We start from the raw sequence: 72089 nt of genomic DNA, 5'->3' as shown, positions 1-72089 counted from the left end.
TAGTGTGTATAAGGGATGGGATATGCAATGTAACTTTGTATCTTGTTGTTTCTGTAATTCAGAGAATACGTGAGACTTTTGTGTTGAAGTTACTTTGTATTAGAGCTGCTATATGGTGTTGTGAGAAACTTTACATAGTGACTTTGGGACAGAAGTATTTGAAGTTAACCCTTTCCCGCCGATGGCATTTTTGTGATTGTGGTTTTTAGTTTTTGACTCCCCTCCTTCTAAACCCCATAACTTTTTTATTTCTCCGCTCTCAGAGCCATATGAAGTCTTAATTTTTCTGGGACAAATTTTTCTTCATGATGCCACTATTATTTATTCTATATAATGTATTGGGAAGCAGGGAAAAAATTCAGAATGGGGTGGATTTGAAGAAAAAATGCATTTCTGCGACTTTCTTACGGGCTTTGGTTTTACGGCGTTCACTGTGCAGCCAAAATGACATGTCCCCTGTATTCTGTGTTTCGTTATGATTTCGGGGATACCAAATTTATATGGTTTTATTTACATTTTGACCCCTTAAAAAAATCCAAAACTATGTTAAAAAATTTTTTTTTGAAAAGTCACCATATTCCGACACCCGTAACTTTTTTATACGTCCGTGTACGGGGATGCATAGGGCGTCTTTTTTTGCGGGGTCGGGTGTACTTTGTAGTTCTAACATTTTTGGGAAATGTTATTGCTTTGATCACTTTTTATTCAAATTTTTATCAGAATCAAAACAGTGAAAAAACGGCAGTTTGGCACTTTTGACCATTTTTCCCGCTACGGCGTTTACCGAACAGGAAAAATATTTTTATAGCTTTGTAGAGCGGGCGATTTCGGACGCGGGGATACCTAACATGTATGTGTTTCACAGTTTTTAACTACTTTTATATGTGTTCTAGGGAGAGGGGGGTGATTTGAATTTTTAATCCTTTTTATTTGTTTTTATATTTGTTTTACTTTTTTTTAAACTTTTTTTTTTGCATTTATTAGACCGCCTAGGGGTATTGACATGGGTGGGCGGTGTCGCAGATTGTCAGAGCGGTGGGGGTCGGCAAACATGGCTGCTCTGGAGCATTATATAGCGCCTCCTGGAGTATCGTTAAGGTGAGGGGCAGAGTGGTAAAGTATATGTATATGTGATTGTGTAGGGTTAGGGGCGAGGCTGGAGAGGGCAATATGAATTTTGTGGCTTGCTATGGTCCAAAGTGTGTGAGATTGCAGAGATGGTGGTGTGAGTTTGGGTTTTGTGGGGCTCCTGGCACAAACGTATGTGCGCTATTGTGATGAAAAGTAGCCTATTGCGCAATCGGGTGTATTAACTATGTTTGTGGAAAATTTCAGCCAAATCGGTCGAGCGGGTTTTGCGTGATTGAGGAACAAACATCCGAACATCCAAACTCACAAACCCACAAACTTTCACATTTATAATATTAATAGGACAATGCCAAGTATAGATGCAGCACAGCAATTACTGATACAAGAGTTCAGCTTCACCTTTAGACCTGAGTCACATGAAAAAGTCCATAGAAAGTGTCATGTACAGACTGTCCTAGCATGTGACGTGGGTGTGGATGTCAGGGGTTAATTCACTCCACTGACTCAATCTTGCATTTACTCTTCGCTTAGACTGCATAAATTGCACCCAACACAATCCACACACTCCACATACACACTGCCACCACTACTAGCTTTAATGGGGTAGTAAACCCACAAATGCATAAGTCTCTGTAACAGTCAGACACAAACACTCTTATAGAAGGTGAAAGGTTCATAGAGCATACATGAATAAGCATTAAGTTGAATGATTTAATATCCAAAAGTTCATTGCTTATATATAAAAATACATATAAAGGTGACAAAACAAGCGAAACAGTTTGTAAAATAAAAGGGAGAAAAGACAGAAAAAGCTTGTATCCTATCCTTGCTCCTATTTCAAACCTCCCTGGCCAGAGAGCTCCCCTTCTGCTCCTTCATGACGTGAGAAATTAACTGCCTTATCCGCACCTGGAACTTCCCCATCTCCACCTGGCAAAACTAAATACCTTTATACCCCTGAGGTTAATCTCTAGTTATAACCCCCTCCTCTCTTATGCCTGACTGCTGATAGTGACAGACACACATAAAGCAATAAACCTGACATGTCCGGCATTACTTCATAGAACATGTTGTGGCCACACCTGGTAAGAAAACAGCGGGGGACCTGATCCTGTGATCAAAGGCACATCATTTCTGTCTGGCCTCAAACACTACATATGTACATACACATAAACAATATAATACACTGATGATACATACAGAAACACCATCATTCAGTAAGATATATACAAGTGGAGTTATTTCATCACACAAAGGATGGAGGGTTTTGAAGATAATAGTGTATACTGTGGTTTCAGGAGGAGGGTTACAAGATCGTCACTAGGTGGTACCATGTTCCATCTAAGCTGCATAGGTTCTTCCCGTCCTCCTCTCCTGTATGTTGGTGCTGCGGTACAGAGGAGGGGACACTTTTTCACACCTTTTGGAGCTGTTCTGCGTTGAGGGGATTCTGGGACGGTGTACACCAGTTGATCGTCCAGATCTTTCAAATCCCCCTTCCCTGCACGCCAGTCCTCTACCTGCTCCACCTCTCGGACCTCCCCCTGTGGTCTTTCCGCAGATCTGCTGTGCGCCATATGATCAACGGGCTTGCATCCCGGCGCTCTGGAAATCGTCTCGTCCGCCCTCTGTTTGCCACTGGATTCGCAAGGTTGATGACATTTACTGTATGGAAGATCTCACTGCGTCCTTGAGAGATGCGCGCGCTGCCTTCATGGAGGCCTGGACGCCTTGGATCCTTTTCCAGGGCACGCAACTCTGTCGTGACCTGTTGCGTTGAGGCTGTCTGGGTAGCCTGGCTTCCATGTCTGGATCTGGAATCACTTATTTCTCTTCTTCTCCCCCCCCCCCCTTTTTTTATTTTTGTTTTCCGTTCCCTCTATTTTCCTTGTTGCCTGACCGAATGTGATGATTAATTTCAATGCACCCTTTGGCTAGATATTGTTGTTTAAATTCGCTTTTGGCTCTGCCTTATTTTGTGTTGCCTTAGACCCCCTTTTGTTTTGTGGGTCTACTTTTGTTGTTTGTATGTACTATTTTGTTATAAATAAAGAATTTATTAAAAAAAAAAAAAATAGTGTATACTGTGATTTTTCCATCCATGTGAGTTGTATGAGTACTGCTGTGGATCCATGTACTGTGAATGAGATCTTAAGTCTACTGGGCTTATTACAGATTCCTAGTGATTTTATGGACCCATAATATAATCCCCTAAATTTGCTATGGGCTCATACTGTACCGCTTTGTGGCTCTGTGTCAAATCATAACTGAAAAAGAAGGACTCCTTGGTCTTCTTTACATTGCAGATAGTTCTTAAATCACATTGGCTGTATGTTTGGGGTTGTTGTCTGCATTAGCAATGTCTCTGCCAAACATCGATCTCAAAGCAGGCTTGGGTGTTAAGTTGTGCTTTTTAAGCTCTTTTGAAGAAGTACCATGAAACAGACAACATTGAGGAACACGGACACAGTGGTTGGCCAAGAAAACTTAGTACAGAGTATGAAAGACACATCTTCAGGAGTAGTCCAGCAGTACCATCAGCTCAGAACAGACAGAAACTAGGGTGACCCAGGTTCACCCATTTACTGTTCGGAGAAATTTAGCCAGAAGCAGTCTTCATGGAAGACTTGTGAACAAAAAGCCATACCTTTATCATGGAAACAAGGCCAAGTAACTCCACTATACATATAAACATAGGAACTGGCTGGAGAAAAATGGCAGTAGGTGCTCTGAACTAATGAGTCAAAATGTGAAATATCTACCGCTAATATCATTTGTTCTCCAAAGTACTGGAGAATGGTACAATTAAAAGTTTGTATAATTATAATTGTAAAATGATTTAAAAAAAAAAAAAAAAGATGCAAATAATAAATTCCCTCCAGTGTCTTTCATTTCTGGTAGTGTGACCATTGGGAACTCTGCTGCACTGTCATTTACAGCTTGACCAAATATTATTGTACCATTTGAATTATACATGCAATATCCTGTTTAAAGATGTCATATAACTCATGATAAATTTCTATAATAATACAGACCATGAAAGAAAAATAATATGTGCGTGCCAGGTCTGAGTTCGCATACCTGTCCTCTTTTATGTAAGCCAAGTTGGCAGAGATTATAAGTGCTAAGGAAAAGTGAAGGGGTTCTGCTAAATCAGGTCACTGATCTAATAGTCTAAGAATAAAGAGAACTGATTGCCATCGGTAAGTCTGGCACAATGGCGGAGGATGCTGAAAATGACATTGCTGTAATTTTGCCAAATGTATCAAATATCCCAATTTACCCCATTTGCTACCTGTCTACTCGAGTCCTTTATAAATCTTCAGCTTGCCAGGGTAACCATACCCACTTTGCAACACACTTTTCAAAACTGGAGAAAGTGTTGTTAAAAAAACAAACAAAAAGTTAAATGTCTTAACATTGAAAAATGAGCTAAAAAAGCCACACAGTTTTAGGCATGAAGCCCTTTCTAAAATCACAATACTACAGTGGTGTCTTAGCAACATAAAATGCCTCAACTTTATATAAACTCATCTGCCATATCAATGTTGTTTACTAGATGGTATTTTACTATGTGGAAAATATACATTTCCAAAATGTCCAAATTAAATTAAGGCCAGGGCCCCACGTGCCAGAAACGCCATGATTTGCGTGCGAATGCCATGCCCACTTTGCATTAAAATCCGCAGCGCGAACACACTGCAATTTCCAAAACCGTTTTTGGAAATCACAGCATGTTAATTATATCTATGGAAACTCCAGCGGCTTTTCCGTAGATATAATGGTAACAGAAAGTCAGCAGAGGAAAACTCTGTGAACTTGCTTTTCAAAGCGCTGTGGGAAGAACTGTGATGCATTCCTGGCTCGGTTGTTCTGCAGTGCTTTAGTACTGCGTTTCCTGCCATGGTGCCTTAGCCTAAAGGGGTTTTTCCATCTCCCTCCCTCAGCTGTTTGCCTGCTCTCGCTTCTTCTCACTTCATGTACTCTTCAGCAAGCTGGTGGGTAGGCTTTGACTGTTTGATGAACAAGATACTGTGAAGTACCTCACTAGATATAGACATTGCCTTTACTATGAGAAATTATTTATTATGATTACTAGAAATCTATAATAATGCAGATCAAAGATGTATATTACATTGTACAGGTTTAGAGAACACTTACATGATTATGACAACAGACTTGTAGTAAACTCAATGTTATCTTTGTGTTTACACAGAGATAACAGACACTGTCCTTGTCCACAAACTGCAATTAGCTGACCTGATTGCTTGGGACCCTGATAGCAGGAGATAACAGTTTTGAGGGCAAGTGTAAACAAGAACTCAGCACCCCTCCCCTCCAGAGAGAAGTGAGTTATGTCACCAGTGCTAGATAGATAAAATAGATGTATTTAGGAAAACTCTTGAATTTTCATAAGCTAGTAATTTAGATAGGATCCTTGAGATGGTAATACCCCTTTAATGTCTCATGAGTGTATTTATATAGAGGCTCTGCCACATATAGCTTCATTCATAATAGCTTCCTAACAAGCCAGTCGATTAGCACTTAAAGAGACTGACCGTGAATGGATAATCCCTCATTGACAGAGTCCTCAAGCTCAAGGCTATAGATTGAATTAATAAACACCCCTTAAGCTCAGACAGCTCACTTGACTCCTCTACACATGCTCAGTCTAACTATGAATGGGTGTTTGCATGGATTTCCTCCCATTCTACAAAGACATACTGATAGGTGTGTGTGGGGGGGGGATGTACATTGTGATCCCTATATGGGGCTCACAATCTACATTTTAAAAAAAAAGAAAATTGGCCATCCATTTTCAAAAGGTGGATAACTCCTTTATGTTAAGATATTTTGGGTCATTTTATTTTTTCATTTATCATGCCACAAACAACAACAACAACAACAATAATAATACTAATAATAATAATAATAATATCCTGAAGCCTTGCAGTTTGCACTCTGACCACTAAGCTTCATAATAGGCAGATTCGTCCTGTTCTTTTCAGTAGTTACCTAATTGCCATCCCAGGCAGGATTACAATGAAGGGTAAGGCTCACTATACACTTTGGATGGCTTTTCCTCCTTAATTCCTCATATATATATATATATATATATACATACACACACACAGCCTAACAGAGTGTGCATGCATCATCAAGGATATAAGGATATAAGGAGGGAAAGCTACTTGCAGACAACTCTGGTGGCCTTAAGAACAAAGGGTTTGAGCATGTTAAAATCTCACAGTTCTGTCATTCCTTTTCCATCACATCTTCAAGTGGGGGAAATTAAGAATACCTGCAATCAAATTAAATTGTCAGTTCTTTCCGCTCCAATTGACAGGTTCAAAGAGCATACCTTAAAAAACTTTACCCATAGAAGTTACTAAACATCTCCAGTCTCTATGTTCATACATTCATTTGGTTGCTGTATAGCTAAATGCTGTTAACAGCAGATAAAGAAAGATGGCTGCCCCCATATACTGAAATTACAATAAAAAATCTAAAAATGTAGCAGTATCTGACTTTAATCAGTCAGTTATTTTCAAGGGAATATACTCTATTACTTGACACATTGTCCCTAGCTAGCAGAAAGGTATATACAAATATCATAGTGCCAAAACCAATTCAGAATTTGGATACATGGTAAATAAAATACATATATAGAAAAAAAACAATATCAGGGAATAATATGAAGAGAATCAAAATCATACAAATAATTAAAAAACTGATAAAACACCTTCTATCTTATCATTATGCTTTAATTGCTACATGCAGATTTTATATATATTTTATATAGCAATAACACAATTGGTAAGTTAGAAGAGGAATAGTAATGGTAAGTTGAAAAGCATAAATAATATCTGCACCTTCCTGATGTTTATTGAGGAGGACCTGAATCAGAAGCCAAATGAAGAGGAACACAACCACACCCTCAATCATTCCTTTGGAGCAGAAGAAGATAACCGAATGACACACAGCCCCTGGAGATGTCTGTTCCTCCGCCACCTCGGCCATCCTGAGCTCAAAGTCCAGCATTCTTCACTTTTTAAACCCTGTATCTGATGTGGTCATGAAGGAATCCCAGTACGTCCTCATGTCATGTACCAATGAAGACGGTCATCTCTAGTAATCGAGGACTCTGACCTTCAGCCACATTGTTTGGCTAGTGACAAGATGAAGTGTTGAGAATTCCAGACAGCAAGTAATATTTGCATTTCTTTTAAGAGAATTCATCCAGGTAAGACAATAAGAGGTGACCTTGTTGACTGTAGTTGATATCAGTGGTCACGGGGCCTTTCTGTAAAGGTCTGAGCTAAGTTCCTCCCTCTTTTTCGGGATACACGATGCTGTCTGTTGTGCCAGCTGCATTGAAGGGAGGGAACACAATGAGTATCCTCCCTTTGCCAGTCTTCTGAGTGATTAAACAACCCTTTTAGAAGATGGATAATGTGCTTAGTAATGGTCATACATGGCATGCAAAGGGCTTACTCTTCTCTAGGTTCCCATTTTAGGTAGAATTAGAAAAGCGTCAACGTTAATCACCGCAGTTATTTCTCTTCTTCTATCCCTCCACAGCTTTGTCAAAATGAATTAGTTTTTGGAAGCAGTCATGCACATCCAGCTGCTTTTAACCCATCTACAACCAGATGGCACTGCACAGTCAATGTTCTGCCACCACCCTAAGTCATGCGTGCATTTCACATTTATCAGTACATTTACTAATGTAAAAAATCATGGACATTGATATTTTCAGTAAAAAAAAATCCCAACTTTATAGCACTTCATAACCTGGAAATAAGATTCATATCATAGTAAAAAAAAAATATTATTTATTTATTAATGCGGTATACAACGTCTGTGCAAAGCACTCACATTTATTCTTCATGTCCCCTCATGATGAAAGGCTAGCACATCATTATGTCCCAGATTGTGCTGCTTAGGAAACCCGCTTCATATATCCTATTATGTAATACAGAGTAAATAGCAGGGAAATTCTCATGACCAGTGTGGAGAACAATTACAAAAAGGGTCTCTCTACCTGAGAGCCAACCCTGACCTGCATTACACAGGCAATCCATCGATGTAAATGGAGTAATGCTAAAGTGGATTGTTCAGTCTCAGCAAATAAATGTTATTGTTTGTACGATAAATGTTGTGCAATTTTACAATATGTTCTCTGTGTTAATTCCTCAGGATTTTCTAGACCTCTGCTTGCTGTCATTCATTCTATTTACTTTCAGTGGGGGAAACAAAAAAAAAAAAAAAAATCAGTCCTTGGTCATGTGATGGATACACAGGTGAACAGCTTGTAACAGTCACAGCACAGCAGTTAGACATCTGTCTTGTAACAAACTGTGCACCTGGGTGTTCATGGACTGGCTGTGCTCCTTGATAATAAGCTGGACTGGACTGATCACCTGGAGGCGCTGCACAGAAAGGGCCACAGCAGGCTCTACCTGCTCAGGAGGCTGAGGGCCTTTGGAGTCCAGGGGCCACTGGTGACAGAAGGATAATGTGCAACTTAATTGTGCAACTTTTCATTATACGAACAATAACATTTCTTTGCTGAAACTGGACAACCCCTTCAATTTCTTCCATGATGGTGCTGCAAAGAAATTAAACACTACCAGGTTTCCTTACCGCTTACGGTTGGTCACTTAGGGATATAATGTAAAATTTCAAAAAATGTATCCAGCATGCCACTAGTTAAAATATAACCTTAATTTATAAGAATAAAAAGACGGTCTTACATTGCACATCCAGGATACAAGAACATAATCGGGAGCTCCTTGTATCCTGGACGAGCAATGCAAGACCGTCTTCTTATAAATTGAGTAAAGGTTATATTTTAACTAGTGGCATGCTGGATACATTTTTTGAAATTTTGCATTATAAGTAACTTCAATGCGGTCTGGAGCAAGTGTCCACGCAGCCTTTCATTACCATTACTAGGTGGAGCAGTTTTTCTTTTCTTGCTGTCTGTACACTTAGAGATATACCTTAAGAATGGCTTATTGTCAACACAACATTTTAACCAGTACGGATCATCCAATGCAGAGAAAACCTTTATATCCTCATATAATCCTTTCCCCAAATTATGGTGGCAAGTCCATACATTAATTTATTCAATTATTTACATACAGCAATGTATTGTGCATCACAGTGTTGTGTACCACTGTATTGCCTACCTATCTACCTCTGTATTGTGCACAAATGTATTGTGTACCACTGTATTGTGCACCACAGTGTTGTGTTACTACTGTATTGTTTACCTCGTATTGTGCAGCAATATATTGTGTACCACTGTATTGTGCACCACAAGTGAAATATGATGAAACCAGAGACTCATGGTGCATGTTTGAGTTATTGGAAGACCAACCAGGCAAATTAAAAAAAGCACATGCTGTAAGAGCACCATTACGTCACACTTTCTTCTGCCTCGGCAAAGCTTGACTAGATAGCAAGTGAATAAAGTCCTCAAACCTATGATAGTATAACCAGTGCCTCCAGAGAGTCTAATACTTTAAACTGGTAATACCCAAGCTTCTTATACTGGTAGTTGAGTCCTGTACTGTTCCCCTTGCTGTAGAACATCTCAAAGGGCCAGAGCTTTCCCCAATACATTGTTTCATCTATTTTTTACTATTTTAGTCTCTTATTGCTTCATGAGATTTTTCAAAAAAGTAAAATATCCTGCATATGTGATGTAACTGGACTGATATCAGACCTCTAGCAGGAAATTGGTTAGACTGCTGCAAAAGTGAAAAAAGTCAAAATAATTTATTTTTATGATTCCATTATATTTCAAGTACAATATTTGGGGACGCTATGCAGCAGGCACAAGAATATTGGTTAATGGAGCAACAACAAGACTAGAAATAAGGCTGGTAGAGCTGAACATTTATAGCTGTGGACTAAAGCTGTTGCGCTCCCTAGCTTGCTACTAGGAGATTGCAGAGTAGCGCTGGAGAAAGTGCGTCCTTAGGGCTTAGTTTGAGTGAGGAAACCCATCCATGTGTTCTTATGAGGATGAGCACCTGCTCGCATTTGAAGCAAGAACTGTGGCTAATAATTATCCTTCTGAGGAGACACTTCAGGGCTTCCAATACAACAGGGGCTTGGTTGAGGTCATCAACATAATCTAATTTAATATTAGTTATTGCGTCAACCTCTCAAGTGCAGGTATCATACAATAGGAGAAATTCGTTCAATTGCCACGACTGTACAGGTCTGGAGCAGGCACTAAGACAAAAAAGACGCGCGTTATATGAACATGCCATTGAACTCAATGGCTAACTACATTTTACACGTGTATTTTTACACATGTAAAATGAACAAAATGAGCCGAGCGTATACAGAATACACGGAGTGTAAACTCCGTGTGAAGGGGCCCTAAGACACAACGCAAGTCCTGCACTATACGTGATTGGCCTCAGTGGTGACTGGAAAGGAATTGGTGATGTCATTCATATACATCACTGAGTCCTTTCCTGCCAACGTTGAGGCCATTAATGGCCACTGAGAAACACTATTAAGTGCTTCCGTTTGGTGACCCCCCAAATGGAATACTGAACCCATTGACAAGCAGTGAGCACTGAAAGCACACGGACCCTATAGAATATAATGGGGTCCGTGTATTTTCCGCAAAAGTCACGCAGACAGGAAAGTAGTTCATGAAGTACTTTTCTCTCTGCATGACTCGTGCGGACAGCATGTGGAAAACACACAGACCTCATTATAGTCTATGGCAGGGGTGCCCAATACGTCGATCGCGATGGACGTATGGGTCGATCACGGAATGCAGCCCCAGCCTGCCAGTGTCCAGAGATAACTCTCAGCCAGCGCTGTGAAGAAGCAGACAGCAGGGATGCCTGGGCGGCCACCTCTCACGATCCGCCCGGCCCCGCCCACATGCCCAGCTCCACCCATAGACATGCCCTGCCCGCCCACAGACCAGCACCGGCCCCGACCACAGGCCCGCCTCGGCATTGCCCACAAGAAGTGGGTAGTAGATCTTAGGGCTTGGTCATGTTAAGAAGTAGCTCACATGCTGACAAAGTGTGAGCACCCCTGGTCTATGGGGTCCATGTGCTTTAATAAGATCACTGCTTGTCGCCAAGCGGTCTCCCTGAACAGAATACCAAACGCAGATGTGAGCCAGGCCTTAGTCATAACATTGTTCCTGTACTGTATTTACTCAAGTGGTCTTCACAACCTTGTGTAAAGCCACTATCTACCACTATACGATCATCATATAGGGATAAGTGTTGGTACAACTGAGTTGGGGGCCCACTTGGACATGTTCACCCACTCTGTGTTGTAACCCTAGCTACACCTCTGGCTACACCCCTTTGCAATTGGCAACACACAGTTCCTGCTCATTTGTGGGTGCTTAGGTACAAAATTTGGGATCAAAAATTTGAATCCCACCTCATTGATGCTATACTTCTTGCATATTTAGGAGTTTTAATCCTTCAGTTAAGGGGGTTAAGTTTAGATGGGAAAATATGATGTCCACAGATGTTGAATGCTGAAGTGATAAAGGGGATTTTCTGCAAAAGTGAAAGAATCTGGGAAAAGTACTTAGAAGGCCAAACTGTGCCGCCTGCAGACACAAGATAATAAAATGATTAAAAGCAATGAGAAAGGGAGGAAGAGAATCATAATGTGAATGCTCAGAGATAAGAAGGAGCAGTGATTAAAGCATCCATAGCAGCTGCATAGTGAAGGAAATAAGAGCTAAAGGGTCATATTGATTTCTAAGTGGATTATTTGGAGAATCCAGGTATCTGTATCTGCAGGTGTATTCCAATAGTGTCTAAAAGCCTGCAATGCTATATTAACACACACTATTAACTATATGGAAATTAATATTTTATATGTTGCACCCAGGGGTGAGCCTGCTCCTTTCGCCGCCCAAGGCTAACTGCAGAAAGCCGCGCCCCCCCCCCCGGCCGGGAGGAGGGGGCGTGGCCGGGTGGATCGGGGGCGTGACAGAGTGAAGGGGCGGGGCTTAGCCCCGTTCGCCGGCAGAGAGTAGGCCCGGAGACTGCCTGCTCTCTGCCTGAGCGTGAGGGGAGGCTGCTGGAGCAGCGCTGCTCCAGCGGCCTCCCCAAACCACCGCTCGGTGATAAGCCAGTCCAGGACAGCTTGTCCTGGACTGGCTTAGGTTAGCAAAAAATGCCGCCCTCCCTGAGGCCCTGGCATAGTGCCGCCTGAAGCGCTCGCTTCAGGTCGCCTCATGGGAGGTGCGGCACTGATTGCACCAGGAGAGTCCAGCAAACTTTTAATCCAATAAAAACGGAGCATTTGACAAAATTAAAACCATATACACATAGGAACACTGACGCGTTTCAGCCAAACACTGCCCTTAGTTATACCATAAGTAATATGAATAGAAAACAGTTTAAGGTGGGGGCCCCATGGGGCAGAAATGCTGCGGGCAAAATTGCAGTGTTTTACAGTATAGGCAAAGTGGATGGGATTCAAGTGAATCCCTTTAATAGTCCCACCGTGGGGAAATTTCAGTATGTTACAGCAGCATGATAATACAGACACAGGATAATAAACAGTAATATATTAGAAAGAAGACTTCAGGATCATTTAGCTCTCTCTCTTCGCTTGGTCTGATGTAGCTTATGTAGCCTGACCACGGTTGGCAGGAAGGACCTCTGATAGTGCTACTTTCTCACACTTGGGGTGAAGCAGTAGGTCACTTACAGTGCTGCCAAGTGCCGTCAAGGTCTCGTACATGGGGTGAGATTTATTCTCCCGCATGAAGCTCACCACAGACAGTATCCTTCTGTCACCCACCACCTGTACTGGGCCCAGGGGGCTCCCCAGGACAGAGCTGGCCTTTCTAATCAGCCTGTCAAGTCTATTTCTGTCCCTGGTTGATATACTGCTGCCCCAGCAGGCCACAACGAAAAAGATGGCTGAAGCAATCACAAAGTTGAAAAATACCCTAAGAAGTGGCCCCTGGACTCCAAAGGCCCTCAGCCTCCTGAGCAGGTAGAGCCTGCTGTGACCCTTTCTGTGCAGCGCATCCAGGTGATCGGCCCAGTCCAGTTTATTATTGAGGAGACATAAAAAAGCCAGGCTGGAGTTTGCCAAAACTTACCTGAGAAAGCCAAAAATGTTTTGGAAGAATGTTCTCTGGTCAGATAAGACAAAAGTAGGAAAAGGCATCAACATAGAGTTTACAGGAAAAAAAAAAAAAAAAAAAAAAAAAAAAAAAGAGGCCTTCAAAGAAAAGAACACGGTCCCTACAGTCAAATATGGCGGAGGTTCCCTGATGTTTTGGGGTTGCTTTGCTGCCTCTGGACTGCTTGACCGTGTGCATGGCATTATGAAGTCTGAAGACTACCAACAAATTTTGCAGCATAATGTAGGGCCCAGTGTGAGAAAGCTGGGTCTCCCTCAGAGGTCATGGGTCTTCCAGCAGGACAATGACCCAAAACACACTTCAAAAAGCACTAGAAAATGGTTTGAGAGAAAGCACTGGAGACTTGTAAAGTGGCCAGCAATGAGTCCAGACCTGAATCCCATAGAACACCTGTGGAGAGATCTCAAAATGGCAGTTTGGAGAAGGCCCCCTTCAAATCTCAGGGACCTGGAGCAGTTTGCCAAAGAAGAATGGTCTAAAATTCCAGCAGAGCATTGTAAGAAACTCATTGATGGTTACCGGAATCGGTTGTTCGCAGTTATTTTGTCTAAAGGTTGTGCTACCAAGTATTAGGCTGAGGGTGCCAATACTTTTGTCCGGCCCATTTTTCGAGTTTTATGTAAAATGATCAATGATTTGATTTTTTTCATTCTTTTTTGTGTTTTTTTCATTACAAGCAAAATAAATGAAGTTATTAATACCAAAGAGTTTGTGCTTGCAATCATTTTCTGGAAGAACATGAGTATTATCTTTTTTTTATATAAATTCTTTATTTATAAACACAATATGAACAGAAAGAAAAAAAAACAAAAACAAAACCAAGCAGACAATTATTGATAACAGAAGGGGCCAGAGAAACACAAAAAGGGCCCAAAAACTCATAAATAAAAACAGAATCAAACGAAAGGACCTCTCTGCAATGAACAGCCTGAGAGAGGCAACGTCAGCCCCAGAGAGGGACAGGGGAAGAAGGAGGGTAAAGGGGGAAGTAAAAGGGGATGCATGGGGAAGTATAGAGGGGAGAATGAGAAAAGACAATCGGGGGAAGGAAAAAAAACAAAACAAAAGAAAAACGGGATGAGAAAGAATGGGGGGGGGGGGGGCGGAACCAAGCCCCTAGCCAGAACCCCAGCTCAACCCACAATGTCCCTGTAGGCCCGGGAACCCTGAAAGAGGATCCAAGGGGTCCAAGCCCGCAAGAAAGCTTCGTATTGGTCATGCAATGACGCCGTGAGGTCCTCCATGGATTGGATGTCCTCCACTTTGCGGAGCCAATGGCAAAGAGACGGGGGGGTTAGAGGACTTCCACATAGCCGGGATACAAGCCCTAGCTGCGTTAATCAGATGTCGAATTGCAGACTTACGATATGCCCGACGGGGAATACCAGAAAGGTGGAGCAGAAAGGAAGCTGGTGTGTTAGGAAGAGTAGTTTGAAAATTTTCAGACGTCAAAAGGTGGACACCATCCCAGAATGCTCTCAGGACTGAGCAGGACCAAAAGACATGGAGGAGGGTCCCCTCCTCAGAACCACAGCGCCAGCAGAGGGAAGAGGCAGAAGGAAAAAACTTGTGCAAAAGGGAGGGGACATGGTACCATCTAGTCAGGATCTTATAGCCCGCCTCCTGGTACTTACAGGCAACAGAGCTTTTATGGGCAAGTTCCAAGATCCTAGAGCGGTCCTGATCCGAAAAGGATAGATCCAGATCAGTCTCCCACCTAGCTAAGAAGGAGGGTCTGTGGTCCGGAGGAGGGGAAACCAACGCCGTGTATAGCTCCGACAGAGGGTGATGCAGAAGGCCAGCACCGGTACAGGCCTTCTCAAAGCTCGTAAGAGGCCTGTCAAAGTCACCTGGATCAGGGAAGGAGGAGAGAAAGTGGGAAAGCTGTAACCCTCTCCAAGGACCATGGGGAGGAAGGTCCAAGTCCAGCTGCAATTCCCCAAAAGAGCGCCACGACCCACCAGAGCGGAAATGGAGAACCCGTTGTAAACCCGCATCTAGCCACGTTCGAAACAGGCCTCTAGAGAGCCCGGCCGGGAAAGCTGGATTGCCTAGAACGGGAAAAAGAGGGGACGGGGAAGGGGAGAGGCAATCCTTTCGGAAAAGCGACATGGACACCTTAAGGGTGGGCCCGATCGTGGGGTGGGAGCTGAGAAGGGGGGGAATGACCGAGTCTACCCAGGGGAGCAGGTGGAGCGGAAGACTGGAAAAGGAGCCCTCCAAGGAGATCCACTGTTTGAAGGGGGAATGACGGCACCAGTCTATCACCCGTTGCAAGAGGGCAGCCTCATAATAGCGGCGCGGGTCAGGCAGACCCAAGCCACCCCACTGTTTCGGGAGAGTTAAGGTGGAGCGCGCCAGTCTGGCACGCTTACCCTGCCAAACAAAATGGACAAGATCGGAGTAGAGCAATCGGAAAAAGCTAGGAGGAATATGGATCGGCAGGGTTTGGAGCAGGTAGAGGAGTCTAGGCATCACATTCATTTTGTAAATAGCACAACGGCCGAACCAGGTGTAGGTACCCTTGGACCACCTTTTCAAGTCCAGACGAACCGTCCTGAGCAGAGGCTGATAATTGATGGTGAAGAGGTCGTCAAGGTCACCAGAGATCCACACCCCCAGATATTTAATGGCGGAATGGGACCAGCGAAAGGGAAAGGCTAGGGCAAGGGAAGACCTAAGCCCCGATGGCAGGGAAACGTCGAGTGCCTCCGATTTCTGATAATTAATTTTAAAGTTGGTAAGGCGGTAAAACACGTCCAGCTCAGACATCAAGACAGGGAGAGAGGTAGTCGGGTCACGCAGGAAAAACAAAAGATCATCCACGTAAGCCGCTATCTTAAGGTGCCTACCCCCTATCTCGAGGCCCAGCAAGGCAGTGTTGGTCCTAAGTTTCCTAAGAAGGGGCTCCAGAGTGAGGACAAAGATTAGGGGAGAGAGGGGACAACCCTGCCGCGTGCCATTACTTATCGGGAAAGGGGAGGACAAAATCCCGTTGACCCTAGTGGACGCCGAGGGGTTAGAGTAGAGGGAGGAGATCCACGACCGCATTACCGGGCCAAGGCCGATATGGGCCAGGACCTCAAAGAGAAAAGGCCAGCCTACTCGGTCAAACGCCTTCTCAGCATCCGTGGAAAGAAGGCAGAGCGGGAGGGCATGAGAGCGAGCAAAATGAACAGCATTAATGACCTTCACAGTATTATCTCTAGCCTCCTGGGAAGGGATGAAGCCAACCTGATTGGAGTCCATGAGTATTATCTGACAGAATTTCAGGGGTGCCAACACTGTACAAATAGGTAAGTCCACCAGGGCCCATGGCTTTTCCATTAGGCAGGTCCTTTAGGACTCCCAAAATTTCCTCATCTGTGATAGGGGCATTGAGGGAAGTTAAAGCCTCGGGGGGAAATGATGGCGGGTCACAGTCTTCCACATAACTCTCTAGGGAATTAGAGTCGGATGTTGAACTAGGGGGAGGTCCAGGGGGAAAATTGTACAGGCTAGTATAGTAAGCCTGAAAAAAAATGCTAAAAAAATCCAAAGCATGGGATCTAATTACTTGGAGGTTTTCTCTATCCACGGTGTCTGCTGGGTAGGAGATAGAGTCAGCAATTGACTACATTTGTGCCTCTGGACTTGCCACAGTGGTGATAGCAGTGGAGGTTGGGAGACTAGTCCCCAGTCAGACAGCTCTGAAGGAGGGAGTGCTACAGTCTTGCAGAAGGGTTGGAAATCAGCAAAGGACCACAACCTGATGGAGCGATCATCCCATCTTGCAGTCAGCCCTCTTCTGAAGGATGACCTATGAGAGGTGCTAGAAGAATTGAAGTTTGGCCCCATCAAAGTCAATGTCCTTAAAGGGGTTGTCCCATCACAAGGATCCTATCTATACTGCTTGTTAATGTGGATGTAAGACTTTTCCTAAATACATTGCTTCAGCGAAACTGCTTTGTTTGTCCACTATCTTACTTTATTCAATTCTTTGTGGCCACAGCCCTGACTTAGCTGCTCATGAGTCAAGTGATGTATCTGCTGCTCTCAGGGGGGAGTGAGGAGGGGCTAAGTGCACGGGAGCGAGCCTGTGTATCTAGCTATTCCTGTGTCTACACCACGTGACCTAGCTTCCCGTTAGCAGATAGGGGAGAGGAGCTGCTTTCATTTCTTCTGTTCTCCCAGTTATCAGGCTAGCTAATTCAGTTGTGTTCATTATGGCAGAGACAGGCAGTGTCTGTATGTAACACAGAATGGAGTTGTTGCTGCTGCCTATACTTCATAGTCCAATATGGGTGGGTGGAGCTACACGTGAATTTGGGGGCGGAGCTGAATGGCAGGTTGCATATGAAACCCCACCCACCAAATGATGCAAGAAACCAGGAAGAAAAAAGATTTTACAGCAGTAAAGACTGATGAGTATGTGAGGTGGGAATACCCCTTTAAGTTGTCTCACTTTAGCCATGATAACCTCTTTAAGAGTGAAATAATAAACACAGCATATCATGTCTTGAGGGTTAGGTGTAGAACCTTTGAAATGTAAAGCCCTGTTAGCCTGATCCAGATTAATTCTGTGTGAGGACAGCTCTTGTAAGATCTGGTTAAAAATGGCTTCCAGCGCCACATGTAGATCTTCTCGGGTACTCGCCTCTGGGAGACCTTTGATCCTGATATTATTATGTCTGCCTCTATTATCAAAGTTTTTCAAATGACATTACATATCTCTTACTGCATTAGACTGGGAGAGGTCTGTGGTTTGAAACTAGGAAATGTAGGCACGTGTGGTATCAGGGTCATCTTCCAGAGTTCCCACTCTAGATGCAATATGGTGCAAATCCTTCCAGACTGCAGAGGTCTCTGCACGACATGTGCCTGTTACAAGTGACTTAAAATACTCTTTAGTAGGGAATTGGGCAATAAAGCAGGACCACTGCAACGGGATCTGGGTATGGTCAGGGACGGTGCTCCCAGGTTCAGAATCCGATAGGAGGTAACTGAGTCCTCCCTCACTGGGATTGCATAGGGGACATATCTGTCTCCTCTGCTCATGAATTAGTGTGAGTGGGCAAGGGGGGGTGGAGGGTTAATTTGTCCTGGTTTGTGCCTTTGAAGAGGCAGCAGGGATGTTCTGCAGGTGGTCAGCACGAGCATTAGTACTGACGTATGGCTGGTGCTCCAAGGACTGGCTGTCAACAGCAAGCTGGGTATCAGGTGGCCAGGTGCGTTACAGTAGTGGTGGCACTGGCACTATGTCCGTGGACCCTCCACGCTAAGACATCGTATCTCCATTATGTGAAACAACTGATAGTCTGGGGTGGTGCTGATTGAGACCTCTGCTGGGTTAGCAAATGTCCTCGCTATCCAGGAGTCCAGTAGGGAGCTGCAATCAACCGTGGAGGAGAAGGATGGAGATGGCATAGTGCTGTACCAAGATGGCCACCACCTCATTTCTCCTGCCAGTAATAAAGGCCTCCATTGTACAGCGAGGAGCCATGTCCGGAGGCAGAGGAGTGCCTGTTGGAACTTTTTTGAAGAGTCGCTTCTCCATGACAAGTCTCGGCATTGCAGAAAGGTCCTGGTGAAGCAGATACAGAGGAGGAGCTTCTTTGTCATGCACTCTACTCCATGCAAGTCTAGGCCACACAACTCCATGCTTGTCTATTGCCAAACCATTCAACCGCATTGGAATGCCAAGGATAGGTGAACACTGTACATAACCTAGCAGTGGGACACCCAGCAATCAGAAACTACTGTATATACTCGAGTATAAGCCAAATTCTTCAGCCCAGTTTTTGTGCTAAAAAAGCCCCCCTCAGCTTATACTGGAGTCAGCAAAAATAATTTTTTTATTTTTTTTGAGGGGGGGGGGGCTGGGGGTTCTATGACCAGCCACAATATCAATGTATAGAATCTCCCATAAAATAGTGCAAAAAAAAAAAAAAAAAAAAAGATTTTAAAAAATAAAAGTTCTAAATCACTCTTTTCCCTAGAATACATACAAAAGTAGAAAATTACTGCGAAACACATACACATTAGGTATCCATGTGTCTGAAAGTGTCCGGTCTACTGGATATAGGGTCTCCGCAGTGCTCCTCTTCCATCAGGAAGGGGTTAATAGGAGCACTGCTGATACTCTATATTCAGCCAGACTGAATTCCAAGTGGGGGAAGAAAAAACAGTCCTCAAGCTCAGGGAAGGGGCAGACAGACAACCAAAACACCCCCTCCCCTTTACCAGGACCCAGCATCTACTGCACCCAAAAACTCCGACCATTTTAAAAATTTCCAGTAGCTTCTGCATTTCCCCCCTAGGCTTATACTCGAGTCAATAAGTTTTCCCAGTTTTTTGTGGTAAAATTAGGGGCCTCAGCTTATACTCGAGTATATACGGTAATTCCCAGTCCTAATGGAAACCACACTGATAAAGCCAACTTTTATATGCCATGTGCCTGTTTTAGTCAAATACAGTAAAGGGAAATTCTATAAGGATTATATTTCTATTTTATTTGAGTTGAGACCTGTTTTTTTTCCTTGAGAGTTCTTATATTAGGTCTGAAATGTGTATTTGAGTAATCCTTCCCTTTTGTTTTTGCTTTACTCTAACATGAAAAAACAGATCCATTACTTTTACCAATAGCAAGGACGGCATGTCTCTTATTAGACAAAATCAATAACAGCAATAGCATGCCTAATTTATATCTTTGAAAGAAAGATTCACCTTTGTATTCTTGAAGAATAGGGTGTGGTGTTGGCACAACAAGCTGAACATGCATAATGCATGGACACCATTCAATGAAGACAAATATTATCTATTCAGCTTTCCATACAAATTGCTGTAGCAGAATTTGATCCTGCAGTATTGATATGGTTAGATGATCTAAGAAGCATTTGGAATATAATGGTTAAAAAGGACCTTTCATGTCCTCAGGCTGTTAGTTTCGGCACTGATCTCTGCTCACTGTCAGAAGGACGTTTCTGAGAGTCTAGCTGCCCTGTAAAGAACACCCCCCTGACAGTACTCTGAAAGTATGGACAAGAGGATGTTCCTTAATACCCAGTGATGACGCTAAGCTGTGAGAAACGCCCCTCCCTGATTGTACTCACCAATAGACTAGTACTGGGGAAAGGGCCTTCCTCACAAACCCAGGCTAGTGCTAAGGCCCCAAGTTCCTAAGGGTTGTAAAAGATAGAAAAACACCGAGCACACTTTATAGTGTAGATAGTCTATTCACCTTTTTAGATAATTGTAATGAATGTATCAGACCTGGTGGCCTCTCACCTGGTTTGGTTGTGACACCGTTCACAACTCTGTACTAAGGTGTATATGATACCAGGTATGGGGAGCAGCACGTCTCAAAGGCACCAGTTGTGTCAACCGGGGAAACAGCAGAGGAATAGGGCAGAACGGCGCTCACAGATCCAATAGATTTTATTAAATAGCTGATCCTTGGTATCTACAGGTCTTTTTCCTGCAAGATACGCACTTGAGAAAGGGCGTCCAACCCGAAACGCTGTGATTGTTTGCGTTGTGCAATTCTTCTTATTAATAAAATCTATTGGACCTGTGAGCGCCGTCCTGCCCTATTCCTCTGCAAGTTCCTAAGGGGGCCACTCAGCTGTCAGGTGCTGACTGCATCTGCCACTGTCTCCTACTGAGTATTATTTTACAACTAGAGGTGTCTGCGCAGGCCTACAGGCCTCTTCCTTCCAAGGTCTTGCACTGTAGGCACTGACAGGCCGATCATTGGGCTGTAGCAGACTTGGCTCCAAATACATCTTCTATATTAGCGGAATCTGGCATTTATTTTACAGTGGATTTGACACCAAAATTAGTGGCCGATTCAGCCTTCATTCTACCTCCCATTGTTTTCAGTGGGAGGCAGAGACTGGAGCAGGATGCTGAAAAGTGTCCTGCTCGATCTTGCCACTGATTCAGCTGTGGAATCCATGACTCAAGACTTCCCCAGTAATTCATTTGGCCATAATAAGTGGCGTAAAAAGAAGAGTTTATTCCTTTTCATTTTCCGACATCTGAATGGGGCCAAACACTTATATACAATTCTATCTACTTGTCATCCTTTGTATTACAGTCCATACTAGCAGGTCTGCCTCAGCAACAACCACCCAATATTGTGTTTTTTTAGTTGCAACACTTTGGGGCAAAAACGCTGCCGCTGCATGAATTGTTCAAACCTGGTGATAGCCCTGCCTGTCTGGAAAAAAAAAGAAAAAAAGAAAAAGTCAGTGCAATTCCCTGGTGCCCCAATACCACAATTGGTTGTGCACTATGCACTGACTGGTATTTATAAAACATAGAGCATAAGAGAACCTATCAGTAGATTCTTGTTGCCCTAACCAATAGTTGTGGTGGAAAGTTAATATACTCTCTGTAGAATTGCCCATTTATGGTGGTGGAATGGCAGAATATCCACACAGGTTTAGGCATCCAAGGGGCAACACGCATCCATTCCATGCCAGATTCCAAGTGGATTCCACCACTCCTCGTTCCTGTTTATGTACCTGCAGATTTTTAGTGTGGATTTAAATAGGGTCTGCACAATCTCCACCAACTCAAAGACTTTACATACTTCACTAGGTGCAGCTCCACTGATAACGGAACAGAGTATTTTCTCAAGGCTGCATTGTTCCTAAACAATTGGTGATGTTAGTTTCAGAGCCCAATATCTTCGGTTCCAGTCTGGAGCAGATAGGCACAGACTTTTTAACTGATAGAGAGCTTAATTAGCATGTTGGGCGCGGAAACTAACAGTACTGATTGTTCAGGAGTGGTGGTGGCTAGAGAAAAAAAATCCCAATTGTGCCAGAATCAGTGGAGCAGAACCTTCAAAGACTCGGTGTTGGTAGAGGTGATAAAAGAGCCTCTTTATAATCCACATCAATCTACATGGTGGGTGATCATGGACATTAGCATCACTGAATACAGATAGGGTCAGGGGATAATCGTACACATCAGGGAGAGTGTGTGCCTACATAGGCAGTACGGAGACTTACAAGTCATTCCTGCTCCACTAGGGATTCTTGGTAAAAAAAAAAAAAAACCTATTCAAATCTATTCTCCAGGATGTAATTAGGAGAACAGTGCACTCTGTACGCAGCCCTCTAGAGGGCAGCATCCTTAACATCCTGCATCCACATCATAATTAAATAGACTTTATAACTGAGTCATGCATGATGTTAAGGATGCTGCCCTCTATAGGGTGGTGTACAGAGTGCACTGTTCTCCTAATTACATCCTGGAGAATAGATTTGCATATTTTTTTACCCAGAATCCCTAGCGGAGCAGGAATGACTTGTAAGTCTCCGTACTGCCTATGTAGGCAAACACTCTACCTGATGTGTACGATTATCCCCTGACCCTGGTCTATAGTCTCTCACTCTGCCAAATCAGTATCCCTACGCTATGCTGAGGATGGCCCAATAGGCCGAAGCAGCGCTGTCCATAGCTGGGAATCTATTCCTTTTGGGATAGAAATACTAATTTGGCAATTAAATCCACATCATGATTAAATAGACTATAACTGAGTCATGCATGATGTGAAGGATGCTGCCCTCTATAGGGTGGTGTACAGAGTGCACTGTTCTCCTAATTACATCCTGGAGCATCCAAAATACAGTAAACTGTAAATCCAGAGCAGAAAGCCAAGAGTGACCTTGAGAATCTACTCAGGACTTTTCATATGGAAAGAACTGCCATATTACCATGGCCTCAGACACAATAGTCACAGTATACTGTACACTGTGCCATGCAGAGGCTTCTTGACTACAAATATATCTATTTAAAAAAAAAAAAAAAGTCCAGTTGACTCAATGAAACATCTCCAAACTATTTTTGTATTTTTTAAAAAGCATTAGATTTTAATATAAAAACACATGCAGTACTGTGGAGAAAAGCACCCAGCCTTAAAGGGATTGTCCCATAACAAGGATCCTATCTACATACTGCTAGTTTATGTGGATATGACTTTTTCTAAATACATTGATTTTATCAAAACTGCTTTGTTTGGCCGCTATCTTAATTTATTCACTTCATTGTTTACATGCGTTTCTATGACCACGGGAAAAAAATGCAGCAAAAATGTTTTGCTTTTTTTTCCATTGCTTTCTGCTGGGTTTTTCAGTTACCTTCCTGTCCTGTTTTGCTTCCTCACATTATGTGGACGAAATTACAAAAAAAATCTCATTCACATTGATGATACTGTAAAACGCCGCTATTTTTTTCTGCTTGCATTTGTGCAAAAGCCAAAAACACTGCATTTCTGAAATGTGTGGCCTTAGCTTTTAAAGGGGTAGTCCCATTATGTTCACTTTTCCCCAATCCACAGGACAGGGGATAAGTTTCCAATTGCAGGGGGCCCAACTGCCAGGACCCCAGTGATCGGGAGGAAAGGGCTGCTTGGACTGTAATTTCTGCCAGTGCCTACAGCCCCCTAAAAATAAATGGAGTGCTGGTCACAAACTTATTGCCACTCCTTTCACAAGGAGGACTTTCGGTCCCCCCACCAACCTAAACAGTGGGTGATCCCTGGTGATCAGGGATAGGGAATAAGTGTCCATAACATGATGACCCCTTTAAGGTGCTATTAGACCTGCAGATTCATGCCTATGTAGTCAATACTATTAGACAAGCCAATTGTCAAGAACAAACACTTGTACAAGCTTTCCTTCCCCCCCAAAAAATGCCCTGTCTAATAGGGCTTTTACTGTGACCAGATTTTTATCAAGTTAGGACATCTGACACAGGGTCCTACTGAGTAAGGGCTCAAGGTACACACTAGTCTCCCATTTCAGATTTAAGTTGCAGAATCTGAATGATGGACTCCTAAATGTTAGAATGAAGACAGACCTATCCAAAGGTAGTAAACAGATGCCATTACTTTTTTCCCACTATTTCGTAAAGACGACATTAGCTAGATAACCTCTAAGTGTCAGATGCAAAAGACTGTCAAATTAAATTTTAATGTTTGCTTTCTAAAAGGGAAACAGTGAAATTTTTTTTCACTTTTCTGAGTCTTCTCATTGGCACAAGTTTGTACATATTGTTTTTTAGTAAGTTTTCACATAAAGCTCTCAATGTACAGTATCCAGCCACACTAACATTTCTGTACACTTAACTAAAACTAGCAGCACAGCAGGTAGGCGAAAGCTAGAAAGAGCCAAATAGAAAGTGACTGACCTTCCCAGGCTTCCAGAGACGGAAACGTTGCTACTCCAAGACCCCTAGAATCCATTGCAGTCTCAATCATGGACACCTCAGGTAAGGCAGTATGAAGAAAGAACTTTGAGGCTCAGCGGCGTCCACAGAGCAGATGATGGAAAGGTATGCACACAGCGGGCATTAGAACTGGTCTGATTAGAAAAGGGAGGGGGCGGGCAGGAGCTCTCACATCAGCCTGTGTCAACATTTAATAGCCTGTTAGCTCTATTGAAACTGCAAGGAAAGGCAATGTAGAGATAGTGGCATAAAAAAGAACATGACCTTATACTTCCCCCATGTGCCAAGAAAAAAAGAAATAAACAGTCCAATCAGAACATGAAGGCAACATGGCACATGGAAAATGCTGTCCAATATGCAGGCAGCATGTTATAGAGGAGGAACATGGAGCTTCAGTATAACCTGCCATTTATTCATTGAAATCTCTTCTCTTTCTATACTGAGAAGGAGGTGGTCCTATCAGTGACTAACAGCCTCCCCTCTGCAACTGTGCATAATACAGAAATAACTGTCAAATACTGATAGGGACACCGGCTTAAATCAAGAAGGCGGTCCTAAGAGCCTAGCTCCAATCTGTGGCATGTGTCAGGGGCATAAAAGGCAAGTGGTGGTGGTGTTGGACGATTGTGTGATGTTTCCTGTTCACCAATGTGCCAGTTACTAAGAAGGACAGAATTCTTGAACGGAGAGACTTTGGTTGATCACTCCAGCAGATCTCTACATGCTTAGGCCGAGATGTCTGCACTGTTCAAATGCTGATAATGACAGCGAGAGATGCACAGACGCAAATGTCTGCCTATAAGGATTAACTGGAAGAATGGTGCATAGACATGCATTGTGTACTGCAAGGGAAAGTGGATGGATTTTCTGGTGAGGGGTGGCCTAATATACAGTAGCTGGACCCCTCTAGTTTTTATTTAAGCTACACTAACAGCTCGGCCTTATATTGATTTGGTCATGGAACCAGTGGTACGGCCATTATCAATAGGATAACACCAGGCCATACGTTTCTTGTGCTACTGCGAGCGGCCTACATGGCCTAAACATTCAACTTTGGCCTGCTGCATCTCCAGACTTGTCTCCCATCAATCACATCTTGGAGGTCATGGTCAGAAACTTCAAAGGGAGAAGCCAGGAGGCAATCTTAATGATTGGCATAACATTCATCAGACAACCATTAATAAATTCTCTGATAGCATGCCAAGGGTGTGTATTTCTGTGCGTGGATACTGAATAAATCAAGCTGTTTTGAGATGTTTTTATTATTTGCATATTGTTAACATGTTTATTGATTTTCTAATTTCCAAGACACTTTCATCTTGCTGTTGCAATTTCATTGTTGAAAAGTGTAAACTTGCTCAGCTCTTCCTGCTCTTTAACATTCTGCCTGTATAGACTACTCAGCGTTTTACATGTGACTGCTACTCCCTAACAAGTGTAAAAAAAATTAAATCTTGAAGTTGGATTTTTAAGCCATGTGAACATACCCCTTCAGTTCCTTTGAGCACGTACATCAGTTATTACTCAATGCACATTGTGAATCTATTATGAAACAACCTAGAGTTGTGAATACTACTATTGTGTGGCTCAAGATTTTTTAAGACTTCACAACAGACTGAAGACCTGTAGTGTTTATTATTCTGTTGGACTGAATCCATGTACTGAATTTATCAGTTCTAAGAGTACACAAGTATAGATGAAGGCAAGATTTTGCAGCGATTTGCATGAGATAAATACTGGAATTCTAGGCAAGTTACTTCCTTCCTTCTTCCAGCACATATGTTATTTAAACTTTACTTGTTGCAGGAACATTTACAACCATTCTTTAGCTTATTGTAGGTTAGGCAACTACTAGAAAAAAATGGGGCAATTCCACACTAAGGGCTCATTCACATCTGGACCCGGGATCTCAGTTTAGCAGGTTTCCGTTTCCTGCCTGAAATGGCCAGAAACCTGCAGCCATTTTTCAAACCCATTCATTTGAAATGGGTTTGAAAAGTGTCCGGCCGTGAGCATCTTGTGCTAGGTACTTACCTACTGTCTACAACAAATGCAATTTGTAGACCATAGATTCCTGAAAAAGGAGTTTTGCGCCACAAGAAACATTCACTTAAAATTACTGGTAAAATACCACACAGTTGGTATTAATCTCTCGAAAATGTGACAAACTACAGTATATCTTAGGATCACAAAGTAGTATTTTACAAAAGGCGGTTTTCTTTTAAACCATCATCTAGCCACTGTATTGGTATTCCATCTCTAGGAACATATTTAACATTTTAGTTTAAAAGGAGTCTTCCAGCTTCAAATACATTTTTCATATGACTTAATATCTATAGGTAGCTAAAGTGTTCAACACAATATATTGCAAAATACTGCTCTACTGCCCAGACTTCAGACCACCTCTGCTATGTAGCTGCTGTGGTCAGGTTGGTGACATGATTCCGTTCTCTACCGCCTCTATTCTTTTCTCCATAACTGACAGCTAATGTAATCTCTGTCACCTCTTCATAGTGTATTTAACTGCTGAGCCTTGAAAAGGAGACGGCGCAAAGCTTCAGTGCATGTTATCTCTGTACACAAGAAGAAAAAAAAAATGATAATACTGTGCAGTTTCTTCTGAGAGCACACTGCTGACCCATTCCATTTATTACACAAGGCAAGTTAATTCATTAACTTCTCATTGAAATCATGACATGAAGGGAATAGGAGAGCAGCTGACTTGACAGAGCAAAGAATTCAATGGCTATATACCAGTTTCCTCCGTTCCAGCTGCTCTACAATATGGCAACTGCAGATTGGATAGCATTTTGCAAGCGATAGGTTCCCTGTATGATGTTCTCCACACATTGATCCTCAGTATTCTCTATGAAGCCCAATTCCACTGGGCTATTTACAATGTAATTTTAGTTCTCCTTTCAGATATTAAACAATACCCCCATAGGAATGAGAGAAAATAGTTATGCCTCAGAGTGTATTAATGTCAATTCCACTGATCTAGCATCCATATGCCCAGATAGAAGGTATGCCATCTTTACATCTTAGCGTCTATAAACCATATTACAACTGGCTACATCCCACAGATATAAATTTACCTCTGTGATATGAGCAGACCCCTGTCCTGGAGACAAAAATGCTTTTGCTCTTAAAGTGAAGGCCCCATGTTGCGGAAACGCAGTTTTGTTATAGATTTTGCTGCAGTTTTTTGAGACAAAGCCGGGAATGGCTACAAAAGGAATGGAAAATATAAAAGGAAGTCCTTATACATCTACCTTCTCCTCAATCCACTCCTAGCTTTGGCTCAAAAAACCACAGCAAGACGTGCAACAAAAAGCTGCGTTACTGCAACGTGGGGGCTTAGCCTAAAAGGGGTTTTCTCATCTCCCTCCATCACTAGGTTTTCCTGCTGTCTCTTTCTCACTCCCTGTACTCATCAACAAAGCTGGGCAGGTTCTGACTGTTTGATGAACTGAACACTAAAGTAACTTAGTAGATATTGTCATAGCCTTTACCATTTAAAGAGGACCTTTCATCAGATTGGGCACAGGGAGTTCTATATACTGCTGGAAAGCCGACAGTGTGCTGAATTCAGCGCACTGTCAGCTTTCCAGCAGTATATAAAACTGCCTGTGCCCAATCTGATGAAAGGTCCTCTTTAATACTATTTATTATGATTACTAGAAATCTATAACAGATTATACAGTAGTTGTACATTGCATGGGTTTGGAGAACCTTTACATGCTGCTAGGACTCACCAAGGAACAGTAAAATCAATGTTGTCTTTGTGTATAAATAGAGAGATACAACACTGTCCAAGCTTTTATTAGCAAACCATAAGGAGCTCACCTGATTGTCCAGACAAAGATGATGATAAACAGCTCTGAACATAATACAGAGAAGTCAGTTCCCCTCTGCTCCAGAGAGTAGAGAGTCACATCATCTGTCCTAGATCAGATAACACGCTGGGGTGCCTTGACAACATCAACAACGGAAAGAATAATTTCATATAGCAGGCAATGGAAGAAGCATTTCTAACGCAATGTATTTAGAAAAACTCTTGAATTTACATAAGCTAGCAGTATAGATAGGACCCTTAAGATGGGAATTCCTCTTTAAATATACCTTCAATATCTTTGTAAAAGTATATGGGGTGTTGAGACATCCAAAGATTTTCATATTGCAGTGATCAACTTGAGCCCTGCACCTGAAGTGAAGCAACAGTCTGTATGTTGGGGGGGGTTTATGAAAGAGTAGACTATTCTAATGCCTTGTTTGGTCCAATGAAGGGGTCACAACTGCTCTCATAACAGAAGGCTACCTCTCTGCTATGGGCCATGCATTTTACCAATTAATAACAGGGAGGGAGGGACTGGGAGAAGAAAAGCATTGCTGTTTAGTGTGATGACAGCAACTTAGACATCTTTGTATCACCAAACAGCTCATGAGCACATCAGAAAAGAAAGCCAATCTCACCAAAGGTGGCACCAATCGGGAAGCAAAAGGGTCTCTCACTCACGTGCCCATCTTTATAGTTAAAGAGGACCTTTCATGGTTTGGGGCACAGGCAGTTCTATATATACTGCTGAATTCAGCGCACTGTTGGCTTTCGCGATCTGTGACCAAGGTAAAGAGCTTTCTGTCCCGGTACCGTAGCTCTTTACAGTCAGAAGGGCTTTCCTGACAGTCAGGAATGTCCTTCTTCAAAAGCAGCGCCTATCGAGCTGTACAGTGTGAGCGGGGAGGAATGACCCCTCCTGATAATACTCGTCTATGGACGAGCACTGTGAGCAGAGGGAGGGGGTGTTCCTCCCCACTCACACTGTACAGTGCGATAAGTGCTGCTTTGAAGAAGGACGTACCTGACTACAGTCAGAAGAGCGTTCCTGACAGTCAAAGAGCTACGGTACCAGGACCAAAAGCTCTTTACCCGAGGCACAGATCGGGAAAGGTGACAGTGCGCTGAATTCAGCGCACTGTCAGCTTTCCAGCAGTATATAGAACTGCCTGGACCCCAAACCATGAAAGGTCCTCTTTAAATAGGGACTATTCTGACAAGTCTGCCTTCAAAATATCTAAACAAGTTATACAATATCTTTTCCTACAAAACTATAAAATCTGCTCAGCTCCTCCTGCTCTATAATAAACTGCCTGCAGTTCCATGGCTGATGTTCATTCCAGATCAGTGTCTACTGGGTTCCTTCTAAGATCATTTGCAGTATAAGAGAACAAATCATTCATCCTCATATACTTGTCAGCAGCACGCCGTCCAGTTTACTTCATGGTAAGAGCATTGAGGCCTTTATTAAGTGTATTAGCGCTTTGTAGAGTAGAGGAAATCTAAACACAGCATATTGAAATCAAGGCAGTACCATTAGTAAAATAAATGTCTAATGTGTAGTAGACAAATGAAGACACAAAGACGTTTTTTTTTTTCTTGTTTAATAGTGACTTTACTGCAAAAAAAAAAAAAAAAAAAAAAATTATTAAAAATTTCCTGAACAAATGTTTTATCTTTGTACCAGCGGCAAATACCCCCCTTTATTCCCACCCCCCTTCTCTTTCTGACACCCAGTGCGTGCCTGGAATTCAGACTTTACTTCTAAGGCTGCAAATAGTGATTAAAACACATACACCCCCCTCCCCGAGGTTCTTTGGTTCAATAATAAAAAATATACACACAGAAAAAAAATAAAATAATACACAAGACCACACAAATATTACAAAAAAAAAAAAAAAAATATAGCAATCCTTTTCCAAACCAGAGTGACATCTCAACCTCTGGCACATAAAAGGTTGAAATATTTAAAACAATTATTTAAAAATAGAATAAAACTTTTACTGAGGTAATGATTTAGGTTTGCAAGTCAGGCCTACAGATAGAAGACTGTGCCCACGGTGCAAGACTTCCAATGGACAACAATCTATTCCCATTTTCCTTTCTTGGGACTCTGTAGGACTCACTGCCACTCTTCTGGATAAATTCAGTGTCTCATCTCCATGACTGAGAGGTTATCTGGTATCTGAGGTATGTTTGGTAAAAAATTAAAATAAAAAAAAGCACCAGTTGCTCAAAATGCATTAGAATGTGTGGGTGCATACACACATACATATATATATTTCACATAAATCAATGCCATGATCAGGCCATCCAATTTCTCACTGTCTTGTATGGAGACAGGATGATGGGTACAGTTTTCTGTAATGAACATCAAGTATAAATCGGACACCAATCCTCAGAGGGGACAAAATGGAAACCCTCTCTATATGGGCTTAGTGAAAATGACATATCAAGCACCTGGTGCTTCAAGTATTCTTATACATAAAAGGAAATAGAACAAAATCTACACTTCAGAGGTAAAATAAAACATTTCCAAAAAGTTAAAATATGCATAAGCCAGAAAGTAGATTTTCGGTAGAACTACACAACGACTGCTGGTGACTGTCACTATTTTACATTCCTAAAATTAGCAGCAGAAAAGTGAAACTTCTGTACCTGTTACAGAGTAACTAAAATCTCTCATCCTAAACTAACTGAAGCAACAGGGAAATATTCTTCGGTTCACCAGAGGACAGCTAGTGTGCTGACACTTGAGGTAGACACACTATGAATAACAGTGACAGTACTGAGTGGATCAAGTGGAGAACGCCTATTGACTGGGATGCCTTCATGTAGTCTTTAGGAATCTGAAATAAAGGTTTATCCTTTTAAGTTACATTTCAGAGAGAAAAACAGAACAGATCTGGAAAGAGAAGACTAAGGGTTGACATGAGGAAACTCGGGAATATTTCTGACACCCAAGCTTCTCAAAACAATCCTTGGAAAAATTATAGGGAGTCTTAGTGGTAAAGTGCCCTTACCATATCCATATATATCTATATCAAAGTGCAACCCTGATGCAGAGAACATCAACTTTTGACTCCATATGTAAATGGGCTGTCTGGTGCACCAGGGGCATGGTCTTGTTTGCTGGAGCACTCTCTTACTTGGGGTTGTCACTCGAGTAGGAGCAGCCACACCTTGACTGAACCAAGCAGATGATTACTTGGATATGGATTCAAAGTTGATTTTCTTGACAGTAAGGTTGCACTTTGACATAAAGGTAAGTTCACTATGCCCCTTTAAAACCCTATAACAGCATATTAGTTGTTTAAGGAGATATGGGGCATAGTGGACTCCCATTAAGAGTTGCTACATGCATGAAGGATCTCCTTCCATGGCTGATAGTAGAATATAATATAGTAGAATATACTTAATATATCCATTTGGTCAACCTTTCCAAATCGTCTGCCAACACCCCTTTGTTATTAATTCTCTTAAAATGTCCATTAGTAGGTTAACAAAATACAATATTAAATGAAGCAAAATGTTCACAAACATGATTGAAGATGCAACGTGCCATGTCAGGCAACAGGATTGTCATAAAAATGGCATCTGTGAGAATGTGCTATCCAAACCCTTCCCACTCCCCCTCCCCCCCACAGTGCTTTCTGGGACCACCTGGGCATTGTATACATGCAGTGTATCGATCCAGCTTACCCAACATAATACTAACTTCAAACTAAAATGCCAGCTGATCATATACACAGGACCCATATTTTGGAAATCTAGCAAATATATCTTTCACATAAAAAAGCTAAAAGTTTTTTTTGTTTTGTTTTTTAAATTTTTTTGTACATTTCTAGCATATTAATTTATCTACATTGCTTGAACTCCTGCATTCAATATTTCGATATCAAATAATAATCCAGAATAAACTTGAACTGTATTACTCTAAGTGTTAAATAAAAATGACACTTATAAATAAATCTGATACAGTAGGATTCCTGAGTGTGAAAACATTAATCTATTATGTAAATCTAAATTCATTCATATCATCTTAGGCATAAAGATCCTGACTTCAATGGTTTGACCCCATGCCCAATGTGCGCCAAGCAGAGAAGATCACTTATCAAATCATGACCTTGCAGATACTGAACCATTTTCTCCTTAACAGGCTGCCCAATTTTGCATGAAGACTGATATTTTTCATTTCAGCTTAGTCAACACATCAACTATCAAAGCGTGTATCTGGGCTACTTTACAATATTAAGATTCAGTGCCATTTGTATTCTAGATTAGCACACAGAAGGGAGGTATAAAATATTACTAATGTAACTCATTGTCGTAAAAGGTTAGCTTTTGCTTAGACTTTCAAGTAGACTGTATATGTGATTTTCTTTGTTTTTGCTGAAATAGTAACATAAGGTACATGATGTAACTGAATCTATATATAGTGTCAAACCAACACCAAATCACATCAGAGGGTACCAGGCATTAAAACATGAGCACTCTTAAAGACAGGATAGTTTAAAACTTGCTTGGAACACAAGATCAAACTACGCTAAAACCCAACACGTCTTAGCCAATTGTCTTACAAAATGTATATGGTCTTAAGCACTTATTTAGATTGTGCACCAAAAACTGAGGGACAAAGGCCCTGATGCTTAAATTATACAGGGAATTAGGGATATAACAACGTCCCCCAAGTCCCCATGTATATTACATGGTGAATGCGCAAGAAATGGATCAAACGATGAAACAGCAGGTATAAGGTTACCTCTCACTTTAACCATACACGGGGAAGGTACAGAGAGTGATGCAGATCTACTGCATATTTATGCTCCCAAAATGCCACACAGTAGGTAAGAGCTAACGCTCAAAAGCAGGTTAACCAGGTCTTTGCCTAGTATTCTTCCTGCCCATGATGAATTTTTATGTAATGCCATCAGAGAATGAGGTAAAAATCGGTTGTGAAACCTTCGTTGAGGTGAGGTAAGCGGAGTTGAAGTCTTCCTGCAAGCTGAGGTAGGTACGGTTGTGTAACGCTTTCTCGCAGAGGAGGTAAGTAGTATCATCATCTTTATTCCCTCCTATTCAGAGGGACCAGCTGGTGGAGGGCTCAGCTCCTGGGGTTCCCCTGGAAGAAGTGGGGCTCTGAGACGCTTGGGAGGTATTGCTGCTGCTACCACTTCCCCCACTTTGCCCAGTGTAACCAGCAATTAAAGGAACAGGCTTCTGAGCATACAGAATGCCTAGGAAAAAAAATATACACAAGATTTACAAAGCTGTACACAAAGATCTGCATTGAAAAAACACAACAACAAAAAACAGAAAGACATGTAAGCGAAACAGGACTTCCCCCAAATGAAGATCAGTGGGGACGAGGGAAGCATTGAAGGAGCTGTCATCAAGACCATCCCTTGTCACTAAATTTGGCCGTATTGATCAGATCATGGCAACAGGACAGACTTCCAAGTCTAACTTCAACTCTATGATATCTAACATGACTTTTGGAAACACATTGAAGCTTGATTCACATAAGTATTACAGATGCATTTTTATGCCTGTGTTATTGCAGCCTAAGAACACAGGGTGTAAGGAGAAATTGAATATGTACACTGCACTAGTCCTTACTAAAATATAACTTTTATTAATTTGTTTAAAACCATTCCCGCAATCCCCCCTATATTAAGATAAAATGTCCTTCGATGAACCCTGCGAGCTAAGCAGCAACAATGTAACAGAATATCAGTACCGCCATAATACGTGTGGGCATTTACATGATATATAGAGTTCAATAGGTGCTGAGAGTACAGGACCATAAACATCTGAACTGGTATCCAGTCTCAAGTGAGGAGCACACTCTGTAGCCCATAGGGCGTTAGTATGTCTCCTTTACCAGGGTTCATCGAAGGACATTTTATCTTAATATAGGGTGGATTGTGGGAATGGTTTTAAACAAATTAATAAAAGTTATATTTTAGTAAGGACTAGTGCAGTGTACGTTATTGCAGCCTGACAGTATATCTAATGATGACAGTAAGAGAAGGATCAGTTTGGGTCACTAGACCTCCAATCAGGAAGGAATATTCTGCTGTGAAATGGGTACAAAACCAGCTGACTCTACCAACAAAATAGAGCGGCTTTAGTTGTGGCTAAAATGCAGCAGCATGCTCGATGAAAGTCTATAACTATGACAAGGCCTACACACGGGCCAAAGCTTATTCATTATAACTGTGACATTGTTCTGGTGCACTTGACTCCTAAGTACAATCTTGTCTGCTGTGAGAATTATTAAATGGTTTTCCCATGATTTTATATCAATGAATAGGATAGGCTAACATCTGATAGGTAGGGAGCCCAGCTCCAGCACTTATCAGCTGTTCAGGACTGTGGCCGGGCTAAATGCTATAGTGAATATGGATTCAGAAGCAGATGGCTCAGTACACTGTATAGTGGCTGAGACACACTATTGAAGCTTAGTTCTTATTCACTTTACAGGAAACTGATTTGCATTAATGAAGCCCAGCCTCTATATAATGTATGGAACCATACACTTCTGGCTCTGTACATAGTTTAGCCCCAGGTCTGGAATCGACCAAAAACAATAACTGTGAAAACCCCTATAAACTATTTGCACCATAAATTATAGTTATTTGCACCATACACATTTGGTATGTAAAAGTTTGAAATTTAAAGTGTGCAAATCTAAATGCTTGACCACAATATAGAAACATTAACAAATTATTAAAAAAAAAAAAAAAGGTACAAAATTTTTGCAATTTCACTCCAGTAAGAAAGCATTCAGTATCTGTCACATAACCAGGTAGTATTAGTATTTTGCAGGATGCGGTGCAGTTTTACTGGCCACCATTTTGGGGTACACATTTTATGGTATGGTATTTCACCATTATTACACTGTGCTTTGGCTCGGATTACATTTTTACTATACTGTTCAGGGCAAAAAGGATCCAAACAGATGCCATGAAAAGATCATCCATTTTACAGACTTTAATGTTATTATAAAAAAAAAAAAAAAAAGGATGCGTTTTAGCACTGACGTCTTTTCCTTGGTATCAACTTTTTGCTGTACATGTTTATAAATGGATGAATGAACTGTATTGTAAGACCATGATGTGAAGCTAACTTTATGAGCGGATTGCCAAAAAGCACCCTTTGTGGGGTGATCAGAACTACAAACCCAGTCATTGCTGCAGGATGTGGGCTGTATATTACAGTCCTACTACTGATGATGCAAACAAAGCCCTTGCGTTATTGGCTGTATTAGGTTTACCTGGTTAGGGAGCAAGGCTATAACAGCTAGGGCCCCTGTCTATAAGCCAGAGAGAAAGCTGAAGCAAATAATACTCCATTTCAAGAATATAAAGAAAAATAAACTAAATGAAAAAACAGAGTCTTCAGTAGTTGCAACCTTTTAATGGTTAACTGACAAGTCTATTTGTCATCATCCTTTCAGTTAATCATTAAAAAGGTAACTACAGAAGACTCAATTACTGACTGGCTAATATGGAAAATATATTTTTTATTTATCTTAAGAATAACGTAAAGTACCATTGATTTAAAGGGGGACATGCGAGCAAGAGTCGCCAGAAGAGAGTTCACATCTATGTTCAAGGGTACCAACATGAGCATCCATATTATGGCTGCAAACGCTGTTCTGATCAAAACTTATTGAACTTACCAAGAGTAGGAAAGCGATTTGCGAGAAGAATACAGACACTAAATAGTGACTGTATCACGGCTGTTCGAACATGATGGTGTTAAGTTAGAAATTCCTAAAAATACAACTACACATAAAAGTTACAACTCACCAGTATACATTGTGCCATTTATTTCAATGGACATGTTGATACTGCCAGTGCCCAGGTTGAGTGAGGTATCCTGCCGTTCCTGTGCTGCTGGGAAAATGATCGAACATTTAACATTTCTCAAGTCTATAAATAAGTATACAAGCTGTCAAAAATAGACATTAGCATACAAAGTTTTGACTCACCCTTCCCATTAATCTTTAGTTTCATTGGTATCTGCCGGGCCATGCTAAGTAGGTTGTGCTGAAGAGCTTGTTGCATGAGCCTTTGCTGCTCTTCTATTGAGGTTCGTGATGCCCGCTTCTCTGGAGGCTCACCAGATTCCAGCCTCTCCTTCAATTGTTCTACTGAAGAGGCCCGCACTCCTGTAGGAGTCTGTTGCATACTCAAAGCTCCAGCGGCCATAGATACACGATTTGGCAACAAGCTGGCAGGGCTATCGCCTACAATGAACAAATGTCACCACGGTGTTATATTTTGGCTTGTGGCCAACACAATTCAATTTCAAGTCAATGCTTACGCTATTGCATCTTTACAGAAACTTTTTATGAATTATTTATTAAATTACGGCGAAGAGTATTAGTTCAATCTTTGTCCTCAGCGATAGCTGTTTTGGAGATTATACATAGGAGCATGATATGCCACATTATTTAATTTTACATTTGTAAAACTATGAAAAGTTCACCGTGCAGTATAATGTATATATAGAACAAATGTAAATAAGATCTAATGCATTACTATCAGTTCAGAAATACTGAAAATAGGAAACTTGCTTGATGAGAATAAAACATAAGGGTTCCCTAGTGCCATTTTCCAACTCATATTCAACTCATCCTTCATATTATTTGCTAATATGCAAGACAAGAATTTGGTCATGCTGTTCTCCTGATCACCAGTAGGGGGAACTAAAAGAAAGGATAAAATGCAGTCATGTAGCGTGCTTGAATACTACACCATAAAAAAAAACAAAAAAAACAAAAAACAAAAAAAACCCCCAAAAAACAAAAATACAACACATGGCTTAGATGACATTTTAGACCTTTGCACCTGTTGCCATCTTCTATGATATTTCTGGGCTGTATATCACTACTTCAGATAGACATCGACCAGGTAATTTGCACAATTTCTCTTTTGGCAATTTTAAAACACGCAACCTCACCAGCCCAATGCTTACCTCTGGCCCTGATGGCCTCTAGCTCCTGGTTCTGTCTCACCACACATGAAATGCCCACACAACCAATCTCCAGCCCCAATAGTGACCCACCTCAACTAGTGACTGGCTGGAAAGCGTTTCCTGTTTATCGAGATGGAGTCAGGAAGTAGAGATCAGTGGGGACCTGGTAAGCTTTGGAACAAGAGTGGCTGGGGATTGGTTAGGCAAACATTTGTACTTTCTTGCTTTTCAATTTAATAGAATACGTGATATTTTATAGCGCAATTACGTTAGAAAGATTTCGAGTAATCAAGAAAGAAAAGGAAAGATTTACTGAATACATCTTCATTGCGGCACTCACCTTTCTTCAGTGGAGTAACTGGTGACATGCGTGATGTTGGGTGCATGCCAAGCAAGGGCACGGGAAGTTTCTGGGCTCCCAAGAGAGCATTGGACCCTGCTGGAGTTGGGGAATAGTTAAAAGAGGTAGTGCCATAGCTGGGACGTCTGCCTTCTCTTCGATTTCCATCTATTGCAGCTTGCAACTCTGCTGGAGAGCTGAGAGATTTCTTCTCACACTCGTAAAGATAAAGGTACTTCATGTATCTGACAATACAAACAAATAGAATGTGCATGAATGCACCAATATCTAGGATGACCCTCCTCTGCATTTCACTATGCACAAATGAAAGTAGGGACCGTTGGACTACCCAACTAATTCTGACATAAAAGGCAGTACACCAAAATATACAAGTCTGACCAAGGCCAAATTGTCACGATTTGTCTCTGCAGAGACTGGAACCCCAATGATATATTTGAGATATGAGTTGGGAGGTTTTCTGAAAGATACTGCAAAATTACACTAACAAATATAGTGTGAAATAGTGAAATAGTAAAATAGTTACTGTCTCTTGCTCTACTATTTGATCATATTGGAATCTGGAGGTTATTCGGCAAGAGAAACGCTTTCCAAAAGGGGTCAGAACAGCATCAAATTAAAGGGTACTCATACTCAGCCTTGCTCTCACTTTATATCTACCTGGTTCATTGTATCTATTTCCTGATTCTCACTGACACACAAATGTAACTGCTGGCTGAGGACACACCACTGCGGTAACAATTGGATAAGCTGTCACATTTCCATGATGAGAGTCACCAGGAAAGTGAGACGCTAGCAAGGGAATCAGGAGGCTCAAGAACAGTCAGGGAAAGGGCAAGGTAAACGTCACTTCGATTTTTAAGCCATTTTGATCAGTTAATAATATGGACGGATCATAAAGGCACAAGGCAGCTAAAAGAAAAAAAAAATAATTGCACATTTTACAGACACCTAGCAGGGTTATAATTCCACTCACTGTGTACGCAAGGTGAAGGCAGCACTGGTAATGGAGGTTGGTAAGTTCAGTCCCTTTGTTATCTCTCTCCATATTTTCTTATTAATAACCTCGACAAGGCCTCCCTTTTCAGTAACAAGCTTGTACAGCATATACAGGTCCAACAGCTGCTTGGCCATTATGGGGATGCGACTGATGGGTGTGCCTGGTTCAGAGAAATGACAGATAGAAAATACAGCTGTTTAACACAATGCATCCATACAGAGTCCATACCTACCTGCTATAGGTTACACCAAACATTGCTTAGCTTGACTTTAGGAGTGCTTTTCAGACATAAGATAGGTTCTAAACACTTATGGCTAGTTCACACGGGGCCAATGGAGCGGATTTTGACCGCGGATTTCGCCTCAAAATCCGCCTCCATACAATGGAGCCCTATGTGAACTGCTAGCGTTCGATTTTCTGCTAGCAGTTTTTTAAGTACCAAAATAAGCGATGCGTTTTCAATGAAATGGAAAGACGGCGCTCTCAGGTCACAACAGGATTTTATTCAAAAAGACAATAATGCACAACCCTCAAAAACTCGCTGCGTTTCGGGCACACCTGCCCTTTCTCAAGTGCGTAACTTCACACAAAGCTCGGTCAGTCTGGAAGATGTATACAAATTGTATGCATCTTCCAGACTGACCGAGCTTTGTGTGAAGTTACGCACTTGAGAAAGGGCAGGTGTGCCCGAAACGCGGCGATTTTTTAGCGTTGTGCATCATTGTCTTTTTGAATAAAATCCTGTTGTGACCTGAGAGCGCCGTCTTTCCATTTCATTGAAAACGCTATCTTCCCCGGCCTTGGCCGGTGTCCATCAGACGTGCTGCCTCCTCCACCTGACGGTAAACCCCAAACGTAGTTGTGAGCGATTGTCACAACCTCATCAGGTGAGAGGCCATTTGGTCCTTTTAAATCTTCTGGTTATTTCCACCAAAATTTATCAGACATTCTACACTATATAGTGTGCTCGGTGTCTCTTTTGTTTTTTAAAATAAGCGATGCGGATTTCACATGTGAACTAGCCCTTACATCTTGCAAATCTGTCCGTAACATTTGTATAAACAAAGACATTCAGAGCTGACGATTGTAAGGCGAAGACTGGTGTTAAAGAGCAGTTGCTAGCAAGTAAGAGGTTTTGTTACTTAAAGTTTAATAGATTATAAATATTTTTTTTTTTAAATTCTGTGCCTTGCCTAGTCAGACATTATAGTGACTTAATAGGGCTAGGGAACGCAAGATGGCAGCCAATGTCCAGGCCTTGCACATAAAAAGCAGATGCTAAAGCGCGTGTCTGTTCTAAGCATTTCCATCTTTAAATATGCATACTGACATCTGTCACAAAGATCACACCGGCTTCATTTTATTACTATCTGTAACTATCACATTCTCTAGGTCCCCAGAAGTCCCTTGTGTAATGAACCCATCTGACCTCCGTGACACTAATCATGGGGAGTGTCCTATGACAGTCATCAATCATTGAGGTGATAGCAAGTCATTCCTGCAGTAAAGATGGGAGGGTCGGGGGAGGGAATCATGGACTCCCTTATGTCTGCCCTGTCCCTCATTATTTCCAGACCTGAGGCTTGTGGGGGGAAGGGAGTGTGTGACAATCACAGCTGTGGGTTGGCGTCACTAGGCATATCTAGCCTGGTACTACTGGAGTAGTCTACACCGTCCATTTAGACATTATAGGGAGCAGCAATGCCAGGATTATTCAACTTAGTTTTTTCCTCGGTTTAAGGAAGGGGGAGGGAAGCCGGGTATACATAGTGCTGTAGTCCACAAAAACACATGGGACAAAAAAAAAAAAACAAAAAACACCCCGTATACATTTCTATTACAAAAACACCTGTGATTTTATATGCATTGTGTGGGAAAAGGCGAGATTTAAAATTGGACAGCCAGAGGATGGTGTTAGATCTCATCAATGCAAGTCGATAAACTCAGTTTTCCCATGTGGATGCAATAAGCGATCCCTCCTGATATTAGGCCAGAATTGCTGACTTGTCATTTCAATCTATGGCTTGTTTCCCTTGAGGAGATAAACTTCACAGGGTTTGACATTGTAGGAAAAGCAAACATCTTGTTGTTTTAAAGTGTGTGCATGTGTGAACGTGACAACTACATTTATACAGAGCTTTAAAAAAAAAAAAAAAAAAAAAAAAACCCACACACAACTTTACTCAAAGAAATTTCGTAAACCATAAGCCGAACACAACTATGCATAACTGTCACATGCAGCCCAGACAGAGAGGGTTAACAGGTAGTCGCTGCACACATCTCCAGATGCTGCAACAACTGACCGGTGAGTGCCAATGTACATTATACTAGTCAATGCCATTTTCTCACACTGACCCTGTCCCAAGTGAGGATATTATCTGAGGCTCTGGTATTACTGAGTTAGTTATTTTCCCATCACGTTTTTATTATTATTCTATCCAGTAAAAAAAAACCCCAAAAAAACAACACAGGCCTGACAGGCACACTGCAAAGGGAAGATGTGTCTTGTAGCGTCCCAGTTTGATTGGAGTGATGGTCGGCCTTATCCACTGCAGCTCCATTCAACAATATGTGACTGCTGAAGAAAGCCCTGTAATTTTTCATCAGCCCCTCAGAACGGAATGAAGTTTTTCACATGGGGGTCAAGGGACCCCAGTTCTCTTAACAAGTAAGATCCTAATGATCAACAGAAAGCCTCAACTTCAATCTAATTATTACCATCATTGTAATGGAAAATTCTTTGGACATAAAAAAATATAAATAAAATTCACAGCAAATACACATTCCACCTATCATTTCCTTGTGATAAATATATGCATAGATGTCATGCACTCATTGAAATAGATCTGACTATGAGTCAGTTCCAAGCAGAATATATGCTCTAGAATAAAATGTGTAAGGGAAAACTAATCCCCCGCTTTTTGTTCTGACACATCCAGTCTGATCTGCCCTCATACCAGTCTGTATTGTATTTCAAATGAGCACTGGGTACAACCCTGCACATATCCTTGTATTGTAATACTTCACTAGCTGCACATATACATGCAGTCATATTGGTAAAGTAAACATTACGGCACTGACTTTTACTGAATATACCTTTTTTTTTCAATTTCCGGGAAGGAAATCAAAGCTTAGATGCATATCACAACCAACAGGAGCTAATGGCTTCATTAATCACACTGAAATGACAGATTCCACCCCCTTCCTTTAACTCACCAAATCCTGCTCCCTTCATATGGCATCTCCCCTCCCCCAAGCACAAACAGCTTCCTCAATAAATGATAGTGACAGGTCCTTCAAGGCTTATCAGATTTCAAGATCTGTTAAGGAGGGAGGGGGAAGCAGTAGTAGCAGGATTGGCAACTGAACTAATTTAGGAGGTCAAACATCTAAAGAACTGTATCAGACCTAAAGATTTTTCTGTATGGATGCCGATACAAAACACGATCGGGGCTCAATCCGCACTACCCAGATTGCCCACCTACCGGCTCCCCTTTTTACTTTCATAGTTTGCTCAATTCCAGCAGATCAGAAAATCATTGCATTTACTAACAATCATCTGTAAAATCTCTGGGTCAATAGGACGAGAAGGATTATTTTTCTGCATCTCCACTTAGAATATAAGGTATGAAGAGACCCTAGGATATAATAAAAGCACTTCCGGTTCATGACGAACAAGTCTGGCTGAAAACACTCACATTGAATCTTAGAAGTTTGCCCATCACCAAAGCACTTTATTGACATCAGTAAGTTTCAGTGCTTCTCCATATATGCCCTGCATAGTCCTAGGTAATTTCTGAGAGAGCCAGTTACAGAGCAGATTCATCCTCCGCCCACTGTGTGCATCTAATCTCCATCAACTTGTTCAGAGAAAAGTAAAAGCTACAGGTACAGCAGAGAACTGCTAAAAACTGTACAATATGAGTCATAAAATAACCAGTGTCACTCATACTCGTATACGCGCACGCACGCACGCACACACACACACACCAGTTGATACTGAAAATCCACATGAAGTGACAGGCACATTAAAGACAGCCATTTTCGCCCTTTAGAACCAAGTGAAATTTAGAGATCTCGACTGTTCTAAAAATGTATTTTATATGACTGACGCAGATGGATGGGGCCTTGTCTTCTTGGGGTGAGACAAGTACTTTCTGGACTGTTCATTTTGGGGTACGTATAAATTTGGAAATTGACGTTTAAAGTATGTAAATTATACATATCTTTATTGTATACTAGGATAACAAAAAAATCAGATTTTAATGTTCCAATTTCATCCTTCTGATTTTAACTGTTTATTCTTATAAAGATTAAAGCTTCTTATAAAGAAACTTTACCTACTGTAAAGGGAAACTTAATCTTTCATTTCAATATGTATTATAAAACACTTACAAATCCCAATACATTATTACAACTACATGTTGTACAAAACAGTGGAGTTTAGGGAAAAGGGAAAGAAAAAAGAAATTGGTTGCTTTTAGTTTACCTTTCTTTTGCATGAACACAAACAGATCGTCAAGAAATTCTTTCCGTTTTGGATCACTGTCAAGTTCATAAAGCTGCAAGAAGGTAAATATTAGGTAAATTAGCAAATGTCTAATGAACAAAGTCACATAAAACAGGAACTAAAAAGGTGACGCTGATATAATAATAATAAATTTTATTTATCTAGCGCCAACATATTCAGCAGCACTGTACAATTTGTAGGGTTCAAATGCAGACAGAAAGATACATAAAGAAATAGTCACTTTGCACAGTGGGACTGATGGCCGTGCTCACAAGAACTTATAATCTATGAGGTAGAAGGGGTGACACAAAAGGTAGCAGGGGCGGCATTGGAGGTAGCATTGCTTATACAGAGGTCAGACAATGTTATAATAGAGGTTACTGTTATTACACAAACATAAAACTGTATGAGCTGTCACTAGTCGTGTCCTTTAACATGTGGATGGTGCTTGGACATATAAAGTTAGCCTGAAATGGCATCATATCATGTGGGATAATGTGGGAGCGGGGACAGAGGAGGGTTAAATTTTGGGGATTCTAATTATAGTATGGAAGGGTTTACATTAGAAATTGTGATAGGCCTGTCTGAAAAGATGTGTCTTTAGTTTACGCTGGAAGCTGTAGAAATTGGGAGTTAATCTGATTGTCCGGGATTCCAAAGCATTCCAAAGAAGTGGTGCAGCTCGGGAGAAGTCTTGTATACGAGCGTGGGAGGTTCTGATAACAGAGGATGTAAGTGTTAGGTCATTGAGTGAACGGAGAGCACAGGTTGGGTGGTAGACAGAGATGAGGGAGGAAATGTAGGGAGGTGCAGCATTATGGAGAGCCTTGTGGATGAAGGTGATAATATAGTTCCATAAAAATCTAAATAAAGGAGTTAAAAGGGGTTGTCCACGAGCAGAAAAATTACTTTTAGGAACAGCACCACGCCTGCCTATACGTTAAGTCTGGCATGGAATCACTGAAGTGAATGCAACGAAATTTAACAAACCTTTGCAAAATCTCGCGAAGCTTCTCTGCTATGTCCATCCCCATGGTCAGACCAAGCAGTATTTTCCTGAAAAGGAGAAGAGGAGAAAAAGTTTGTATTTTAGATTGAGGAGCAGTAAAGTGAATATTAGATTACACACAAAGAACGAACCATATAATAAAATGAGTATTTTTCAATTTCATCAAAGATATATACCTTGCCCAATAAGATCAACTCCTTGACTTGTATTACCCATCTAATTCACAGAGGTTGCAAGTGTTACATTTCCCAAAAACCTCAGTGGTGTATCTGATAAGTGATGTCATGTGGCCGTGAGAGGGAAATCCCTTACTTAATTTTTCTCTATGGTCATCTCCTGTATAAATAATCTATTGCTACAGGAGGAACTTGGTATAGTCAGGTTTGACACAATGGAGCATTCCAAAAGGTTTGATCCCCCTGGATGTCCCACTCTAGAGCTCCAAGTCGCGCTATGCCTTTGCATGCATACCAAGGCCACAGTGTGGGACATAACTATGTTTAAAAAAAGAAAAAAAAAAAACTCCAGACATTGTTTTTACATAGTTAGTCAGAAATATAGCTTTTATGTTATAGTTATTTTCTTGTCATGGAGTACCGCCGAGGCTCGGTTCACACTTGCGCTGTGCTCTCCGTCAGTATCTACCGTGGGCTCCGAACAATGGAGAGCCCACCCAATAAATCAATGGTTACCCGCAGACCCTATAAACTATAATGAAGCCCGAGTTACATCACTTTTCTCTCAAAGACAGGCAAAACTAAAAACAGTTCCGGGATTAATGCCCCCCCCCCCCCTCCACCAACCTGGAGACTGAATGTAATGATTTATAAAACTCAGTTTCACAATCTTCCAGAAACCAACAAAGAATTGTACAATTAGGATTCCCATTATATCACAGAGCTGCCGCCAGTCTTGAGAAGGGATCAGCTTTAAATTGCAGCTACTAATCCTCTTTTAGCTCTAGTGCCAGTCAATGGACGGCTGTGTCTACTAAACATTGTGTTCCACATTCAGCAGCCACTTCCCTTCAGGCATTAACAAACAATTTTATTAGCCCAGTAAAAAGAGATGGGGGTTGGGAGAGCTGGACCAAATTTCAGTGCTTGTTTACAGCCTGAAGGAAATGGGGAAATAAAATCACTCCCTACATTCCCTATATGGCTTGAAATTCCACTGAACAAAGGCTGCACCCTGCCAGCTCACAATCTTATATTACATAGTACAACTTCTTAGGATCCTCTTGCTAGGATGACCCTTGGAATAAAACACATTTGCTTTTAATAGAGGTAAATATTAAACTCAAGGATTTAGCTTTTTTTTTTTTTTTTTTTTTTTTTTAAAGTACTTTGCACAACCTAAATTTCTGAGGTTTAAGGTTATATTCACATGGATCAGATTTGTTATTGAAAGTTCTGCTTGGCTTACATATGAATTTTTTTCCCCATAACAGACATTAGATGGATCCTTCACATGGTGGTGCCCACTGATTTATAATGGTGCACTCTGGGCACAGCATACACTCACTGCCAGCACCATTTAAATAATAGGGCACCTGAAAAAAATAAATAAAAAAAATAAAAATTTGCAACGAGTCAATACACTCGAAGGCTAAGGTCCCACGGGCTGTAATCGCAGCGATAAAGCACTGTGGAAAGAAACGCGGTGTGAACACACTGCGGTTCTTTCCGCAGCGCTTTGAAGTGAAAGTTCACCGAGTTTTCCTCTGCAGACTTTCTCTTCCCATTATATCTACAGGAAAGTCGGCGGCGTATTATTTAAATGGTGCTGGCAGTGCGTGCATGCTGTGTCTGCACTGTGTTTTTTTTCCGCAAAGTGGGCATGGGATTCGCATGAATCCGATCCCCTTTGCTTGCACTGTAAAACGCCGCGATTTTTCCCGCAGCGTCCGCACTGCGGGCAAATCGCGGCGTTTACATCCCGTGGGGCCCCAGCCTAAGGCAGGGTATGGTTCGATTCTGTAAGGGGCCTTAATGGGGATTGAAATAGAGGTACACAGCGGCAGATATATTAATACTAGCGTCATCTCCTAACTGGCATAGCAGAAAATCGCTATAATACATATGCTGGGCTGAGGTGACCCACATTTGGCACAAGAAAGGGCCTTGCACCAAATTATCAAATGCCTGCAAGAGAAAAATGGTGTAAATATGTTCATAAACATACTATCATAAACCTCAAATGTTGTACTAAAGCATATCATCCCCATATACAGAGGGTTAATAAATATCCTGTATACACAGTTCCCCAAGGAAGCCTGTGCATCTCTAGACTAAGGATTCGCACACACCCCATGCAAATGGCTCTGCCCTAATACAACTCCTCAGGAATTTCCACGGACATGCAATGTACATATGGCAATGTGTGAATCACATCAATGGGCAACCATATGTAAACTGCTCCCTTCCCGTATTTACTGGAGGACCCTATTTCAACCACATTACTCATCTGTACGCCTCTAGATTAAACGTGTAGAAGAAAATGTGCGCAGAGAGGTTTATTGGCCGGTTTAATCTGCAGGATCTGGAAGCTATACATCTTATCCTCACCGCACCCATAGTGATTTCTTTGACCAATCTTTACCTTAATTAGCCAGAAATCCCTACAAAACCCCAGTCAGCGATCCTCATTTATGGAGTAAAATCACTGAGTCAGATTATGGGATTAGTCTTTAAAAAGAGGTTGTATACCTTCCCTGCTATATTAAGTGAACAGGGCTGACACTAGAACTTCAAATGGGAGACTGAGTGTGTTTAACACCTTACAGGGTGGAATAGAACAGGTTGTGAATGCAGCAGCACCAATGGTCTGGTTTTCCCTGTACAGCCTCTGAAAGGCCTACAAAGCAACTGCCTGAACGAAAAAACATCATTAGGAAAGTATTGTGAGGCATGATATATAGTTTCACGTTATTACCCAAAATAATTGAAAATATCAATCTAGCGAGTAAACTTATGTTGTATACGGTAAATGTGAACAGGTTTTTAGCTGTATTTTGTTACTTGAATTACTTCCATGTTGTTGATAGAATGACTTTGGGTGGAATTTACTAATTCCTACACCTCAGGGTTATGATTTTTTTTTATTTTTTTTTTAAAATTTTTTATTTATTTTTTTTTAAAAAGGGGGGGGGGGGAGGGCAAAAACCCAAAGATGTTACTTTTTTTTTAAACTCATTTGCGCAGCCCTTTCACATATTTATATCTTGGCACTTTTGTGGACGTGATTTGCCTTGTCTGGCTGTCTGTATTCCAGACTTATCAACTTAAACTTTTTAGAAAGATGAAAAACAGTCACAAGATCACTCCAGTGAATTGGTAGTGCAGAAAGTGGAATAACAAGTTAGGTCAGGTGTGTAGAACTTACAACTGTACTAAATTTATCATAGGTTAACATCTGCTAAATTTGTAGCAAATGTCAACACTGCAGACCATTATTATTATTTATTTATTTATTTATTTATTTATATAGCAGCATTAATTCCATGGTGCTTTACATTGGGGGACTACAGAGTACAGCAAAACATTAAAAAAAACCTTCCCCAATGTGTCTCTATACTGATAAACACCGCTATTTGTATAAAATAATGGGCATATCCTCTGTATGTTAGCATGACTGAAGAGGTGACGGGTCCTATTTTTAGCAGATAAGACAGTTTTAGTAAATAATAGTATTCTGTATGATGTAAAAATTCTGGAACATCTTTTCTCATAACTACGTTGTGCCGCTCCTTTGATACTTCTTCAAGAATTTCTAAGTGGTTTCCCAGCTGGGTGTTACAGTTGGGGAGGTGTTCCTGCATAGCTTATTTACACGCCTGAGTTTCTTAACTGTGTGGTGCCTAAGATCTGTATTTTTATTTGTACTCTTTTAAGTCAGGAATTGCCCCAACCATGTGAACAAAGTCTAAAACTAGCAAGGCTGATTGGAAATATCCAGACAGTGCAAGGACACACCATAAGTGTTAACACCCTCAGAGAAACGAGTCAAATTCATGATGAAATAAAGAAACAGCATAACACAAAGTTAGGAGAATTGTTATACTATTGATGAGCACATTTACGCAAAAAAAAAAAAAAAAAGAAAAAGGTCCTTATCAGCTGAGATGACAGGTCCTGTTCAGGCTAAGGCCCCACGTTTTGGAAATGCAGCATTTTCTGTTGCAGATTTTGCTCATGAAGCTCTTCTATATCTCCCATACGTTAAGTACACCCCTGACGCTAGGTTCACACTAGCATTCAGCAGTCCGTTCTGTGGATTCTGTCTTCTGCATGCAGAAGACGGAAACCTGTCAGATCGGGTCCGGCCGTGAGCGTTTTATGCACTCCGCCGCAAACTTTTTTTTTTTTTTAAATCGGACACAAAGCATTGCATGTCCTACTCTGTGTCCGGTGTAAAAAAAACCGGTTTCGCGGCGGAGAGCATAAAACGCTCACTGCCACTCACGGCCGTATATCTTTCAACCCCCCCACTACCACAAAAAAAAAACCAAACAGTTTTCAGTTTTAAAAACGACATTTTTAGCCAATGGCGTTCAATTGACTCCTTGTGTTACCACTATTTTTGCAATCTGCCTCTTCATTGTTCTGGTCCTAAGAAAGACCAGAACAAAGGAGGGGCTACACTAGTGTGAACATAGTGTTAAAGTGTTACTCACATCACACCAATTTTTATAATGTTAGGTTCACATAGCACTGAAGTCCACATTGCAGAAGTCTCCAGTTGCAAGGCCTGCCTAAAATTGGTGGACACGTTTTTTTTGTTCCCTTGGTTTTCATTTTAAAATCATGGGCATTAATCCCATTATAGTCAATTAGAGTCACCAGTGTGGATGTATTCACTAGTTTAGCAGTCTGCCTGTTTGTTGTTCTGGTCCTTATTTGGCTTCTTTATCAAATATTGTAAAAGTTGGTTAAACTGTTAACATCAACTTAAACTCCATACCATTTAGTAGGTGGTAAAATACTAAGCCAATTGACTTGCAACTGTTTATCGGCGCCTTTGTTACTGATACACAGCGAGTCACAAGTGGAAAATACTGTGATTCAGGTGACCCTTAGCAGGTTGATGTGCTGGGTTCTGGTGACAGATCCTGTTAACATTCTTACTTACAATATGAGACAATATGAATAAACAACTGGGCGAGAACAAGGAGGAATTGTTGGAATGTTAGATTTCATATTTTGTGAATTTTAGAGGTTTAGTGTTCCATTAGCAATCTGAACATACCATGCTGACGCTAGGTTCACACCTGCATTTGGGTTTCTGTTTGTTGGGTCCACTTGGGGACCCATCAAACAGAAACCTAATCCGCTTAAAAAAAAAAACTGGTTACCTGCGTAAACCGTAGACTATAGTGTTATTCACCTGGTTTCCACAGAAAAGTGCAGAAAAACGTGGAGAGTAAAGTGCTGTTTGCAGGACTTTTCTCTCTGTATTTCTAAAGTGGAATGGGGACCAGAATCCTCCATGCTGTAAGTAGAATGAAATACTGACAGGAAAACAGCTGGGAGGCAGGGACTCCTAGCATCATACATAACTATACCGCTAGGAGTCCCTCTTCTGCCATATTGTTCAGGCAGGTAAACCTGGCCAACACGAAGTTTCACTGCTCAAACTAAGAAAGTGGGGGTAAGGCCACAAGTAGTCAATGGCTGCTGAGAAATGGAGCCAAAGTAAAAAGCAGCTGAAACATGATGGTGGTGGCGGGGGATGCACACACGTTTTTCACTTTTCTGCTTTGTTTTGCATTTCTCTTCCCCATGTATAAGTTTTCACAGGTAAAATTAACTTGCTGCATTTCTATAGCCTTTTTCCTTCAATGTGTGAATGAGAATATATAAAATCTCATTCAGGCTAAGTTCACATCTGCTTTATAGTACCTAGGGTTAAGGGGATATTGTCACTCCTTAGGGAGAGACCACCATATAGTTGTGTGGAGATTTATTAAGCCTTTAGCATCTAGCCTTTAGCCTTATAGTATCTATAGAGACTTCCCCGCACATTCTGCTGAAAATCTGCAGAGCAAAAAGTTCTGCATGGAGGAGTCTTCTTGGCTGTTTTCAGCATAAAAATGAAGCCTGACAGACCCTATTATAGTCTAAGGAGTCTCTGTCATTCAGGTCCCCTGGTGGACCTGAACGATGGAAAGCCCCAGAGCAAGTGTGAACCACGTCTTACTTTCAGACTAAAATGCAGTGTTTCCACAAAGGCCAAAAATTATGCATTTCCAGCCTAAAAAGAGAAGAAGTTTCATGGAGCATCTTCACAAGTTTCTCCCAACATGGCTGAACTAAAACTGACAGGTCTATTAGATGTATGGGAAGACACATATACTGCCATCAGACCTCCAATCTATACATATGTGAAGCTCTACAATGGAATTGTCAGGTTAATTTGTAGCACTGGCTGAATACTTGGAAGAGAAGCCATGGCAAGACTGTTCTCTGCAGCAGATTTGGCAAATAAATAATTTACTAGATCAGGCATAACATAAGAGTGCACAAGACCTGCACATTTTCTTTGTAATGAGTCATCCAGTCTCCTTCATATGCTCTTGGCTACCACGTGTACAGACATATTCTTCACTAGAAGGCTAAATTCACATCTAATGTTAAAGGCTCCATTAGGAGCTTCAGTCACAACCTTTCAAAAATCGCAGCTTTGTACAAAACCAGGACCATGACGTGCACGACTACAACTCCAACTGTTTGCATAGAATTGGCGCCACTCTACCAATTCTGAATATTTGGAAAATTGGAAGGGGGGGGGGGGGGGAGGGGGTCTTAGTGGAGACCTCTTCACAAAAAAAATAAAAAAAAATAATCAAATGACTGCTGTGACCTGTTGTGTGAATATTTTACCACCAAGGCTTGCGAAAGCTGCGAAAGTCATGCGCCACAAAGGGGACATCACCCCGGTTGAGAGGTGGGCGGATATGTAGGCTAAATACTACTAATAGAAACGGATGACTAAATACAGGCAATTTTTTTTTTATTTTTTTGCTATTGGCCCCAACAGCAGCACCATTAAATCTTCAAACATTAGTCGTAGAACACCTTGAACATGTGAGAAATCAATGCAAGACGTCAACACAAGAAAAAGTAAGTAGACAATGGGATATGTTCATACAGAGATATTTGCAAGCAGAAAATAAACCTCACTGCCTCTGGAGCAGATTTTGATGCTGAAGACTTTTGTTTTCTACTTCACATCGATTGTATAAAACTTTCTTCCTGAGAAAACCGAGTGTAACTTTTTTTTATCAGATGAAAAGAAAAAACAGCCACTGCCTTCCACTGAAATGAATGCAAGGAAGATTAGAGGCATTTTTGGAAGTAGACAGCTATTTTCTGCCTCAAAACACTCAAACACACCTATAATCCGCCTCCCATTCAGAATGTAGCAGATGTTTTTCAGCTAGGCGATGTTTTTTTCCTAGCATAAAGCAAAGAATCATGCCATATCTTCAGGCAAAACACTTGGGGAAGAAAAAAAAAAAAAGCAAAATAAATAGATAAATTAAATACAGTGCCAAAATTTAAAGACAAGCCAAATAGAACGACAGACTATGGGAAACGTGAAATACTAACAGGCAAAACATGTAGTAATTCATTGTAAAAGATCAAAGTTCAGGTTAACATGGTCATTTAACCTTTGGTATACTTTTCCAGTTTTTTTGCATACTCTACAGGAAGATCTAAAGCTAAAAGGAGGAGGTATCTCATTTTTCCCTTTTTGGCATTTATTTGCTGACTGACAGATCCTTTTAGAGCAGCTTTTGTTTGTCCATGCATTGTGGAGGCCATCCCTCAGGTATGTGGCCATTAGTGACCAGAAGAAAATCTACTGCATAGTCAACATTGAAGGAGAATGATAGAAATCCCACGTCCATCACAAGCAGCCTCCTTCCCTTTTGTAAACCCCATTCAATAGATGAAGAGGTAAACCCTAGAGACCCTGCCAGTAATATATTCTGGTCCCACGTGAAGGGCTTTTTAAGTTCATTAATATTAAGAGTCATTAACTGTTCAGCAGTAACAGAGCCTGTACAAGTTGTGGGGGAGCAGGGCTTAGGTGCCATGTTTCACCCGGATTTGTAATGTAAAAGCACAGAAAGGATAAGTAAATGGCTATTGCAGGTAAACTACATGCAGTTACCTTGACTCGGCCACCATTTGTACACACAAACAAGGATTAAGCTAGATATTTAAGAAAGAAAAATTGTCCCTTTCAAAGAAAGTGATTATCTGACCCAGTTAATTCTAATAGACTAAGGCCCTATTCACTCAACTCTGTGAAAACTGCAATCGAAAGGCAATCTTTAAAACCATGACTGTCTATGGCTCTATTAATGTCTGATTTTTTGATGGACTCTTTAAAGAGGACTTTTAATGTCTTCAGGCACCTGTGGTTTTATATACCGCTAGAAAACCGACAGTGCGCTGAATCCGTTATGTGCTCCTGTGGTGCTGGGGAGGAAGGGGGGAGGGGCAGGAAGGAACGCCCCCAACAGGCGTGTCAAAAAACCTGACATGTTCCATCACTGTTCATTTTGATGGACATAAAAGGTAGCCATGTGAATAGACCCTCAGACATTCAAGGGTTTCATAGTAGTCACAGACAATATTCACATTCCTGCTTTCTCAGAAATTATTTTTGTGATAATTGGCACTATAGTGTGAATAAGGCCCAAGTTCACACATAGTGGATCAGTGCAGATAACATTTTATAGTGGATCTGCCTGAAGCAAGAAATGTCCAAAATTCATTGGTTTTAACCATGGGCTGTCCCCTGTGGCCCTTTGAATTGTGACTACGCCTCCTGTGGCCTGACCTTAAACGGGGCCATTTGGTTTCTAATATATTAGACCTGCAGGGTCTCAGAACCACTGTAGACCACTGGTGCTGAGGTATACAACTTCTGGCAGGCAAAACAGCTATTCAGTGTGTGATCCAGGTGCCGGGCCAAAACAGTTCCGAAACGGATGAACTATCTTGTGGATAGGTACTGGGTATCCAAAATTTGCTAGGTCCTGAACAACCCCCTTTGGGCTGAAGCCCTGTGTGACAAACACTGCTGTTTGGCCACAGCGCTTTACAGTCCCCGCAAGGGATTGCAGAATTTTTTGGCTGCAAAAAGGCAAATGAAAACCCTAAAAAGGCACTATTGATGTCATTAAAAACACCTAAAATGTTTTATAATAGAGAGGTTCTTTGTTATACACATTTGATCAATCAGTAAGAAGCCCTGTACCCACCACGACAAGGCAACCTCATTCAGATGGGAACCTACACTAAATAAACATACCTCTCTTGGACCCGGATAGGTCTACAATGTGAGCATAGGACGAGTAGGATCCAGAGTACACTATTTCAAAATAGCCTAAGGCAGAAGGTGGGAAAGGGGGGGAGGGGAGTGAATATATATATATATATATATATATATATATATATATATATATATATATATATATATATATATCTATATATATATAGTTACACACAAAAAACCCTGAATAACACCAGGCTCTTAAAATGCTCTGAAACACCTTCATTTGTAATACGGCAAATAGAACGGGCACAACAATGCACCAGGGGATATAGCACTTTACAGGCAAACTACACAATTCCAGATCCACTACAGATCAAGGGAAGTGTGAGATGTTTATAGCAATTAAAGGAGATGAGGACACAGCTGGGATTACCACCATACCACCTGGTCTATCTACTTAGAAAGGATCTCAGATGTCTGGAAATTTCCCTGCCCCCTCCCCTCAATCACCTTCCATTCTCTACCAAACTAGGAATGTGCAGTAGTGAGCCTCAAGAACATTTACTATTGTACTAATGATAGTAACACTGTCACATTAAATCTGACATTTATATTAAGTTACAGGAGCTCTGCTAGACCACCAGCGGAAGTGTCAAGCACACCACATGGCTTTTATATTCCTTAAATAACAGTACCTGTACATGAAGTGTTAGAAATAAAAAATTAGCAAGCCTCAACATCCTACACAAAAGGGAAAATAACCCCTAAGGAGTGTTATTACACATAGTGCATCTCAGACAGCTGGTGTACTGCTAAGTGAGGTAGTTTTGTAGTAAAACCCCAATGCTTTAGCTGTAAGGTGCATGCTAACATAGCAGGAGCCACATGTAGAATAGTGCGGCCATTGGTGGGCAGCGTGCAGCTACTGAAATATCCCAACACACCCTGAAGCATGCAACAACATGGTGTAACTGGAGTGCATGAAGGCCTCCTGCATACAACTATGTGCACAGTCAGTGTGGGGATAGGAGAAAAACGCCAGCATAGGTCCTATTCCAGTTCGTTTTGCGACCCGGATTGTCATTCATGTGCTGCCCAATCACAGCCCTACAACATGGTCATGTGCATGTTGAATAAAGGTGTACTTACACAGTGCAGTTAAAAACCACATCTCTGTTTTTGGTGCACTTCCTACATGCAGACTTACCCATTAGAAATTAGAAGATTCTACTGAATGTTATGAGCATTATGCTAGGACTACATTGACTAGCCACAACACACCACACACAGCCATAGATGCAGCATGGTACTGCCTTTGTTGCAAATAATTACTATTCACAATGAACTTCTCCCACAGCAAAGGATCTTGCATATCTACTAAACTGCAGCAGGTGCAATGTGTCATGGATTTCACCATTTGCATTGCAATGGGCGATTATCAAAGTAAATTTGCTATGCAAAGGGAAAAAATCTGCATGCCAAGTCTAAACATACCCAAAGTATACCAAGCATGCATTGAAGCCTCGTTCAGTTAGCTGCAACATTTTGTAGACAATTATCATCAGGCCACAGTGGATGGGCTACATTGTGGCAGCCTACAGTTAGCTGTAACATGTTTGTAGGCTAAAAGATTCCCTACATTTTAAAGGGATCCGGTCAGCAGTTTGACCTCTCAAAACTGCTGAGAATGCAATACAAGCCAGGAAGAGCAGTACAGGCCGATAGTCATGTTGGATGCATGACTGAGAAAATCTGTTTCAGGACAAATGCTGACATAACATTAGCTACATGTGGCTGAAACTGCAGGCAGCCACCAGTGATCGCACCATACACTATAATCCTACAATCATTGGCGGCCATGAGCTGGCTGGATTTCAGCTGCATGGGGCTCCAGCTAAACGCTCACAAATGCCCTGGAGGAAACCTTTTCATGGGTAATGCCTTAGGCTCACTGCACTGAACAAAGGTCACTACAATAGCAGATTACATCTAGTCCTTAAACTTAGCATATAAGCTACATACATAACTATAAAATCTGAATAACTGAAAAAAGTTAAGCAACTATGAAAACAGCTTAGATTATAAATATCTTGGGGTTTTATGTGCACGCAGACCTGTGTCTACAAACAAATCATGTGTAGCCTGACCCTCTCATGTGTTACTCCCCCCACCTGCCCTCTTCTCCCTAATATACTGTCTGTAGGACGTAACCTTTATATTCTATAATTACAGATTAATGACATGTCTGTTTCCAGTCAGCGAATGGAAATAGTGATGAACACAGGGATATCTTCTGCTCTGCTAAGGAAGAAATGTGCAGGACAACCCACAACATATCAAAGATATCCTATAAATCACATTCACTTGCATTGTACTGTATAAAGGTCCATTCACACAGTTTTTTAGCAAGGAAAAAACAGCAGTGTACGGACCTTGAAAAAACGCTCGCGGTTTTTCCACGTGGTTTTTGCAAATCACGCGCCAAAATCCGCATCGTGGATTTTCCGCCTCCTACTGACTGCGTTAGGTTTTGCAGGCGGAATCCACCTGAAGGAAGCTTTTTTTTCCACTAGCAGGAAAAAAAAACGGTACTATTCCGTTATCGGGCCAGCAGCAGCGCATTTCAGCACCAGCTTTCGGGACAGCAGTTCAGTTCAGCAGCGGGAATTACAATGACATCCGAGGACTGCTGGCCCGATGCTTGTGCCCAGTAGCCAGTACATCAATGACCCCCCCTCCATCTCCTCCTCCTTCCAGTGCTGCCCCCCAGCTCTCCTTACATCTACCCCGTACCCTCTCCCCGCCACATGACTAAGCCGATGCTGGCCCGATGATAGAGGCCGTGCTTGTGTGTAGTAGGCAGTACATCGATCGATGCCCTCATCCTCCTCTTCCTTCCAGTGCTGCCCCCCAGCTCTTCTTACATCTGCCCCGTACCCTCTCCCTGTAATAGGCCTCACCGTAAATCTTGAGCAATGAATGCTACTAGATAGCCGCCGGACGCTGCAGAAAGTTTGTCCCTCCGGCTCGCTGTAGCTCACCGTTCCTATAGTCGGCGTGTTTCTTGTCAGGGCCTGGATTGAGCCCCGGTGTCTTTCCTTTCGGTCTCGGTACTAGCGCTGAGGTGAGGCCTAGTCGTGTGGCGGGGAGAGGGTACGGGGAAGATGTAAGGAGAGCTGGGGGGCAGCACTGGCAGGAGGAGAAGGATGGGGGAGGGGGGTCATCGATGTACTGGTTACTGGGCACAAGCATCGGGCCAGCAGTCCTCGGATGTCATTGTAATTCCCGCTGCTGAACTGCTGTCCCGAAAGCTGCTGCTGAACTGCGCTGCTGCTGGCCCGATAACGGAATAGTACCAAAAAAACCCTATGGGGAGGCGTTTTTTTATACGTGGATTCTGACACAGATTCAGCGCCAAAAAACTGTGTGAATGGACCCTTGGGGTCCATTCACACGAAGAAAAATTAAATTCCTCACCATTTTCCTCCGAATGAATGCACCCTTAGGGTACATTCACACTGTCTACGCTCAGCTGATTCTGAACATAAAAACACATTCGGAATGAGCGCGTACAAAGCAGATCCCATTCATTTCTATGGGAGCATGCGCTCCCCATTGAAATGAATGGGAAGCTTTTTCCCCCTATTGCTTTCAATGTTATACGTGCGTATCACATTGAAAGCAGTAAGGGGGAAAAAGCCTCCCATTCATTTCAATGGGGAGCGCACGTATGCCGGTTTCCATAGAAATGAACGGGATCTGCTTTGTACTTGCTCATTCCGAACGTGTTTTACGTTCAGAATCAGTTGAGCGTAGACTCAGTGTGAATGCACCCATAAGCTGCAGATTTATGTTGTTGATGTGCACAGAAAGGCAGCAACAAATCCACCATGAACGTGGTCAAACCTTTCATGGCCACATTTTAACTCAGCCTACATAATCCTCTGTAAGGTAAATATACACCACTCAGATAATATATTTTATCTATATAAATAAATTATATACACACACATACACAATCAAGCAATGTGTGCCCCTTCCTTTCGTTTTAGTGAGTTTCCATCTTGGCACTGCATTTCTCCCATAGGCCCATTGTTATTTTTAATTAAAACCAAGCTGGTTTCTACCTGGGTATGTGCCACGTAGGGCCAGGGCTCAAGAGGAAAGAAAGTCTCTTGCCATTTAGGCATAATGGGACATCTGAGCCTTCCATTTTATTTACTTCACATTTGTAAAATTTAACACTTGCCAGGAATTCAGCCCGGCTATATATTTAATGCATGGTAATATATCTTAGCACTTACATGAGCACCAGCATGTACATGACATCACTGCTATGTAGGCTGGGGAGCAGGAGTCAGAAGCAATGATTTTTCCTACCAATAACTCCTTATAAATGGTCGGGCACACCCATGAAGTTCCTCTTATTTACCACAAATGCTAGAGACTCAATATACACAAAATCATGCTAGGTATAAAGTATCAATTGTAATAGAATATCATTTTATTTTCGAAGCTGGAATTTGTAACACAGACCTGGTATCTTTAACAAAAAGAGGCTGGAGAAAAGAGGAGCTTCACAGTGTCCAAAAACAGTGGAGAGGACAGGTAAAAGGGGGAAGTCTAAAACACGATTAGCAGAATATAAAATGGCTTATTTCAAGCTTTTATGTAACAGCACTATTGTCAGAGTAACACAAAAATGTTAAAGTGACACCAATACAACAACAGCCGGAGCACTGTATAAGCAATGCTACCTCCAATGCTGCCCCCGCTACCTCTTGTGTCATCCCCTCTACCTCATAGATTGTAAGCTCTTGCGATCAGGGTCCTCAGTCCCATTTTGTAAATTGACTATTTCTTAGTAATGCATCTTTCTTGTCTGTATTTGAACCCTGCAAAGTGTACAGTGCTGCGGAATATGTTTGCGCTATATAAATAAAATGTATTATTAAGAGCAGCCTTTGGGGGCCTGCATGGGGGGTACACCGCCGCATCCACCATCACTCTGTACATAATGACTGCAGCTAATCCATCTTCTCATGAACAACATCCACCCTTGTCAAAGATCAGAGGTCAAGCCATCCCTGTTGTCCCTTCACTTGTCCTACACTGATCTCCCCTCCTCCCAGACACAATGCCTTGTAAATTACAGACATCCACATGCCTTAAACACAAAGCCCAAGTGGTTTGACTGCTGCACCCCTAGGAATCAAGAAGCAAACACACTAGTCATAACAACTACTACTTTTGGCCAAAAGCCTAGAAAAGACAAGATATAGCCAACCAAGTACTCAAGGCGACCGTTACATGGGAAATGCAGAGTGACACATAACCAGGTGTCTGTAGTAAGCTTGTGAAATCTTCCACAAATTGTAGGAGGATCCTACATGCCACCAATTAGACCTACACCATTGTTATTAGAGGGGTTTTCCTGGATTTTGGAAAAATTGACTCAGACACTGTAGAAACCCCCCTCCCAAAAAAAAAAAAAAAACAACAACCCAAAATACACCTTCACAGCAATGTGTCGCCACTTTATTAAAACCAAATTGTGTAATATATAGCCTTTTCTTGATGATGTGAGGTGACAGCTGCAAAGAAAACACCTAAAGAATTGGCAGGTGTCAGTATATCATTAGGTTTAGTGAGCAGAGTTAATATTGCATGCGACATGGAAGAATACATTGTATCAAAAATTCCTAAAAATACATATAAAAGTGATGCATTAGAAACCCTTTTTAAACTAACTACAAGTAGGAATAGCCTTAATAAAGGCTATTGCTCACTTACCTTTATTATTTTGATCCACACCGCTATTCCTTAGAAATATCTTCTTTCTGTAAATGAGTTTTCTTGCAGCACTGGGGGTGTTCCCCTGCGCTCAAACACCACTGGGGGATTCCCCAGTGCTGCTTGAAAACTCTCCAGCGATGGCCTGTCTTCACAGTCACTGCCTCGTGCGGCTCCTCTTCTCTGGGTCCAGAAGTGCCAACTGTACATGTCAGTCGGCGATTTTTCTGTGGCCTCTCCCATTCCTCCCACAGAAAAACGGCCGACGGACATGCACAGTCGGCGCTTTTGGACCCAGAGAAGAGGAGCAGCGTGAGGCAGAGGCAGTGAAGACGACAGAGGCTGTCACTGGAGAGTTCTCTCGCAGCACTGGGGACGCCCCCAGTATTGTTTGAGCACTGGGGGACACCCCACTGCTGTGAGAAAACTCATTTACATAAAGATGATGATATTTCTAAGGAACGGCGTTGCGGATCAGAATAAAGGTAAAAGAATAGCCTCTCTTAAGGCTATTTCTATATGTTTTTAAAAAGGGTTTCTAATGATAGAATCCCTTTAACTTTAAAACCCTAGCTTAAAAAAATAAATAAATAACATTTACTTGTGACATTCCTTTTCATCACCACTGGTTCTGTAGTGATGTCATATGTACACTGATATCACTACAGTAAAACGCTTAACATGTCAGTGTGGCTGCTAAGGCTAGTGACCAACTGCAACATTGTCAGATGTATGATGTGAGTCACAGGACCAGCAGGTTCCTGTGAGGGTCTGACACCCGGACCCCATACTGATCAGCCATTGCAGAAGCCTCAAGTTACTGGTGGATGAGCAGTGCTGCTCCTATTCAAGTAATAGAATTAACCTTTACTTCAGGGGGGGCTGAGCTATGAACAGGCCAGGTAACTGATGAATGTGATGTTAAATGGTCTGTGAAGCAGAAGCAGTGCTTGGGTAGCAAACAACTAATTCCCTACTGATCTTCAATTGATGTCTGACACCCCTTTCAATTCAGATCTACACATTCAGAAGCCATAGTATTGTTTTGTTTTTCATTAAAGGGTATATTCACATGTCAGTCTTGATGGGTTCTTTTTCTAAACGCAATTTGGAAATTAAATGGCAGTAACTGTGACGTTGGAGTAAACCCTTAGTTAACATCTTTTCGCTGTGCAGTCAATAGACATTTATGAAGGAGACATAGTAGGAGTCTTGATAATACAATTTAAAATAATTTTATTTTGGAGTTCAATTTTTTTTTTTTTTTTTTTTTTTTACTACATCTCTGGCAAAAACAGGTCCCCCCCAACTCCAACTCCACAGTCCTGGTTGTACCCACTAAAAGCATGTTCTGTTTCTGCAGTGAGTGATGCCAGGGGAAGGTGCTGTACTGAATGGTACTGAGCAGAGTTGCTACATTTTTGGGGGGTTTCATAGGTCATTATGCTATGGTAAGTCAAACAGAATCTGCACAAGTTACAAGCCAATCTGATATTCAATGAATACAGCAATTCATCTGCAGAAATTTCTAGTAGTATTTTTGCCTCCACTATTCATAAAAATACTTGGATTGTTCAAAATGGTTTGCCATTCAAATACTGTAGTAGTGGCCACCCAATACTACCAGCCCAAATCAATTTTTTCATATGGATGCCCTACACACAGGACACAGATCAGCTGGTGCAGCCTCTATACCAAATAAATGGGAGAGCATTTCAAGAAGTCTAATCCTTAGGTCATTCTTAACTTTATCCCTGACAAGCCCAAGAAACACCAGAGTTACTTAGAGCCTCAGGACTTTTAGTAATTTCTGAACATATAGGTACACCGGATCTCAAATGTATGCCAGTCAGGAACTGGCATACATTTGTGGTATAACTCACGCCAGTTTTCTGGGGACTGTCTAGAAAAGTGGCATGCAGGAAGTTGGAGATGAGCTAGTAAGCCCAAAAATGAGAAAAGTTAAGGCCCATTTTTCAACACTTTCTAGTCACAACAGCCCTCGTATATGTCTAGCACTGTGCAATCCAGCCAGCTTGTGCTGCAATTACACCTCATCATATAAACAGACATATCAGATCATTATATACACATATATACAGCAGATATCCCTCTATCAGGCCTTCCAGGAGGTCAGAAGAGATGGCTTGGAATTAGAAGTAAAACCAGATTTTATGAAGCATGAGGAACTATGCAATACTGTGGCCAGTTGGTCAGGCTAAACTGGTCTCTCAATGGTGTCTAGGGGTTGCATACCCAACATGTGGCAGCTTGTAATGAGAGAGGAGTGGCTGATAAATACCAAAAGTTAACCCATCATTTACCATTCTCCTCAATACTGCAAGGCACGTAAATTGATGTACAATTTAAAGAAAACAAGCTGTTCAATACTGCTAGGACTGAATTTCATTATGTGAAGCAATGCTATTGCTAGTATCCAGTAGGTTTAAGCACACAACAGTGTTGAACAATATGCACACTGTGTATCTGACTGATGGACTTCTTTTGCAGATATGCAGTTTGATAGGCAGCAAAGCTACATGTTGTCTGGTGCTACATAAAGTTAATCTCACACATAGCGTTGCAAAACAAAGGCCGAAAACCACTCTAGCCATAGGGGTGATACACGCAGCAAGCCAGCCACTTTGTGCCATGAGTCTGTCCACTGTGCAATATCCCACAGGAGACAGCCACATAGGAGCAAATGCGAATTAAAAGAGTTGTAAAGGGAAAAAACATGGCTGCTTATTTCCATGAACAGCATCATGCCCGTCAACAGTTTGTGTATCACTGCAGCACACCGCTGATGGACAGGTTTGGTGTAGTTTGTGAAAGACAAAAAAGGAGGATTTTCCAAACCCAGAACATGCCCTTTTAACCCACTGGGGTTTCCACACAATCAAATCCACAACCCCAGAACGGCAACATTGCGTGGGGTCCTAAGTATCCGTGCTGCTGACCCAGTCTTTCCTTCTCACCACCGTTGTGTTGTGTGATGAGTGGAGGTCCCCAAAGTCATATCAGTCACCATCTTTTGGAAAGACAATAATGACTGTCTACTTAGGACATAACTCCCTTTTTTAAAAAAAAAAATGCATTATCCCATGAATAATATTAAGTGGTAAATGTATGGGGCGTTTTCAGTTCCTGACCCCATTCCAGCTCTCCTATACTTGTCACCCTTTCTGTGGCTAGCTGATAAATGTTTTTCCTAATCATTACTAAAGGGATCTGTCATGGTGGGAATCATGTTACACACTGATATATAATTTTGTGAAAGACCTTTCAGGACAACTTTGAAATTTATTTACTTCTCTACTCACCTGGGCTTTAGGTAAGAGAGGAGATTTACAATGAATGAAATACAAGTTATACTAAATCTTTTCTGAGGGAAAAAAAACCAATAAACAATCCTAATCTTCTCAGACTATTGTACAATGCTACCCAAAGACAGGACTGCATGTACAGTACAACCTGACAGGTTCACTTAAAAGTGGTTAGAAATGCCCTTAGGTTGTAAATGTAATCTTACAGAATAGGTAACACCCATGTATGTTGATGATGGCCACAAAGGAGCACTGCATATGTGGAGTGTGCGCTGGCAGAGGTGTTGTATGTCTACTAACCTTCTTTACAAATAAGCAACACTAGGAATTCTACATGGTGTTCACTTACAAAAACAAGCTATAGGGTCCCAATATAGACTGTGTGCCCCTCTGCCTCTACTAGTTTGCACAGGGCTGCAGAAATACTACAATGCACAGATGTATTTAGATAAACAGTGACTGTCTACATTATGACAGCATCAAATAATAACCCCCACATGGATTAGTCCATGTGCCACTTTTGACGGCCATACTGTACACAGCATGGAGATGGAAGCAGTTGGCTCCAATGCTTGTATACAACCTGGCCACTATATGAAGTGCACATAGTGGCCGCATGCTGGTGTATTTGGGTTAATAAGAATTCTCAATAATGAAAAGCTGCAGAGTGAGAATACTCCTTTATAATGGCCCAAGTCAAATGTCTAAAAAAGGCCGGTGTGAAGCCCCCGATATGGGTGGGCTCTGTAGCCATAACTGTAGATATATTTGGCATACACAGATACATTGCAGTAAACTACCAGGACAGAAGAGAAGTTTGTGCTACCAGTAATTCCTGCTAAATATTTCACAACGATTCATATTCAGAATACTAAAGAGTCTCTCTAAAGCAGGCCGGTCATAATCCTTAAATGTCAATTTAAATACAAATTCTGAATCATCTGTTCTCATAACGCCATGTTGTGACATTCCTCTTATCCCTCCTGAAAATATACAAGCAAATTGCCAACTGGGAATTCTCATTCCTACTGTCAATGGGATGTGTCGCAACACAGTCTGTTACCGTCTGCGGTCATTGGACAATGTCAAAGTATATATGAGCGCACACGCAGCTAACAACCACCAGTTTATAGGCAGCACAACAAAAACCGGCAAGGGAGGAGGGCAAACAAAAAAATCCCTATATACACAAACTAACTAGAATTTATTAAAACCAACATGTTAAAAAAAGGTAACAGACCCTCTTTAACCTCTTCCCAACAACCACCGTGCATGTACAGTGGATGTCGGTTATTTAAATATTTCACCTACTTAGGAGTTGAGCAGGCAACATGGCGGCAATGCCAACAATAGGCAATATCTCTGATCGCAGGCATTTAACCACTTAGATGTCATGACACCTAAGTGTTTATTTTTTCTCTTCTTTTGGTTCCAGGACAGTGAACAGCTCAAAGGAATATTCTGAAAACTCCTGCCAAAGGAATATTATACCGAGTTCCACATGTGGCAGGGCACCATTTCAATACTTTGATACTACCAAAGATAAGTAGTAATACAGTAACAATACAGTCTATGGTATAATGGATCTACTGAAAGCAATGTAAAGCGTCCTGAGAGGAGCTAAAGGGAAACAAGCTTAAAATGTGTAAGTTTTATATAAAATAGTCATCCTCTTTCCCAAAAATTTCTGCCATACAGAAGCAGGTAGAAAAACTAAAAAACAAACATGGTCAAATCATTTCATCTCCCCTAAAAATTGAAATTAGAAAATGACAAGGAAGTCAGAAGATGGATAAAGCACAACTTCTTTCTGTGCAAATCACCATGTGGAAAAAATGGGTCCCTGGTTCAGTTTTTCATGCAGTCATATTTACCAGAAGAAAAATAGTTGTATATTTTTAGGGTTTAAAGATCTTGCTTATACACTACTTGTCACTCAAAGCAGCATATTTAACTATAAAGACAATGGAAAAGGAGAAAATGGAGCAGCTAAACACAGCGTGGAAGATTTAATATGCTAAGTAAACACATTTTTCTGTGTTTTATCTACTATTTCTGCTTTGCCCAACAATGGGTTTTGCTTAACAGGAAAGTGCAGGGCTTAAGATATGACATTTTGCTGTATAAAATAAGACAACTAAAGGGTGATATAAGCTTAGACTGGTCAGGCCAAACATGCACCAAGTTTATTATTCAACAGGCACAGTGAGAAATCTGGTGGATTTTTCAGGTTTCTTGTTTAAGTTTGCATCAGCTAACTCTTAAAACAGGATTAATAAATCTGACTCACTTTTTTACTTGGACTCAAATGTTTTTTTTTCCTTTGGGTTTTATCTTCAGTGTCCTGTCCATTTTTTTTTTTTTGACAAACATGGCCATTGGTTTATAAATATCCATGTCGCATCTGTGTGTCTGTTAGGCCTGGTTCACATCTGCGTTCGGTATTCCGTACGGGGAGTCCACTTGGGGACCCACCTGAACAGAATACCAAATGCGTTACAAAGTGGTTAGCTAAGAAAGCACACAAACTCTATAGACCGTGAGCCAGGACTTAAAATGTCTGAGCGTTATTTTTCACTCATCCCATGAGCTTCAATGGGCCAATTCTTTAGTTTTTCTTTAGACCTAAAGGATTCAGTGACCTATCAGTAGGCAGAGGAACCAGACCGAGCAATGAGGATAAATATACGTGCACAACGTCTAATAATTATTCAACAATTTTTCATCTTTAACATTCATTGGATTAATACATATTATAATGCAAGAAATTGGAATATGCCAACATTCACTACTAAAAATTCTGATAAATTAAACGATATGGATGAAAAACAAGCGAGTGGGCCTGTTACTTTGTATCAGTCTCTAGAAATAGTAAAATGTATCTGTTTAGCTTTCATTGACAGTATTTTGATATGTACAGGAATATAGAACCCTGAAAGACTAACCCCTTTATAAAGGAGGCTTTCTCAGTCTTAGTAATGTGCTATCACTGCCTATAGACTTAAAAACTCGCTCAAAAATTAAAAAAAAAAAAAAAAAAAGTTTTGTGGCAGTTTTGCTGCCACAACTAAGGGTCAGTTCACACGTGAAAACCGCCTAGCTTATTTGTGCGAGGTAAAAAACCTCGAGGAGTTTTTTTGACGCTGTTTTTTGCATTCCACGCGGTTTTTGACGAGGTTTTTGACGCGGTTTTCGCTAGGTTTTTTTTTTCCTATATGTGCTATAGAAACTGCAGGCGGTTTTCGCCTCCCATTCACTTCTATGCAATTCTTCAGGCGTTTTCCGCCTGAAGAAAGGTCATGTCGCTTCTTCAGGCGGAAAACGCTAGGAGGAAAAAAAAAGCTAGTGGTCTACATAGACCACCATGTTAAAGGAGAGGTTTTTGAAGCGAATTCCGCTGTCAAAAACCTCCCCTTTGCCCACGTGTGAACTAGCCCTAAAAGTGGATTCAAAAGAAATGGGAAACAAATATCCACTTCTGACTTTGTCTTGAAAAACTGCAGTGCCATTTTTCCAAAAGCTGCTGTGTGTCTAGTCTCCCAGAAGTTACATTCACACATAGCAGATCCGCAGCAAAACTCCTGGAAACTGAAAATCCATTCCAGCAGATTCATGAAAGCCCCCTAAAATTTCTGCAACAGATCTGCCACTTGTGAACATACCTCAAGGCTTGACACACATTAGAAGCATCAACCAAACCCCTCGATTTTTATTAGTTTAACTGACCAAGTGTAAGAGGGAACCGGGCAAGAAAGCTGCCAGCAAAGTCGCATGGCCAACAGCTATCTAAAGCGCATGGCCAGCATTTGCCTGCCACAGATTAGATTAGATAGCTGGTGAAGGATACAAACAAGACAAGTTCCAGCACAGTGTGAGGATTATGTTTCATGCCCCCATATCCTTACTAACAATAATAGTTAGTAGTTTTTGTTATGTAAACGGGTTGTCCAGCGTGCACTAATTGACTTGATCCGGGAATCGCTGATGATGGACCCGAGTGTTCCTCCCCCAGTCTTAAAGATAAATTATATTAAAGCCAACCACATAGCACAAGTAATGAATGAACCCCCAGGTTTATCATCAGTGATCCCCGGACGATGCAAGTCAATTACAACTCCCTAGACAACCTCTTTAAAGCTGAAAATATATTATGACAAATGAAAGTTATTTATATTTCTGTGGAAGGAGATGAGCAAGGTAACATTTTTGCAAAACAAGATGTTATTTTTATTGGGATCATTTTATTGAATGTTTGTTCAAATTTTGTGCATCAAAGCAGGTAAAATTAAAGCAGTTTGGCCATTTTGATTTCTGATTACTGGGTTAACTAAATGGATTAAATATTTATATTTCAAACACTATACGAGTTTTCAGATGTGGGGATGCCTAATGTGGTTATGGCGATTTACTCTTATGGTTGACTTGATTTATATCAAACATTTTTTTTTTTTTTTTTAATTTAAAACTTTTTTTTCCCCCGTTCAAATGGGTGACTTAAACCAGCAATCATTAGATTGAAATACTACTGTATTATCGTCCATGGCAAAATCCCAGTATTACTTTTAAGACCCGCATGTGGCAGGTCTCAATAGTATATAGCATTGGCAGACCTGGGAGGCATCTTGGCTGCCTCAGCATGGAATAGCTCCTGAATCATGAAAGTAACATTTCACATGCACATAAAGGTTTAAAGACCCTTGTTGAGTTACACACTAATACATTTTGTGGTCCTTAAGTGAATAATGTGGAATTCAGATCACTAATAATAATTATAGGAATATTTTTACTATGGTCCCATAACATCCATTCTGAGATGTTACTGAGAATTGTCTCAGATCACTTGTTTCTACAAACAAGTCAGACATATCTTATATTTACAACTCATAATTAGCTTACCGGCTTAATGTGCTCCTCCATATTCTGCTTTGTATGCTTTGAAGGTGAAGGATTGAAGTTTTCATCTTGCGGCTCCTCTTTGACAGCAAGATGTCGTTGACCAAGGCTTCCTTGTGGGTTAGTAGGGACAATTCCCTGCTGCTCCCTCTGAGCCTGTAAATATTTCTGTGCCAACATGGATGGTTGACCTTCCCTGCGATCATTTTCTTCCTCATATGAGTCTCCTTCACTTTCTTCATCATCTTCCATGTCTTCATCATCTGGATCACTTGCAACCTGTGGAGGTGCCATGGGCGGGCGGGCCTTAGCAGCTGACAAAGTAGCAGGACCGGGTGTAGATTTCATTATATGTTGTGATGCCAGCTGTTGAGCATACAGCAGTTGGGTTTCTCTTATTTGTCTCTCCCTTTCCTCCATGCTACGAGCAGCTTGCTGTTGCTGCTTTTGGAGTTGCTCCATCACAGCCTCCAATTTCATTCCCTGCTTGGTGTGCATTTGTGAACTGCCCGAAAGGGCAGGATTTAATCCACTTGGCATTAGCGAGGGCTACAACCAAACAAGAATAAATAAAATATAAATAAATAATAGATATTTCACAATCTTTGGAGCAGCACTGTAGCAAAACTAGACAAATGACCTTGTGTTTATAAGATTCACACAATACGTTGTTAATATCACCTTGCTATAAAACATCCTTTTTGTGAACCTATGATAAGCCAAGAGCCATACTGGCAAAACCAGCATAGAAGAAGCTGTACATTTAGGGTTTTCTCAAAGCACAACTCCCATTATTTTCCAATTGTGCTGTGGGTGCTTGGGGAGCATTTTTTAAATATGCTTGCTTAACCTAACTACCTTTTTATAGAAAATTGCCTCAAATTCTCCCTAGCAACCCTCTAAGCTGGTACTAGGGAAAGACATACACATCCGTGTTGTGAATAAGGAGAACTATAGCATTTGTCAAAGGGGGAGGGTCACTTCAAATGGCTGAATTTCAGGTTTCGTACCACCTAAAAAAAAAAAAAAAAAAAAAAAAAAGGTATCCGGTATCTCATGAAATCTGAGATTATCAGCTTTCATATGCTGCCTAGATTTTCCCATCCCCCTACATCTATACATACTGTATTTAGTACAGTTGTACAAGACAGACTCTTCCTGGCAATGTTCTGAGCATTGCTAATCGGAACTTTATGGTCAGGTTTCTAATAAGAGGAAGTTAACTAGGTTACCTAAGTATATCATAAAAGTACAATAGCAAAAATATTTAAAATATGGTTGACATGGTGATTTGTTGTATATTAAAAAAAAAAACAAAAAAAACCAAACAAAACATACATCAGTTCTAGCAACAATCTACCTACAGTCATGAATCATATACACTGTACGGCTGTGAATGGACATGTGCTATGCCGGCACTGAAACTGGCTTATTCTGTATTTTTATTTCATATTGATAAATTTGTCCCATTAATGTTCTCATGAACCAATGTAGCAAACAAGCCCTCTGACCTCATGTCCCCCCTACCACCTAATAGAATGTAGGCTCTTGCGAGCAGGGTCCTCACTCCTACTGTTTGATATGCTTATTTCTTTGTCACATTGTAATGTCTCATATAGTTTGTTCATGTGTCCTCTGATTTGTAAAGTGATACGGAATATGTTGGAATTATAAAGTTTATTATTCTCAGCTCAGTACTATCCCAACCGGCACAATTTTCTGAACACCACAATATTTAAGATTCTTTGACTATTGACTAAACCTTAAAGGGGCTCTATCATTTGGAAATCGTGTTTTTACATAGTGATAATGCCTGAATAGCCTTAAAAAAAGACTATTCAGGTGCTGCTAGTAGAATCTGAAAAGACCCCCCTGGGTTTTTTTTACATATCGGTAAAACCAATATGTAAATGAACTTCTCTGTGCACCCTGGGCGTTCCCCAAGCCATCATGCACCCCTTCCCTGCGTCATACCTTGGTAACACCCCCTCCTTTGCTTGTGCTCCAAGATGCCCTCCTCCTCCATAGGTGTAACCGCCTCCATTTTCTGTAGCCTCAATCCCTGCGCTTTGAAATCTCAGGCATGCGCAGCAACGCTCCCTTCTAAGCGCTACTGCACATGCCAGGGCGCCATTTTCTTGTGGACAATGGAAGAAAAAAAAAAAAAGCGCGCAAGAAAATAGCACCTGGGCATGTGCAGTAGCACTCAGAAGGGAGCGTTGCTGCGCATGCCCAAGATTTCAGAGCGCAGGGATTGAGGCTACAGAGAATGGAGGCGGGCATCTTGAAGCACAAGTAAAGGAGGGGACGTTACCAAAGTATGACGCAGGGGAGGTGCACGATGGCTTGGAGAACGCCCAGGGTGCACGGAGAGGTTCAATTACATATCTGTTTTACTACTAGCAGCACCTGAATAGCCTTCTTAAAGGCTATTCAGACATATCATGTAAAAACACAATTTCCAAATGATATAGACACTTTAAAGGGATTTTCCAATGAGCTAGATATATCATATATCCACCAGATCAGAGATAAATGTATAGATACTAGAGATCCCACTACTGGCACCCCCATTGATCACAGGTATCCCGAATCCGCTGTGTAAATCAAGCTACATTATAGGAGACAGGCAGAGATTAGCACCACCAGTTCCATAGTCATGGCTGAAGTAATAGTTAATGTGCCATTCACATGAAAGACCCCCATTCTCATGGCATCACTCAGATACCCTCTATCTCGTAGATAAAGGAAGGTCTCCGAAAACTAGTGCCAAAAACGGCAATGTTTATCAGACTGAACACCAAGCCATAAAGGATCCTCGTGCATGTCCATGTGGGTACATCAGAGTACAAAGCAGATAAAAGATGCCAATTAATATGAAATATTAATATGAAAACAATCACACTAAAGTGCAGAAACTTTACAGTAAGGTAGGTAAGATAGGACAAGTCTGCAGACTCTAGCTCTCCCCCCAGTATACAATATATACAGGTGTGGGGCTTCCTAGGAGACAAGTCATAGACACCCCGGGCTCATAAGGCTGGCACATGCGGGAATACAGGGAGCACAGGGCACATCCGCCCATATAAGCACGCAGCGGATGCCCTGGACCATAGGCCGTGTGGGGCCCTGCCTAGCAGTCGTACCAGGGGTGAGGTGACAGCCGCTGTGTCCCATAGACTCGCTGGCGGAGCTCACTGAAGCGCAGCCATGTACGGAGGACAGTGTGGTGTCGCCAAGGTGCGGTGTGTTTGTGTGCAGTGACCCCCGCCCTCCGCCTCCTCCCCTATCTCCAATCCCGTACGACTCTCGCCATCTACCCTGGGCGCACGGTGTATATATGCGCTCCCGCTCACCATAGACTCTCTCCCGCAGCCGGCCTTCTCCACCATCCCGTCAGTCTGCAGGCCTTTCGGCACCGCACTCTCCTGTAGCCACTTAGCCGCCCGCCCCGGCTTCCCCTCCGTTTCCGTCTCACTCCAACCTCCAGGCTTTACTAGGCCCCTCCCGATACAGCGACCAATTCGTCTAACGTCATCACGCACACTGCAACGGCAACACGTTCTTCTTAGTAGTTGTGCGCATGGGCGACTCATCAGTGGCCATATTGGTCCACCCAAAATAGAAGCTTATGTCGTAAGCTGCACGGACACCGGAGATGTGTGTGTACAGTATACCCGTGCAATTGCGAGATACACCGTGTGTCGCTATGAGATGTACAATAGCTGATGGGAGAACACATCCTTATTCATCCTAATACATATATATATATATATATATATATATATATATATATATATATATATATATATATGTGTTACTATAATGTCAGCCATATTGGTACACCCAGGCACTAAGAGAGCTACTATTGACCATGTTATATGCTTACAATTTTGCAGTCCTGCTACTTTAAATGTTTTTTTTTCCGGAGTATTTCAGCAACCAACATATTAATAAAATATTACATTTCCCAACAGAAACCCTTAGGGCTAGTTCACACGGGGACAAGGAGGCGTATACAATGGTGGTCTATGGAGACCACTAGCGTTCTTTTTTCCACTAGCGTACCGAATTAAAGGAAGGTGTGGTGAAGTGTCGAGCGCTCAGGAGATATACAGAGGCACAGACACATGCAGTTCTATTTTCCAAGATACATCTCAGTTTATTTGCTAGCAAATATAGGATTATATAATAATGGCTTTATGCCAGCTATAAGCATCACAGAATACATCACATAAAAATATGTATTGTAATTGGTCAGAGAATATAATGGGTGTTTACATATGACGAGCATGTGCACCCATTAGTTAACACATGAATGCCCATGTCCGCCATCTTGAGCACCTGACAACATTAAATCATTCTTTGAAATACAAAAAATGATCCAGTCCGCACTCCTGAGATGGCCTTTTTCTAAAATTTAACTTTTAATATTCCATGCGTAAAAATGGGTAAATATAATACAAACAAAACAAAGTGAAAGTGAAGACACAAAAAGTGTTTTAAAATCCCATAATTTGAGAGTTGGCTGACGCGTTTCTGGGTATGCTTTACCCCTTAGTCATAGCCTTCCGTCCTACTAACCTCCTAGGTTTTAAATACACA

General features: G+C 41.5%; 2 protein-coding genes across 2 annotated transcripts in view; both read right to left on the bottom strand.

Annotated features, from left to right (window-relative positions):
• The window catches only part of LOC142204904 (synaptotagmin-11-like), an 18862-nt gene extending 11355 nt beyond the window's left edge, over positions 1–7507 (bottom strand). Inside the window, exon 1 of the mRNA XM_075276229.1 lies at positions 6963–7507. Coding sequence (XP_075132330.1) covers positions 6963–7131 — 169 coding nt within the window. The 5' untranslated portion in view covers positions 7132–7507. The remainder of the gene's footprint in view (positions 1–6962) is intronic.
• A 25209-nt stretch (positions 7508–32716) lies between these two features.
• Positions 32717–71001, bottom strand: ARID3B (AT-rich interaction domain 3B). The gene is made up of 9 exons (XM_075273697.1): positions 70841–71001; positions 67488–68033; positions 44163–44228; positions 43152–43224; positions 38639–38822; positions 37645–37889; positions 36316–36573; positions 36134–36217; positions 32717–33553 (listed from the first exon to the last, which is right to left on the bottom strand). Exons 1-9 carry the CDS (start codon positions 70874–70876, stop codon positions 33396–33398), a joined length of 1650 nt encoding a protein of 549 aa, XP_075129798.1. The 5' UTR covers positions 70877–71001; the 3' UTR covers positions 32717–33395.
• Positions 71002–72089: the final 1088 nt, after the last annotated feature.

This window comes from Leptodactylus fuscus, chromosome 5 (genome assembly GCF_031893055.1).
Source record: "Leptodactylus fuscus isolate aLepFus1 chromosome 5, aLepFus1.hap2, whole genome shotgun sequence".
NCBI lineage: Eukaryota > Metazoa > Chordata > Amphibia > Anura > Leptodactylidae > Leptodactylus > Leptodactylus fuscus.
Note: the sequence above shows the minus strand (reverse complement) of the source record. Positions and strands in the feature narration are given on the sequence as shown.

Coding starts and splice junctions, on each gene's coding strand:
- ARID3B (XM_075273697.1), bottom strand. CDS start 70,876: ATGGTGGAGAAGGCCGGCTGCGGGAGAGAGTCTATG. Junction 44,229..67,487: donor TGGAGGAGCACATTAAGCCG/GTAAGCTAATTA, acceptor TCTCCTTTTCAG/GAAAATACTGCTTGGTCTGA. Junction 43,225..44,162: donor CTTCGCGAGATTTTGCAAAG/GTTTGTTAAATT, acceptor ACCTTCTTGCAG/CTTTATGAACTTGACAGTGA.